Source organism: Fistularia commersonii, chromosome 2 (genome assembly GCF_037954325.1).
Source record: "Fistularia commersonii isolate RoL2024-O1a breed Wild chromosome 2, RoL_Fcom_v1.0, whole genome shotgun sequence".
NCBI classification, from domain to species: domain Eukaryota; kingdom Metazoa; phylum Chordata; class Actinopteri; order Syngnathiformes; family Fistulariidae; genus Fistularia; species Fistularia commersonii.
In genome coordinates this window covers 25828080-25898770 of record NC_141285.1, presented here as the reverse complement: position 1 = coordinate 25898770, position 70691 = coordinate 25828080, and the positions used below count along the sequence as shown (strand labels likewise).

Sequence of the window (70691 nt, the reverse complement as noted above, 5' to 3'; positions counted from 1 at the left end):
AGGTGGATATACTGTGTGTCCAGGAGACCAGGTGGAAAGGAAGTAAGGCGAGAAGCTTAGGAGCAGCTTTAAGTTGTACTATTATGGTACTGACAAGAAGAGAAATGGAGTAGGAGTTATCTTGAAGGAGGAGTTCGTAAGGAACGTCCTAGAGGTGAAAAGAATGTCAGATAGACTTATGAGTCTGAAACTGGAAATTGAAGGTGTGATGCTCAATGTTGTTAGTGGCTATGCCCCGCAGGTGGGATGTGAATCTGAAGAGAAGAAGTTCTGGAATGAGTTAGATGAAGTGATGCAGAATATTCCCAGAAATGAGAAAGTGGTCATTGGTGCAGACTTCAATGGACATGTCAGTGAAGGCAATAGAGAGGATGAATAAGTGATGGGCAGATTTGGTATCCAGGATAGGAATGCAGAGGGACAGATGGTGGTAGATTTTGCAAAAAGGATGGAAATGGCTGTAGTGAACACCTTTTTCCAGAAAAAACAGGAACATAGGGTAACTTATAAGAGCGGAGGTAGGAGCACGCAGGTAGACTACATCTTGTATAGATGAGGTAACCTGAAAGAGATCAGTGACTGCAAAGTAGTTGTAGGTGAGAGTGTAGCCAGACAGCATAGGATGGTGGTTTGTAGGATGACTCTGGTGACAAGGAAGATGAAGAGGACAAAGGCAGAGCAGAGGACAAAATGGTGGAAGCTGAAAAGGGAGGAGTGTTGCATGGTTTTCATGGAGGAGTTGAGAAAGGGTCTGGGTGGTCAGGAAGAGCTTCCAGATGATTGGACAACGACAGCTAGTGTTATCAGGGAGACAGGTAGAAGAGTACTTGGTGTGTCATCTGGAAGGAAAGTAAATGAGGAGACTTGGTGGTTTGAATGAGGATGTGCAGGAGTGTATACAGAGAAAGCGGTTTGCAAAGAAGATGTGGGATACTGAGAGGACTGAAGAGAGCAGACAGGAGTGCAGGGTGATACAACGTAAGGTAAAGATAGAGGTAGCAAAGGCAAAACAAAGAGCGTACGATGACTTGTATGCTCAGTGGGATTGTAAGGAGGGTGAGAATGATCTATACAAGGATCTATACAGCCCTGGTATTGTATGAGGAAGTCTGGAGTGGCAGAGAAGTATGTTAGACTGGTGCAGGACATGTATGCTAGCTGTGAGACACTGGTATGTGTGCTGTAGGGGTAACAGAGAAGTTAAAGGTGGAGGTGGGACTCCATCAGGGATCAGTTCTGAGCCCCTTCTTGTTCGCAATGGTGATGGACAGGCTGACAGATGAGGTTAGACAGGAATCCCCATGGACCATGATGTTTGCGGATGACATTGTGATCTGTAGTGAGAGCAGAAAACAGGTGGAGGAAAATCTAGAGAGGTGAAGGTATGCTCTGGAAAGGAGAGGAATGAAAGTTAGTCGCAGCAAAACAGAATATATGTGTGTGAATGAGAGGAACTCAGGTGGAACGGTGAGGCTACAGGGAGTGGAGATCAAGAAGCTGGAGGATTTCATGTGCAACAGAGAGTGTGGAAAAGAGGTGAAGAGACGGGTTCAAGCAGGTTGGAATGGGTGGAGAAAAGTGTCATGGGTACTATGTGATAGAAGATTATCAGCCAGAATGAACGGAAAGGAATGAGTCTATCAGAGGAACAGCACATGTTAGATGTTTTGGAGAGAAGGTCAGAGAAGCCAGACTGAGATGGTTGGGTCATGTACAGAGGAGGGATAGAGAATATATTGGTAGACGGATGCTGGAATCGGAGCTGCCAGGTCTGGAGGAAGACCAAAGAGAAGATTTATGGACGTAGTGAGAGGATATGAAGGTAGTTGGTGTGAGAGAGGAAGATACAGAGAATAGGATTAGATGGAGAAAGTTGATTTGCTGTGGCGACACCTGAAGGGAAACGCCAAAAGAAGAAGAACATATAGAGATAGAAAACCATTCACCCTCTCATTCACTCATCATATAGAGACATTCAACCATTCACTCACCAGTTTGATTATCAGTGATCAGTTAAACCTTATCCCTTGTGTGTTTGTGTGCTAGCTTATCAGCGTGTATTGGAGTGTTATCAGCGGCGGGGCAGTTAGCGAGCTGATGGCGTCCCGCCGTGAGTGTTAACCCTCCCGGCGGGAAGCCCGTCTGACCATTTTGTTTTTGTTTCTTCTTTTCTGAGCGCGCCGGCAGGTTTGGGTCGGGTTCGGTTAGAGCCAGCTGTTGTTTTCGCTAACCTGGCTAACGAGGCTAACGGCGGGGTAAAGGGAGGCCGGGCAGGGGGAGGCATGGCGGAGGGAGGCCGCTGGCTGGTTGCGCTCGTGTGTTTACACAACAAACCTTCAATTAGCAGCAAGCGGCGGCAGGAGAGCCTCGCTGATTAGTGGCTGCATGTATGTCTGGTGTGTGTGTGTGTGTGTGTGTGTGTGTGTTTCCGTCCTGATAAAGTGATGATTGAAAACGATTCCAATTAAAACATGGCGGGTTGTTGAGGGAAAATGCCCCGCCGGCGAAAACCAATCCCCTTCTTGGTTTTTGCTCTCAGCCAATAGGAACGCGTTCTTTCAAATGAAATCAGGTCATTTAAACAAAAAACAAAACAAAAAAAAAGTTTGTCATTGATTATTGGTAACTTTGTTTAGCCGGCATGTTTACTACATGCTAATACATGTTATAACTGTATTATAACACGATTAGAGCCTTTTAAATTTTTATGACAAGCGTGCAATAAGATAGAAACTAACCCATAATAGGAAAGTAACTTATGTGTAATGGGAAAATAACGGACGTGTTGTAAGAAAGTAACGTGTAATACTGCAGTAACTAATGCATAACGGAAAGCGGTGTATAATAAAAAGGTAAGTCATGTGTAATAAGACAGTAACTTACATGTAATGAGAAAGTAATGAGTAATAAGAAAGTTACTCACATGAAATAAGTAATGAACATGTAAAAGAAAGTAATTAATGAGAAGTAAGAATGTAACAAACATGTAATAAGAAAGTAACTAATATGTAATAAGATAGTGACTTACATGTAATAGGAAAGTAATGGGTAATAAGACAGTTACTCACATGAAATAGGAAATGAACATGTGAAAAGAAAGTAACTAATCTGTAATAAGAGTAAATAACATAAGACAGCAACATGTAATAAGAAAGTAACTAATGTGTGGAAAAAAAAAAGTAACTGATGTGTAATAAGACAGTTACAAACATGTAATAAGGTAACTACTGTATAAAAAGTAACTTAAGTGTACTAAGACCATAACTCACGTGCAATAAGACAGCAACTAATACGCAATAAGACAGTAACTAATGTGCAATAAGACAGTAACTAATGTGCAATAAGAAGTGTCTTATGTGCAATATGAAAATAACTAATGTGTAATAAGACTGTAACCAACCCTTGTTGCAGAAAGCAAAAGCTTGGCGTGTTAGCCATCAAACACAGATAGGACCGATTGTTCAGAGACGGTAACCCGGGCAACGCCGGCTTTCACAAGTCTTTCACAAAATGTTAGAAATCTGTAAATCCGGACAGTTATAACAGAGTTATAACATTTATAACATTATTATTACATTGCATAAAGTTGACCAGCTCACCTTCATATCGCTGGGCAAGGGTCCGTCCTCGGGCGGGCGGAGGGGGGGGGTCGGTTGCCACGGCGAGCAGCCTGCAAGCATCTTCCGCAGCTAGCTGGACGCCTTTGTGCGTCAATCACGAACAAACGCGTCCCGGAGGGCGGTTTGTCGGGGCGCCGCTCAGACCTGTCACACAAAAATGCCTCGGATTACTTACGTGTCGCTAACAGCGCAACACCCCCACCCCCACCCAACCTCCATTTTGGCGCGATCCGTTTCCGGAACGCGCCAATCGCAGCATCGGACTCTAAGAACCCATATTCGTGTTCAAAATGACTGGAAAATATTCAATATTTTGAATGGGCGTTCCGCAGGGCCAGATTTTGGGGCCCCTGTGTGTACGCAACTGCAAAAAATGTGTTATAAATATTACATTATGATGTCATTTGTTATTTGTATAACCGTAAAAAGTTAATGACACATTCATTTAATTAAAACTAATGGTTTATGTCTATTTAACCTCCTGGGTGTGTTTATATGTTTTTTCTAATTAACTTTTTTCTTCTTACCTAATTTTCAAGTCCACGCCTGCTAGGATTGCATACATGGATGTTTTGATCACGTGTTTTTTTTTTATCGTTTTGTTTTTGTGATTGCCTTCACATCCAGCACAGAGAAACCCTGATTTACCCCCCAACCCCTGTCTGAAGTGGTAAAAATGTAAATATGTAATAAGACAGTTACTAACATGTAATAAAACGCTTACTACTGCATAATAGGATAGTAACATGTAATAAAGTAACAAAAAAAAGTCACTAATGTGTAATAAGACTAACTAAGGTGAAAAAATAAGTTAACTAATGTGTAATAAGAAAGTCACTACCATGTAATAAAGTAACTAATGCGTAATGAGCAAGTCACTAACATGTAGAAAGACTGTAACTAAGGTGTAATAAGAAAATAACTTGTGTGTGATAAGACAATACAAAACCCTTGATGCAGAAAAAGGAAAAGTTTACTGAGCTAGCTATCAAACACTGATAGGACAGGTTGGTTAGATACGGTAACCCGGGCAACGCCGACGTCAAGTCTTCCATAAAAAATTAGAACTCCCTAAATGGGGGCCGCAGTCAAGATTAATTCCGGACTCCTAAAATTCAAGTTTGATTAATATTGTGAAAAGCTTTCTAAAGGTTCCTCCTGCACAGGGGCCTGGAGGCGGGGTTTACCACCTGTCAATCACAGGGTGATCAGGCGTCCCGTCCAATCAGATCGGCCTTCCGTGTCCGATTGGCCTGCGCTTCAATTTGAACTATTATTCAACAATAAAATGCGCAACGAATCAGGAGCGACCATTTCGGGTGCGCTCGCCGGCCATCGCCATGGAGACGAAGATGGCACCGGGTTTCGAACAACACTGCTTTGGCGTCACTCATACTCACCTTTAACACGTTCTTCACCTCCTACTTCTTCTCCTCCTCCTCCATTCCAGCATCCCCTTTGTTCCAGACACCCTGTGTTGACTTTAGTAAGCAGCTTTAATTCCCTTTGAGGCTGCTTTTATCACTGTGAAAACACACACACACACACACACACACACACGAACGGGTTAGTTTCTAATGAGGCATTGTTACGACTTGCACGTGTGTGTGTGTGTGTGTGTGTGTGTGTGTCACGCCCTCTGGGGATCACATCCGTTCACCCTCACCTGCACGCGTGCGAGCGTGTGTTTACTGAACGGCGGTGCGTTCACTGTCTAACCGAGAGCGTGGGAAATTCGGCCGCCGGGGGCGCGAAATCGGGAAGGGTCGTCGTTTGAGGCCTAAAATAACAACGTGCATCATCACGAACGGAAGAAGAACCCTGGCCTAGAGGACGCTCCAAAGTTCTCCTTGCGGGGATCCGTAGGAGTTGATAGACCTGTCAATCAACGCCCGCTAGCCCGCTAGCCTGCTAGCCCGCTAGTTGGGGTGTTCATCAGAAGCCTCCAGGGTGGATGGCTGGGTGTTAGCGCCGCCTAAGCCACGGAACGCCGCCTCGCCCAGCGGCACCTCGGCGCAGACATCCCGCCGCTCGCCCGAGGGGATTAGGGCGGAACAAAGGTCGTCCAGAGTCTGAGACGGCGTCTCCGGCTCGGGATGCTTCCGGGTCTTTTGTCGGGCGCAGGGTGCGTTACAGCTTTCAGCACTCGGGCTGCACGTAATTAGCGCCGGGGTCAAAGGTCAGTGTGGGATTTAAGCCGGAGACCTACTGGTCAGTCAACAAACCCCGGGGACCGAAAATCCCCGTGTCTGCCCCCGCCGCTGACAGATCAGAGTCTACACAAACACACACACACACAGGCGTGCATGCTAGCTCACACACACGGGATGCTAAGTTGAAAACGTTGGGTCGGTTGATTGAAGCTGCGTGCGAACGGCGGTGCGGTTCGACGTCGTCGTGACGCCGCAGCTCTTTGATCAGGTGGCTTTGCATAAACTTGCGCTACTGTTTTATGCAAATGAGCTAGCGTGCAAAGCTAAGATCGTTAGCTTCCTCCTGTCTCCGGGTACAACAGAACTCGGGTCTAGCGGTGTTATAAGATCTGCTTTAAACCACCTCTCGTTATCTCCTTCCGCCTCCACACACGCACACACACACACACACACACTTCACCTTGAACTTGAGATGCTCTTCCTTCAGCGCTGATTTAATGGCACGCGCTCTCCGACTGTGTTACACAACAGCGGGGGCACAGTAGTTCACGGCGGTAGCCGTCAGGCAAATAACACACACACAAATACACACACGCCGTGAATGTAAACAAATGCATCGCCCACCATGTACACAGATCGGTCATTAGATGCAGACACAACAGCGCAACGTTAGCCTTCTAAACAAAATATACACACCCGTGTTTATTGATGGAAACAGGGCGATGTTTACCCACATACATACACACACACACACACACACACAAACCACACACACACCTGATCTACCTGCCTCTGCCAGCTTCCACACGCACACCGAAGCCTGTAATTTAATCCCCCCCAGCTGCCCGGGTGCAGGTAAAGTTCAAGCTTCCTGCCGTGGTTCCCCTGAAGTCAGGCACGCCCGCTGGCGAGCGCAGCACGCCAAAACCCCCGCCGGCCAATCAGAGTGCAGGGCCTTGCATCCCCACACGGTCCGGTCGCGCCCCTGACTCCTCGCCATCATGTGACGCATCGACCGCTTCTGGTATTTTTCCTTTAACCTCCCGAAACCTCTGCTTTTATTTTTAATTTTTATTTTTTATTTGGACTGCTGCGTGTGTGTGTGTGTGTGTGTTTTTGTTTGCCTTAAAAACAGACCCATTAATTAAAACAACATGTTTAACAGTTTCATTAACATTCTATACCATTACAATTATTCGATTCATTTATAGTTCTATAATTATTAATTAATTGTTATAGTATTATTATAGTTTTGTTGTAGTATTGTTATGTTGTATTTGTTACTCAGAACTATAGTATTAGTATAGTATTATAGTATTATTGCTTTTATTATGACTTTGTATTGTTGTTGCAGTATTGTTATGGTATCGCTGTTGTTATTGAATTGTAATTGTTGCATTATTATAGTATTTTGGTGTTACTGCTACTTGGAATTGTTGTTGTAATTTTGCTGTTAGTAGTTGTAACAAATAGTTGTTGTTACAATTGTTGTTGTCATATTGTTATAGTACAATTGTTTTTATTGTAACTTACTGTTGTTGTCATGCTGTTATAGTGGGGTTGTCTTTATTGTTACTTACGATTGTTGTTGCATTGTCATAGTATTGTTGTTTCTATAGTTACTTACAATTGTTGCTGTAACGTCATAGTATCGCTGTTGTGGTCATTACCTTTAAGTACTATTGTAGTACTGTTCTAGTATTGTTGTTTTTATTGTGGCCATTACCTTTAAGTACTATTGTAGTACTGTTCTAGTATTGTTGTTGTTGTGGTTGTTACTTGATGCTGTTGTTACTTGCTTTTGTGTTTATAGTATTGTTGTTATCTATGTTCCTGCTATAACTAATGATTGCTGTTAGTGTTTTTATAGTATTGTTTTTGTCATTACTTATAATTGTTGTTATTGTTATCATTAATTTGTGTTGTTTAATTATTGAGGCAATTATCATTTAAATTTGAAGCAGAAATCTGGTCTGGGGACACAAGACTCCAAATTCCTTGGAACAGACTACTTCCTGAACAAAACGCAACAAGATTTCTGGAGAATAAGAAGAAAGATGTGAAAAAAAGGTGGAGAGAAAGTCCAGAAGAACAAGGAGCTGAAGTTCTCAGACACATCGCAGCATCGTCAGCATAGAGGAAGAGTTTTCAAAGTCGGTTTTTAAACCAAAAGTTTTTATTTCGGCGTTTCGGGAAGCGTTTTGACGCTGTTTCTGGGATGTTGTTAGCGGAACGGTGACAGCCGCTGTAAAAATTAATTATTCATTCGCTTCGTTACGTTAACCCACGATCCCCCGGGTGAGGGGCCAACAACGAGGTTTCTGATTGGATGAGGAGGCAACAGAGGTGTCGGCTGGTATTTCAACCTTTTGCCCTCAGATGGCCACATAAACTATGTTGTTACAGGAAAATAAGAGTAAAATAGTCCAGATTATTCCGTGGCTGATGATTCTGATAAGAAGTTGAGCAACTTGCTACGTACGTCATATTGCTAACACGTCCGTAGCCCACTTACCCCCTGCAGATAAACATCAGGTGACGCACGGCCAGGTGATGCTGATCGACTTGTCACAACAAGGCCGACGGGGAGGAGGAAGAGGAAGTCACACACACACCGCTTGCATGGCCTCCTGTCAGACAGCACCTTTGCTAAAAAGAAGAATGAAAAAAAAAAAAAAAAAGCTATGTTATTACCCTGTAATTACACTGTAATTACCGGGAAAAGCAAATTGACACTCTAGAAAGTTGTTTATAAGTGAAAGAAACGTGATTTGTTCGGTGACGGCTTTCTTATCTTGCGATTTCCCGCGATGGGGGCTGAGTTGAGAAGATGTTAGCGTGATATATAGCGGTAATAAATCAATCAGTTTGATTGGGTAACGTCGTGAGAGTGAGCGGCATGAATTACGACGCACCTTGAACCCGACACACGGCTGCTAGCAAGGAAAGTATTCTAAAAGCTAATAGCTAATATCGGTATAATTAAATTTTGGGGGGTTAATAACTGTTATAACTGTGTTATAACAGTATAACAAGCTCAGTTCAGGGTCGTGGGGCTCGGAGGGTTTCGTTTAGCCCCCCCACCCGGGGAGGGTTGTTTTTCCTGCTTCCAGAACCTGGTCGGGGCTTCTGTTTTCCACCAAAAAAAAAAAAAAAATCCTCGGGAGCCGCTCGGTTCCTCCTTCTGCCGCCACCGTCCAACAGTCCACGGCCCGGAGCTTCATTAAGTGAACTCATGAAGTGTGTGAGAGGTCAAAGCCCACGCAGCGCTGCCTAATAAGAACACCAGCAGCACTGTGACGCCCCCCTTCAGGCCCCGCCGCCCCAGCAGACACTGGGCCTGTCAGTTATAATCCCAGACCTCCTTACTGGTCCTCTGTTCCGCACCAGTAAGCCTGCCTGGAAACCTCTAACCACTGGGTGGTGTGTGTGCATGTGTGTGTTCAACACAAGTACATACAAGTGTTTACAATGACCGACAAGTACACATGCTACGCTGTACTTCCTGGAGATAGCGCAGTATTATCATGACTTTATGAAGTATGAAATACTTCCATAACTACAATTTAGTGTCAGTAATTATGAATTTATTTCTGAATACCCAACCCCGCAAGTTTTATAAACATGCACGGAATTTACGTTTTATTTATACCGTTCAAAAAAATAAACAACACCATGAAACTCCAAGTGGATCACACTTGTGTGAAACCAAACTGTCCACTTAGGAAGCAACACTGAGTCATTTTGACTTGTTTTAAGGACGTTACATCAGCCTTAGTGGGTTTTTCCACTTTCATTTTGATTCCAGATCTCCAAGGGCTCATAGATTTGATTTCCATTGATCATTTTTGTGACATTTTAGTTATCAGCACATTCAACAGTGTAAAGAACAAAGTATTTCATTGGAATGTTTCATTCATTCAGATCTGAGATGTGCTTTTTAGTGTTCCCTTAAATTTTTTAAGTAGAGTTTAAATATAGAAATAGGATTTAAAATATATATATATGTATATATATATTCTTTTATATTTTATTCATTTGTTTATACATACATTTTAACTATAAAAACATAAATAAACATATTTGTAGAGTAGCCTTTTAAACAACCAAACTAACACCATCCCTATTTTACGCTGCCTCAAAATCAATTGTCATTTCTTTAGTTTCTCTTCTATTTCATATTTTGTTTTTTTTATTTAGTTTATATATTTTTTCTATCACTCGTACTGTGACAATTGAATTTCCCTGTCGTGGGATCAATAAATCTTATCTTATGAAAACATGTACAGTTTATTTCTTCTTCCCCCACATATCATTTTGCTTATGGAATGAACTAATTCAATAAATATAAAGTAATAATGAATTGACAAATCAAAGCAATTTCCCCAGCAATAAATAGAATCTATAGAATCGGTTATCAAGTTATTACGCCACCAAATGTTTATCTATATATGTGGATCTGTTATTACCATGTTATGACCATGTTATTACAATGTTATGACCATGTTATTACACAGATGTCAATTTCAGTAGCAGTTGTTGCCGTGGCGATATGTTTCAACTCGTACTGGCAATTCCGACTCACCCGGACGTGTTTGAGCTTTCCTCCCGAGTGGGTTGATGGACGAGGCCACCGGTTGCTCTGTTTTGACCAAACGTCTACAGGAAGTGAACGTGAGTTAGTGCTGATGGTGTGTGTGTGTGTGTGTGTGTGTCGGCTAACCATACACATGCACACAAACACACACATGCACGTACTCACGGATGTCCCTGATCTGTCAGTAAGTGGCAGCTCCTCTCTCCGAGGCCGATGAAAGCGGCGGGAGGTTGCCGTGACAGCGGCGGCGTCGGACCGTCATTAAGTACTACAACTTGTTTCCACAACAAAACATGGGTGATGATTATGAGCCGGCACTTCCTGGTCGGGGTCCCCCCGCGGCGAGCGGCCCAGGAGGGGGTCGGATCTGGGAGGGGGTGCCGGGAGCCAATCACCTGGGAGGAATGAGAGGCGACAATCAAATATAGGAGCAGGAAGTGGCGGCGCCATGGGTCGGCCATGTTTTTTGCGTCTCCATAGCTGCAGTAGTTTTTGCAACGATGATAGAATCAATGGATATGGGTGTAACTGTAAATAGACAATTAAAAGATAGCAAAAGACATTCACAAATAAATAGACAGCAGACTGAACAACAACAACACGAATAAGGGTAGACAACAGAATGAAAAAGACAATAAGAACAGAAACAGTGACAATAGCAATGTCATTATTATCATAATTATTGTCATATATACCCTTTATCATTATTATAATTATTATTAGATGTATTATTATAACTATTAGACATAGTATCGGTCGCAGTAATGCAAAAAGTGGTCGCACAAGTAGCAGTAACAGTTGAAGTTGAGTTAGTCTGAGATATAATATTAATTTACTTTATCAATATACACATTGTATTACAAAATTTCTTAATACTTCACATCAATACACAATATGGATATTTTAAAACATTCGCAACTAACATACAAGGAATATTTAAAATGGATATTATAAATGTATACGTGTATATAATTGTTATATTGTTTATATTTGTGCCTTTATTTCAATTCCTTGATGTATGTTAGAGCTACAAAACAGTAATTAAAATGCTTATATTACTATAAGTAATTACTTCTTTTTCCTGGGATCAATAAAGTACATCTCATAAACAAATTTCTTACTATACTGTACCTAGTAGAAGGATAATCTCAGTGTCTCAAAGTGTTTTACGAACATCCAATCGCGATTGTGACTACTTCTACAATGATCAGTGGTATTCTAATCATCTATCAATAATGATTTGTTCATCAGGAGCCTCCTCCTCCTCCTCCCTCCATCCTCTCCTCCTCCTCCTCCTCCTCCTCCCTCCGTCGTTCCTCCGCCCGCCGGTGGCTGCTCTCCCCTCTGTTTTTCTTTCTGGTTGTGTTTCAGCGGCCCCGGGGTGACGGGCGGGTCACGGCTCTAATAGCCCTTTTCACTGCTAGCGGGCCCGCTAAACAAGCTTTTATTTCATCCCCTCCGAAGGACACACACACTCGCGCGCACACACACACACACACACACGGAGCAGGCAAGCACGGAAGCTTCTAGAGCAACAAGTTCCATCACACGACCCGTCGCCTTACTTTCTAATCGAAAAAGCAAAAAAAGACATGGACAGTTAGGTAATTACTGAATCATTAACGCGCTTGTGTTACCATGCAAGATTAGCTAGCCGCTAATCAGCATGTTAGCTATCCATTAGCCATTGTCTTGATCTTCCTGATTGCTTTCTACACATGAAGCTTATGTGCAAAAATGCTACTAACAAACATGCTAACAGGCTGCAGGGTCGTGGCGAGGACTCTCCATCAAAAAGAACCTGCACATGTTCCAGATCTTAACAACCTGCTGTCATTTTCTTTCAATATGGGGCTTTCAAGACTTAAGATGAACTGTGATGTTAGCTACCATCATGTCGTTAGCTCAGACCAGGACATTCGCTTTGACCATGATTTAATGTTTCGTGAGATCTTTTTTTCAGCAACGGAGCTAGCAAGGTTTTCCGGAAAGTCAGAGAAACACGGCTGTTCACGGTTACAGCTAACTGCATGGTCAAAGCTAATGTTATAGTTCAAGCTAATGTCATGATGACAGCTAACATCATGGTCATAGCTAACATTACTGTTCAAGCTTAGGTTGTGTTAAAAGTGAACATCAATGTCATGGTCAGAGTTTATGTCAAGGTCAAAGCTAAAGTCACGATCACAGCTGATGTCACAGTCAGCATTAGCGTCATGCTCAAAGCTAATGTCCTGGTCCGAGCTAACACCATGATGGTAGCTAACATTACAGTTAGAGCTTAGGTTGTGTCCAGAGCTGACATCATGCTGAAAGCTAAACTTATGGTCAGAGTTAGCGTCATGTTCATAGCTAACATGATCGTTAGAGCTTACACCTTGTTCAGAGCTAACATCATGGGCAGGGCTAATGTCATGGTCAGAGCTAAGGTCACAGTCAAAGCTGACGTCACAATCATAGCTAACCTCATGGTCATATCATGATGGGCAGACCTAACGTCACACAAAAAGGAAAAACATTACAGTTTCTCGCTTACATCGTATCAAGGCTAACGTCACAGTCATAGCCAATGTCATGTTCAGAACTAATGTTACTGATAGAGCTAACGTTGCGTTAACGAATCACGGTCATAGCTAATGTCGCAGTCGGTTCTCACATCATGGTCGGAGATAATGTCAAAGTCAGAGCTAACATCACGTTCATTACAGTTAAAGCTTACACTGTGTTTATTGCTAACATCACAACCGAATATTGTGTCAAAGTCAGAGCTAATGTCATGGTCAAAGCTAACGTCACTTTCAAAGCTAATGTTACAGATACAGCTTACACAGCATTGACGACTAACCTCACAATCATAGCTAATATCAGAGTTGATGCTCACTTCATGGTCAGAGCTAATGTCAAAGTCCTTGCTAACATCATGTTCATAGCTAACATTGCTGTTAGAGCTTACATTGTGTTTATAGCTAAAGTCACACTCAAAAATGATGTCACCGTCAGAGCTAAGGTCATGGTAAAAGCTGATGTCCCGTTTAAAGTTAATGTTACAGATAGCGCTTGCGTAGCATTGACGGCTACCACTATAATCGTAGCTAATATCACAGTTGGTGCGCACGTCATGGTCATAGCTACTGACAAAGTTCTAGCTAACATCACATTCATAGCTAACATTGCTGTTAGAGCTTACGTTGTGTTTAGAACTACCGTCAAAGTCAATGCTAACATCATGGTCCTAGCTATGTCGTGGTAAGAGCTAGCATCACGATCTGCGCTATCAAGGCCGTAGCCAGAAAAATTGGATGTCTAGATTTGTTTGTTTTGTTTAGATTGTTGAGTTTCATGACATTCTCAGGCGGATCAATAAATAACAAATAAGTAAAGCGACGAGGAGGCGTCCTTTCTCAAGTGTGAGTGTGTGTGTTTTTTCTTCGTCAAGCAAGGGAATGGATGTGAACGGCGGAGGAGGGGGTGGACGGTGGGGGGACGCCGGGACTGATTAGGCCATGTCCTGCTGCTGTCATTAGGACACAGTGGAGACACTCAGCTTAATGGGGGAGACACATCGCAGCTAATTGCCTCAATTTGGATGAAGCCCTGTGACAGCTCGCTGGTGAGGAAGGGCACACACAAGGTCAATTGTCCTGCGCCTGAATGCTAAACTCATTTCTGATGTGTTATGATTGAGCGAGTAGACACTAATGAACAAGGAAGGGTCATTATTTCAGGGTTCAGGGAGTACAAAAACCGCAGCAGAGCACAAGGAGCCCGTTTTCCGCCTGGCCGCGCCGGGCCCAGCCGGCGAAATCATATCATTTCAACTTTCGTCATTCCAACGTCAGCCCTTGTCATTTGGAAAATGACCAGCTCCGCGGAGCCGCGACCGCCGCTCCCCTCACCCGCCGCCCCCGTCCCACCTTTTTTTTTTTTTTCCTCCAGACGTGGATAAGACAAACAGCCGCATTCATTTAAAAACAAACAGCGTGACCCCCGGAGGCGCGAGATCGGACCTGGGAGCTGCCGGCGCTGCCTCCGCCGCCGAATGCGTCATCGCATCACTACCATTTTATTACTATTATCCACATGACTGCAAGGCCACACGATGTACCAGCTTGTGTGGTCCACCGGCAGTGGCGGCGGCGGCGGGCGAGGTGAATGCCAGTTCAACGCCATCGTGACGCCAATGTCGTTTTTTCTTTTTTTCTTTTTTGCGATTAGAATCCGCAGATGACGTCCGCGGGAAGCGGGCGTCATCTCCACGTTTGCACAGGAAGAGCGTCAGGTTGCTGTTTAAAAACAAAATGGCGGCGGTGAACTTCGTACGAGGTTTTCGAGAGTAAACACAAGCGCTCGGCTACGCTAATGAGGATCACGCGACGGAGCGCAGGAGCTTCTGGAGCAACAAGTCCCATCACCTCTTCCTGTCTGAGCTGGACAAGCATTCGCTTGGTGACTGCTGGAGGTCATAAGACCCTTTGACAGACCCAGTGCCACACGCTCATTTTTATAAATACCGTCTATTAGTGATTGAAAAGCATTTTACCGATCATTATCGGGCTACTGTTACTGTTCAATGTTAGCTAGCCGCTAATTAGCATACTAGCTCTCCATTCGCCATTAATATTGATGTCTTAATCCTCCTGATTGTTTTCTACAAATGAAATAAACAAGTGTGTGTGCTAACATGCTACTAAAAAATATGCTAAGAGGCTGCAGGATTGTGGCAAAGACCGCAATCAGGACCTCCAATCAGGAAAAAAAAGAACCTGCACGGTTTTCTGTTTCATGATTTCTGTCCTCTTCAAATGAATTTTTTTTTTTAAGACATGAGATGAATGTTGGCTTTGCTTTTCAAAATGTGTCTTGAATTTTTTTTTTTTTGTTAACAGACGGAAAAACGGCGAAAGCATTAGCAATCCGCTACGCTAACGAGGATCAGGTGACGGAGCTCCGCGGCGCCGCATCGCAACGGCGGCTGCAAGCTGACCTTTAGAAGCACAAGCGGAGGCCGAAGTGAACTGAACCATTGCGCTGGTCATCGTCGTCATGGCCACCGAAGGAGGATGATGGATGGGGGGGGGGGGGGGGGGGGGGGGGTCCACATTTTTGACGGAGAAGGGATGAAACAGTCGTTGGAGATGATTGGACAGACATTACAGTGACAAGACACTGGAGGAAAACACACACACACGTTAAACGTCTGGTCTTTGCATTTAAAAACTGGGGCTTCATTTAAAAGTAAATAAAAGTCTACTTGGGGAAGGGTCCGACTGGAGGCGTCACGGGTCCGGGGCCCGGCAGGGGCGCCGAGGAGGAGGAGGGTGGAGGTGAAGAGTCATGTGGGAGCAGGACAGGCTGCGTGTCTCCATCCCAGACACTCTGGAGACACTTCCACAAAGACAACATGCAAACACAACACACTAATGACCTGCGTCGCTCTCACACACACACACACACACACACACATGCACGCACGCACACACTCACACACACACACAAACAACCTGACTGACAGTTAGTCGGCTTCCCGCCCATCGGATCGGATCACATCACATTTTTTTCACGTTACGTCTGTCCGTCTGCCGTTGCATCGAAAATAATAGAATTAATGCATTTTTTTAAAAAAGCCGAAGTGTGTTTTTTTTTTTTCTTAAAAATAAAATTAAAACAAATGCCTCCAAATGTTTAACTTTTAAAATGTGTTTTTTCACATGTTAATTGGTCATTTTAAATCATTTCACCCCTTTTATTTATTTCTGTATGGCTCTTCAATTACCCATTCTCGGTTCCACTATGTGTATGTCCATTAAAAACAAAAAAAAAATAATGAATAAAAAACAACTGAATTCAAACAAAAAAAGAAATTTAACATTAACAAAATCTAATTGGTTAATAAAATAAAATTAAATTCAATTATATTAAAAAAAATTACATTAAATTAAAGCAAGCTGTTGTCTGATGTGTGTGTCCCACCACAAAGAAGGATTATAATTATTACCATTATTCCAGTTAAAATCGAAATGAATAGATAAGAGCAGCCAGAATCAAAACGTTGGTAGTTTTCGATGAAAAGTGAAGGAATTTAGAGAAAATCAAAAAATTGAAGTGAGCTGTTTTTCGACGTGTGCGAGAGAAGAAGGGAGGGGAAAAAAAAAAAGGCAAGAAAGGAGATGAAAGCAGAAAGACAAAGGGGAGCGAGAGAGGGAGGGAAGAGGAGGAAAAAGAAAGCCGTGTTTTGTTCCACGTTGCCCTTTTCCACTCTGGAACACCGCTGGTGGCACGTTCAACCGCTGAGGCTGCTGGCCAATCGCCTCTCCCCGTTGGGCCCGTCACCCTGCATCATTGGGGTCAAAGGGCACTGTGCCTCCCAATTAATGAGCTAGCGAGCCCGGGCGCCCCCTTCCCCGAAAAACTCCCACAATCCGAGGCGGCGGAGGGCGGGCGGCGGCGGGGTACGGAGGGTCGTCGACGTCAGAAGACGCCGATCGGACGGGCGCGGTAAACGGCGGCCGCCCTCACCTGGACGGCGCTCCCGCCGTCTTTCCCACCTTCCCGGGTTCCTTTACGTGGGGCGGATGAAAGAGCGCGCCCCCGTACACCGAGTTCCCCCCGTTCCCCCCGGCGCTAACTGTTCACCCTTGTAATCAGATCATGCCCGCTGAAGGGTCAGGAACAAAAGCATGCAAATTCTAATTAAATGCGCAGCGTTGGGACGGGCCCCGTTTGATCGCTGGGCCCTTTCATGCCCCCTAATCGCTCCTGACAGCCCCTTCCAACAGATTCTGTGACAAACTTCTCGATTCGAGCCGAGGGGGATTTTTGAACTTTGCTTGCTCCTGCGGCCCCGGCTCCAGGTCTGTCAAACAATCCAAATCAATGACCCAATTGACCAGTGGTCCCCTTGTTGATAACCTCAATGAGCTCTATGTTGCCATTCATTGTGTCGCAGGGCTAAATGCCGCTAGCATTTTCTGGTAATTAAACACTCGTTTGGTGCCGGGCTTTGAATACAAACACTGTGGGGTGGGGTGGGGGTGCGAGGGGGGGGGCACAGGGCGGGCGCTGGAGGTAGAGGGTGGCAGGGGTGGGGGGGGGGGCGTGCAGGTGCAGGGACAGAACGGAGGGGGGAACAGGACTTTCCCACCAACATGGCCCGCCGCCACCAGGACACTCATTAGGTCATTACAATAAGGAAGGGAAGGCATATTTTTTTTTGTTTTATTAAAAATCTCATTAATCCCGCAACAAAGGGCACGTCCTGACCCCGTTGCTGCCCCTGTTATCTGAATATGCCTTTATATAATGGGGCGTCTAATTGCGACTCGGCGCCTCGCGGCTTTCCCTCCGTCTGACCCGGCGCTATTTGGTGTGTGAGGAGTGAAAGGGGAGCTAAAGAGAATTGGCCTCTCGCGGCGACGGGTGACCTAATGGGAAAAAGGGGCTCAGATGCCGGTCGGTGTCGGCGTTCCGACGCCCAGGTTGCGGACTCCTGCGGCGAGGGGGGCGGGCCGCCTCCGGAAAATCTCGGCGCCACGAATTCAGAGGGGGTTGTTTATCCAAAATGTACAGACGCGGAGGAAATAAATCTAGTTTTAGTAGATTCGGGGTGAGTTAGCTCAGCATAAGGGTCGTGTAAATTCAAAGCCCTGACCTTCTTGCGGTTTCCTGCACGTGGGGCGTCATCTCGGGGCTCCTTTCGCGAGTCCTCCACCAGGCTGTAACTGGGGCGACAACATTCACAATGTTGTTGGGGATGCAGAGAAGGAGGACGTATGCTAGCTTAAGGAAAGAGCAGATCGGCAGAAACTGAAAGACCCAAACAGGAAGTCCCATCTTGGAGATGTTGGAGGTGACAGCTCACCCTCTCATATGAGGACCAGAAGAAACACCCTGCAACAATGTCATTTCATTTTTCTTTTGCTAAAGCGGCTAAACGTTTCTTTAATTTCCTCGACCAGTTTTCAGGTTCAGTTTCAAGTGGAGGGGGGGGGGGGGGGGGCTGACTTCCCGCTTCGCTGTCCATCAACTGGTCTGATCGCCGGGGGTAACGGCAGCACAGCCACCGGAGGTCAATGCGGGCTAAAGCCAAACAGTGCCTCGATGATGGAGTGACGATGGAGGGATGATGGAGGGATGACTGATCCGGGGCGACCGGGTGTCCCGGAGGACTCCTCACCCCCCGCCCCCCTCGCCCCCTCCGCCAAAACCATTACTGCCACCCCCTGCTTCCACTTTCAAACCGCAATGTCACCCCCCCGCCCCACACGTCCTTTTCCGCTTTTCAAAAAACACTCGGGTTGTCATCGAAATACTCGCAGAGCCCGGCCTGCGTTCCGTCAATATCCAATAATAACCGAAGAGAAACAATTCCCGGTGTTTGCCTGACTTGTCTGTTCACGTTTTCTTATTAAAAAAAAAGAAATAACATGGCTGGAGAGTGAAAAGGAAAGCCTTTCGCAAGGACGCTGCTGAGAACAGTTTTGCACGGCTCACCGGCCCCCTGCTGGCCACAGGTGGAAATTACACTCTGGAGGCACTGGATGTGTCAGAACAGGATAAAAATATGCTTGTCCCTTTTAATCCAAATGTGTTATAAATGAAATGTAGACAAGAATGCTTCTTTTCCTCAATTGGTAAATGCTTGCCTTTTTTTTTTTTTTTTTTTTTGGGGGGGGGGTTTTAATCCACCCCACGTCGTCCCCTCTGCCCTGACCCCGGCCTGCCTCCCTGCATGCCGCCATGGTATCCCAGAGCCCACCTTCCCCCCCCACCAGGGGCACAGATCTCCTTCTTCCCCTGCAGCCCCACCTCCACAGGAAAGCCCCCAGACTGCAGCCAAATACCTCGGCAGATTCTCCGAGCAAACCCCCCTCTCCTTCTTCCTGCAGCACCACCACCAACGGCGGCTCAGATGTGGTGAGAGGCCCCTCGCGGCTTCGCCTCCCTTCCACCGCAGGCCTCGGAAATACCTGAGACCTACCCTACCCTCCCCTCCTTGGGCGGCGGCCGCCGCGGAGCTCCCCGCTCCGGGTCAAATCGGAGACGGAAATTCGGACCATGTGATGAAGAACAACGCGGGGATGAATCCGCGAGGGCTGGAGGTGAGAGAGAGGGAGGGGCAGGCCTGAAATCAGAAAACAAGTTGAGCAACTCTATGTGAATGAGGGTTGGGAAAGATTTTAAAAATTGAACCAATGTTTTGTCTGATGATTTAAAAAAGGAATCCAAAATAAAACAAAAGAATATTCAAAACAAGACGAGGATGTTACAGCTGGAGCTTTAGCGCCATCTAGTGGCAAAATACATGCAACGCAGGAAAACAACCATATTATTCTGAGCTTAATTTCAGATTTTTTTTTGTCCACTATTTACTATGATGTACATTTCAATGTCATTAAAAAATAAATGCTAAATAAATCCCGATTTTAATCCGACATCATGTAGTCGAAATTCAGGCATTGAGGAGCAGACAAAAAGTCCCGTTTGCTGAGATATTTATTTACACGTCGAACTAGTGGCTGTTATACGAAAAGAAAGAACTTTTTTTTTATCTTTACAGTTTTATTTACACATCCTGTAAGGCATCATGAAAGGAAGAGAAACTGTACACGACAACGTTGACAAGACAATAGGAACGAAAGCTAAGCTGGAGTCACATGGACCAAAAAAAAAAGGTATAAAACGGAAAAAGCGGATGATAAAACTTAAATAAAATTAAAGGTGTGACAACCGTCGCCCGTCCCTGATTCCCCACAGTCAAATCGAGTGATTTATCAATCATGCACCAATAATCTGGAGTGACGGGAGCGTTGAAACCGGCCTGCAGAGGATTCAGTCCTTTCCGAGGGGCGGATATTGCACTTTTATTTTCCCACTCTTATATTCTGCACGCAAACGCATCATTTCGCTTTCTCGCCGTGACTGAACGTTTCATTCAAGTTTTAATATTATTTTTCGTTAGGGGGGGACTCGTTTAAAGGTGTCTTTTGTGAACGAACGTTGCATTTCGACGTGAAAACGCGTTCAAAGCACAAAGAAATATGTGTTTTTGGTTTTGATTAACGACGCGACTTCCCTCGGTGACGTCACCGTGGCAACCAGCGCCTGCTTTAGCTAGCATCACGACACGAACATTCATAGCGCTAGCCACTTAGCATGCTAACATCCACCTGTAACGCAAAAAAATAAACAAAAAAAAAACATTTTGTGTTTAAATACGCACCTTTAAGTAGTTCCTCGGGAATTTAGGAAGAAAAAAAACGCTACAAATAGAACTTGTACAAACTCCTGGTCCGCTTTTTAAACACCTAGCACAGGTGTACTAGCTAAAAAATATCCCCGGCTCGACCACCTACGGAAGCCGCGAAGGGTAAAAAAATGAGCGTTAGCTTTTGCTTCGCTAGCAACGTCTACACAGGATTCGTACAGCTTTTCAACACTCAAGTACTTTTAATACAAACACACCAGCACTGATGTCTAAATTTATACTCTTAATTTCATGCTCTAGGAATTCATTTACAGGTCCTTTGAAGAGCAGATCATTCAACTCCCAAACCTTTCACCGCTCGGATGAGTTTATCCCATTTGGAAGGTATTTACGTTCGGATGTAAATTCGTACATTTCAACGCTAGCGGGCCCGTTGGTTACATTTTGGCTTTTTCCGCACACATCCATAAACACTGACACAACCTCGAAAACTCCTCTTCCTGGCAAAGTGCTTAAGTTTGGCATGTGTTTTTTTTTCTTTTTTTCTTATTATTTGTGGTGAAAGTGCAGAAATTTCACCGACGGTGTTCTGATAGTGTAAGAAACAAAAAAACAAAACAAAACGAGGTCCCGGTTCGGTCGGATGTGTTTGAATCCTTGAACTTCCCGTCACCGCCTCGTTTCTAGTCTGGAGTGTCGTTAAGTTAAATGTAACAAAATTTAAAAAAAAAAAAAAATAATTAAAAATCATAAATGTATCTAGGTCCCTTGCTCTTGATTGCCTGTGAGATCTCACCTTCTTGGTCCAACGATTCTACGCACAGGTTAGCCAAGGAGGAGGCGGCGGTTGAAGCTATGGGTCCAGTGTCTGCAAAAGGAGTGTTTCGGACAATTTGACAGGATGGAAACGCTCGAATTGGATTTGAGATGCTCGCCGTGCCGCCCCTTCGGACAGCAATGCAGCAATACATTGGTGAGGGAAAACTACAAGCTGAGATTATCGGAATAAGGAGTTGGAGTCTACGTTTTTTTTCTTTACGATATTGGTACCAGAAGCTGGTGTGACCGAATATCTCCCCCGCCGGCGCCCCCCGGTGGTCTCTCCGGGCGCCTACACCTCCGACGCAGACGCATCGTTTTAGTGCTGCATTTATGTAAAGTGCTCTAAGGAAGGGGGGAGATCCGTGGCGGGCGGGGCACACACACACACACATACACACACACTCACTCACTCGCTCGGCTCACTGGTTCAAAGTGGTTCCACCATTTCAGGAAAAAAAAACAAAAAAAAAAAAACGACCCCCCCCAGTCTCTGTTTCGTCCACTGATGATGACAAATGGCGAGGAAAGCGCTCCGTGGTCGTCCACGCCACGATCAGCCCCCGACCCCACACAAACAACCCGTGTCAACATTTGGAAGGGGGTGACTTTTTTCCAGATGAGTCAGATCCCGGGCGCCGGCGACTGGGAGGTGGAATGACCTCATGGGATTAAAAAAGAAAAAAACAGCGAGGACGCAGGGTGACGATCAAACCGCCAAAAAAGGGTTGTGGCGGTGTTCCCGGGAGCCAATCGGAGGCCAGGAATGAGTCGGGTGCTCCAGGAGGGGGCTAAAAGAAGTGCCCCTCGGGTTGAATGTACCGGGGAAATAATGACGCCTCGGACTCAACCGACCCTTGTCCGGCTTCCCGCGGAGCTCCGGACGCCGTCATCCGTCGCTCGTCTCCGCTTCAAGCTCCGCAGCGGAGCTTCAGGTCCTCCGCCGCGTCTCCTCAGGGCGGCGTGGCGTTCAGCCGGGGTTAACTTCTCAGAGCCGGGCTGGAGCTTTTGTCAGTCTCTTTGCTTCCGTCCTTCATGGAGGCGGAGAAAACCTGGAAGGAGACGAGAGGGAGCGTCAGAGCCGGGCTTCCTCGGCCGGAGCCCCTGGAACGCGGAGAACCTCCCTGGACCCACCTGAGCCCAGCGCCGGTTCCTGCTGACCATGTGCGTGTTGGCCATGGCGGTGAAGAGAGTGTGCGCCTGCAGGTCTTCGGGCAGTCGGCTGAGGAACTGCGCGATGTGGATGAAGTCCATCTGCAGCAGGACGTCCTCGAACAGGCGCAGGATGCCCAGCCCGGTGCGGAACAGGCTCTCCTCGCCGTCCCGGCAGAAGACGTCCCACACCCGGCACGCCACGTCCAGCGGGAGGGACTTACTGTACAGCGTGAAGATCCTGCCGCGCACATTCATTCATTCAGAATCGACACCACTTACCCTGCACTCAGGGCCGCGCTCATTCACACAGAATACATAGATACAGGCACTAATTCCATCTCCTTCACGCCGTATATGGACATTCACCCGTTCATTCTCACATCATCTAGACATGTAAGCATTCACTCATTCCTTCACGTTCTCATTCGTTTGTTAAATAGACATACGACCACTCACTGATTCATTCATTCATTCATTCACACGCGGGCGTCTCACCAGTCGATCAGGTAGAGGTCAGGGGTCAGGCTGTTGGTCTGGAAGTGGCTGAAGAGACGAGGCAGGTTCTCCTCGAAGAAAACCTCGAAGACGGCGAAGTACTTCAGCATCTGACGCCGACGGAGACAAGATGGCCGACCGGAGGTCAGGGTTCGGCTTGGAAAGGCACAAGAGTGTGTGTGTGTGTGTGTGTGTACCAGTTCATGGTCCACTCTGAAGAAGGCCATCTGGCAGGGTTTGTTGAGCAGGTTGGCGAAGGTGATGAAGGCCTCGGCCTCCTCCAAGTTGAGGATGAGCACGGCGGCGATGAAGGACATGCCCTGGACCTGGAGGGTCAAACAAATACAGATCAGTTACTCAATTACATGAGGTAATCTATTACTTTTTACACATGTGACAGTCAAGTTAAAACAAACACTAGCTCATACATATCCGATGTCGGGCCTGTAGCAGGTGTAGGCTCCCAGGACGCTGTGGAGGAGGTCGTGGTAGGGGCCGCCCTGCCGGGACAGAGAGGACCACACGTCTGAGATGAACGGAGAACGAGGAGGAGGAGGAGGAAGAGAAGGAGGAGAAACCCACCTTCTGGAAAATGAACAGGGAGGGGAAGGTCCTGGAGATGTCCAGCTTGATGAGGTCCAGGCTGGACTCCCTGTCGGCCAACGACGCCCCTCCATCTGGCGGGGAAGACAAAAACAAACACAATAAACGCAATAAATAAAACGACAAATCAACGGAGGAGATGAAGGAGGCCGTACCGCTCTCGCCTTCGTTCACCGAGCTGGTCTCGCTGTAGCTCCTCCACTTCTCCTTGGCCCGGGACAGGAAGATCTCGTAAAGCTCTGCGCAGAGACCACAGGAGATCATGATGAGGGACGCCAAGAAGAGCGCCCGTGATTGGCCGCCCGCTCTCAGCTCCGCCCCCCTTCGCTGACCACCGAATCCGGCACGTACCCGGCGTGATGTTGAGCTCGTTGCCGATGGCGAGGCTCCACACTCGTCCTCTGACGCTCGGGGGGAGTCCCTGCCACCAGAGCTCCCTGACCCGCCGCGTCCCCTTCCTGCAGGAGCCAGGTTTACAAACACAGCATGTTGTGGTGTGTTTTGTTAACACACACACACACACACACACACACGGATACTCACATGGTGTCCCAGTGCGGCAGGATCTCATTGTTCCAGATGACCATGGCGTTGGAGATGCTGTCCTCCTGCCGGTGTCTCTCCTTCATCTGTCGCTTCTTTCTCTGTGCCTCTTTCATTTCTGACAGTGTCGGGCGACAGGAAGCGGCGGTTACTTCGGATTAGCGGCGTCCCGGTGACTAAGATTGTGCCACTTCGTGTCTGTGTGTGTGTGTGTGTGTGTGTGTGTGTGTTCGCAGTGGTGCAAATCTCATAGAATATTACAACCGCAACCCTCTGAACGCCTCGCAGTTTTTAACCACGCGTCGACAAACGGCGGTTTCACTTTCTGCCTTTAAAAAGTAGACGCGGCCGGCGGCAGCGACGGCGGTTTACCTCGTTTCTTGGCCCCGGCCACCATCTCCTCGTACTCCAGTTTGTGCCTCTGGGTTTCCTCCAGAGATTTTGCCGGCAGGTTCCTGTAAAGGGAGTTGACAGACATGGCGGTCAGGTGACAGCCGTGCACGTCGGGAGAAAGCATAAACCCTGATAAACCCTGCTTTGCGTCCGCTATCTGATAGCCGTGCCTGCTTTTCTGCAGTTTAACAAAAGTATCGCGCTAACACTCCCACAGGCACTTTCAAAACAATAACACGATAAATACATGTTAAAAAAAACACTAGTTGCTGTTTTTATTATCATTGTTTATTTTAATATGTATTTTATTACTTGTTACTGGGCCTTCTTGGTTAGTCGTTTGCGACAAAATCCAGAGTTATGTGCAGGTTGCATGAAAAAACAGGTCTGACAGGAACGGCGAAGGCATCAGATTTGTTTCCAACGTCTGTTAATGCGCCCCTCGTGGTTGATTTGTGTTATTTATTTAGCTACTCATCACTTCCTACCATGCACATGCTTGCGTGCATGAGTATTGTTTTGAAAAGGAAACGTTTCATAGTATTTAGATGCAGTTTGGCAATTTCTTGGTGGCCTAAGCCAGGGGTCGGCAACCTTTAACACCCAAAGAGCCATTTGGACCCGGTTTCCATGGAAAAGAAAACACTGGAAGCCGCAATTACTTTTTTGACGTCTAACATAAAGGTACCGCTGTATATATTGCTTTTTGTTACCTTTACACTTTGCATAAACAAATGTGTAGTGTGTTGCTTATGAAATCCACAAAGTGCTACAGAGAAAATTACATTTTATTTAGTTTGAGCTTTGGGCTTTCAGAGCGTGTAGCGGAGCCTTGACCTGAATTTTAGAAATAAATCAGAAAAAAAAAAAAATCGCTGTGTCAGTAAACAATAAAAAAATAAATATTTGCAAAATATCTTCATAAATACTTATTTTACCTGGTTAATGGGACTTCTGCTCCTGAACTTCTGCGCATAGCATCTGCAAATCGGGGCTATACCGGCTGGCCGGTATACCGGCTTCCGCGAGTGTGACGTTTCTTTTGAGCGTCAAAAAAATAATACATATAATTTTATTTTAATATTTCAAGATCACCATAATCTTTCTATTTAGAATTAGCATTAGTTAGGAGCCGCAGTGTAAGGATGAAAGAGCCGCGGGTTGCCAACCCCTGGTCTAAGCTAACGGTAGTTGAACTGCTTCACCGACCACCTAACTTTAGTGAATCTGTGTTTTTTTTTAATCAGATAGGTATTTGCAGAATACTCGACAGGGAGGGGGTATGAAGTTTTTTTTGTGTTCTACTCATCGGGAGAGGATTCGGCCGAGTGTGCGACATTTGAACGAGGGCACTCACGCTGGACGGTCCTCCAGGATGAGCGCCGTGGTGGAGAGCGGCTCAAACTCCAGGTTCTTCCTCCTCCCTGCAGCCGGGGGACGCTGCTGGACGGCGCACACAGCGGCGTCCTTTGTCTGCTCCAAGTGCTGATCCTAAAAAAAAAAACAAAAAAAAAAAACAGGCAGTATTAGAAGACTGAAGTGCCGTGTAAATACGAGCGAGAGGCGGGGCTACACCTGTCAATCACAAGATCACACACATGCGGAAACACCCGAACAGCGTTTGGACACACACTGCAGATGCAGGTGTCACGACATGCACCGAACGACTCCATCCACTTGGAGAAGTAATGGCTGAGACCAAACAGCTTCATTATTGTGTGTGTGTGTGTGTGTGTGTGTTTGTGTTTTCTCTCGCCATCACAGCTAATAAGCAGCTGTGTTTGTTGCATGGTGCTCAGTTGAAATCAGTCAGCTGCTCGCTGAGTATGAATGATGTGACTGTGTGTGTTTGTGTATACAACACACAAACACAGAAATTGTGTATATGCAACACACACATGCTCGTATTTCATGTGTGTGTGTGTGTGTGGGAGGCCTGGCTCTAAATAAACAGTTCATTCACGGGGCCAGGGCAGCTGCGGGTCACCAGGACAACAAGTCTTTTATATTCAAAGTCCCGCTTGTAGCCAGTAGGAGGAGACAGAGTTCCCTCTCCGCCCTGGAACCATCAACAGTCATTGATTTTACACCCGAGCTGAGCATCATGTGACTTATCAAGTGATTTGAGGGGAGGAGGTCCCTCCTCCCCTTTCTTCTAAACATACCAAAAAGATCTAAAAGTGGTTTAAAAAAAAAATGAATAAATACAAACAGGGTGGTTCCTTTAAATGTGTTTGATTAGATTCAGAAATCACAAGTAGCATTTTGTTAAAAGCTGAGCGGCAGCGGCTCTGGGCGCGTTATTTTAAACCGAAACCTCTAATAAATCAAAATCAAACAATTAAAAAACTACAAATATGGCTGCAAACCGTCTCAGAACTCCGCCATGATCGCAGGCAATGTCAGGTCTGAGGAAGAAAACCAATCGGTGAAGGCAGTCTGCAGCCGGTGTGTGCACGTTTGTGTGTGTGTGTGTGTTGTGCATATTTTGAAAATCCCTGTGATAATTCTATTCAGCGAGGTGACACGGACTATTTTCATTACACACACTTCATCTTAAAATCTGAAAACAAGAAAGAAAAACAAAGAAATCCAATATTGACAGGTTTCCTGATCAAATATCAATAACAATATCCTCCCTGTCGCCCCCGTCAGTGAACATTTGGAGGCGAGAACCTCCCCTGGGAATGAAGACCTTCCTTCGGGCTCAGGGCCGAACATGGAGGACAGGCGTGACCACAGGAGCCATCGCTACAATACAAAAGCACACGTGTACACACACACACACACACACACACACACAAATACTGCTGCCCTCTGAAAATCCATCACATTGATACGGAGAATTAGTGCCAGCAGGCAGAATAATGAGGATTATCGGTGTGACAGTAATCCCCGGGTGTCGCTCCCAGCCGACGAGCTAATTGCTGCGTGGAGCAGCGAATTCAAAGGACGGAGCGCGGCTGCGATCCTCCTCCTCGCTTCTCAGTGTGTGTGTGTGTGTGTGTGTGTGTGTGTTCGACGTGTCAAAAGTGAGGCCAAGCCACGTCTGGCTGAGTCATCTGACTCAACCCGCCATCATGTGACCGTGCACGGGCCGAGCCCCTCGAGCTGCCCGGCTTGCTCGATGGCACTGCGGCGATGAAGTTCCTTCCGAGAACTTTTTAAAAAAAAACAAAAAAACAAAAACGTATTATTATCATGAAAGAAAAGTGCCAATTTTACTTCGGCTTCTTCTATTTTCAGACGGGAAATCCTGCAAACTCTTTCCAGCGTGGGTTACAGGCAATGTTTTTGACCGTTGCCCCGACAACCAGGGTTACTTTTCTCCTCCAGCGATTCTTTTGGAAAATACTATTTTAAATTTTCATTACGACGCACTCTAAAAAACAAGGAGGAAAAAAGAAAAGCACGAGTGATGGAAGTTGCCAGCGAGTGACTGAAGGCTTTTACGAAGGGCCACGAAGACGTTGCATCGGGCTTTTGGTCGCCGTTTTCAGCTTTTGAGGCGTAAAAGACGTGGGTAGGACAGCAAGTGTGAGACAAAAACAAGCCGCGACTGAAACTCAGACCTGAAGCCTCAGCTCTGGCCTCGGTGTGTGAGTGTGTGTGTGAGTGACACAGTCGCCGAATGCTCTGTGGCATCGCGCTGATGAGAAATTTAACCCAGATTGGATTTAAGTCGGCCAGCAGGAAGCTGCTGCCGCCGCAACACTGTCAGTCCCGGATACCACCTGTTCTGGATGGCAAGAGGACAGCTGTGTGTGTGTGTGTGTGTGTGTGTGTGATTGTCTAATCATCTGCGTCCTCAGCTGCTGGCACTGTGCGGGGGTTGCCTAGCGACCGCACACACACCGGCATGCACACACACTAAATCCATTTCACAGACTCAAATGCGGCCACCATGTTGATGGTAAACAGACGAAGCTAAAAGCATTAGCACGTGCTAACGTGTCATCAAACCCACAGGACGCCCATGCTACAATTAGCCGTAACCGTGGCCATCGAGCACCACCATACCTCAGTTGCTGCTATTTGGAAATCCAAAAATATAAAAAGCGTGAACCATCATTAGGGATGCAGCCGATAGCATACGAGTGAGTGAGTCATGTGACCTAATAACGTCCACCATTGCTCTTTTTTAAAGCGGTGGCATCTTGGCAAAGTCAAAACGCCACCGGAGCGACCAACCTGCTCCGCCGACGAGGCCAAGGCCGGGTCTTTCGCTGCGTCGTCCTCTCTGGCCGCCGGCTTGCTGAATAGTCGCCACCCTGTTGCATTGTGGGACGGCTGCCTGGGCTCTTTGGCTTTCCTAGAAAACAGGCTCCTGAGACGAGAGACGAGAAGTTGGGAGTCAGTGTGAGTGTGAGTCAGATCTTGCCTTCAAAACCATTTAACTGGGAGGATTTTAATGAGGAACTCTAATATGGTCGCTCTTTAACAAACATACAAAAGAGTCGGCGCACTGCTATGCCGCCTGCCTGCCCGTCAAAAACAAATCCAAAGAAAACACGGACCGCTGATTGTACAGACGTATGAATGATGAGGGAACGGTTGCATGATTCTATGACGTATGAATGAGAGAGTGAATTATTGTAGGTCTCTCTGTGATTGGTCCAGGTGAAGCCCCGCCTCTTGCCCAATGACACCACGGATAGGCTCCGCCCCCTTTGGCTGTGCAGGTAATAAACAAATGAATATTTCACCAAAAATAAATAACTACAAGTGACTTCGCTGATTTCCCAGAAGGAACAAATGGTAGTTGTTTTTTTTTTCTTTGCGTCATAACAAGTGAAACTGCTGAGAAGGGTTTCCTTAAATAAATGGAGGAAGGGGCCGCAGAGGTAGATGTTAGCTTAGCAGGTCAGAGTCATCAGCTGTCTGACCGCGATCGTGCAGCTGCAGCATTTTTTTTTTCAAAGCATGACGCTGGGGGTTTAAAGGGAAAAATGATGGAGGACTAATTCAGTGGCGCGAGCGGAGAGGTGAAAGAGGAAGTGGACGAAGAACGAGAAGGAAGTGAATGCGGAAAGGAGAAACAGGAGAAAACCCAATCGCGTGCAAATCAAAAGACAAAAACACTTCATAATAAAGCTTGCAAGAGTCACCAGTGCGCGTGTGTGTGTGTGTGTGTGCGCGCGCATAAAGTGTTGCTTTTTGTAAAACCAAAGCAGAAGTGGCGTGAGATCAGCATGTGTTTCAAGGCAGGTTTTATTTTTCCTTTTTTTTTTTTTAAATCCACATCTTAGGGGAACGATCCGTCACGCAACTTGATGTGGACGGCTGAAAATTGTCAGCGGGTTAAAAACAAAGACGCCGGTCTCAGAATTTAGAGCCTCCGATGAAGCAACTGAACCCGGGCAGAAGAAGGCGAGGAACACGCGGGGTGGAGAACCCCCGTCTGGAACAGTGGAACCTTCCAGCTGTGAGCGGCGCTAGTCGAACTCCGCTCCGCCCTTCCATGTAAATATAAATATTTATACCACATGTGAGTATGAAAGCCTGTGTTGACTCTCAGTCAACCAGATGGTGGTGTGTGTGGATAAATCTTGACGCGGCGGCGGCCGACAGGAGCCCAAAGGAAGCCAGCGGTGCACAAAAATGTCCTTTCCAAATAAAAACAAAAGTGTAATAAAAAAAAACATAGCATAGAGCGAAACCACAAACATGCAAAGATAATAAAAAAACTCAGGCTTGGGCATTTCTATGAAACTGTTATCATTCCTTGAGCCAACATGGCGTCCATGACACAAACATTCAAATCAGTGTGTGCGTGACAAGGAAAGACGTGAGCTGCTGGAAGGTGAGAGAGAAGGAAAATAAAATTCCTTTTTTTATTATTTCTTTTTCCCCTCTCTTTCTGACGGGTTCGGACGGCGCCGCCTCCCGGGACGGCAGGAAAGAAGCAACAGATGCGCCCGGCCAACCGGGCGAGGACACCTCCTCCTCGAGAGTGTACGGGACAGTGTGTGTGTTCAGATAATCAAACACAGATGTTGCGACGTGTAATCGAATTTCCGAGGTGAAACAGGTTTGGCGTCCATCTGTCTTCTGAGCAACAACCCCCGGGTTCATTAGGGGGGTAAAAGGAAGAGCTCTGGTTTTCCAGGGGTGTTCCTGCAGTTTCTTCATCTTCTGGAAGCTGGGATGGAGAGGGCAGGTCATGGATGGGTCAGAGATGAATTCTGGTGTTCGTCGAGGGAGACTGAAAAGGATGGAGTTGCAATAATGATTTGTCCGGGAGGTGACAACTGAAGAAGGGGCGGAGCCTGGAGATGTTGCAGCTAGAAAGGGTGGAGTTGTCAACAGACCGTTTGGCAGTGAAGGAAGTTTTTGTAGCTACGAGAACATTTCCAAGAACTCATCTGTTTCTTGGTGCATACGGACAGTAGAGGAACCAGGGACCTCATACGACGCCGGTCAAGCCAAGCCCATTAGCGGATATGTCTTGCAGACTGTGGAGCGCCATTTTTAAAACTACCACGGTCACCGAGGAGTTCTTTTGCTGCGACCAAATGGGTAGAAGAAGGGGTCCAGGCTCTTTGGACAGAACAGTTTCCAGGACTTGAAGAGAAAAAAAACAACATTTTGGAGAAGAAGTGCAGGGTTAGCTAATGTCTGGGTTCTTCACATAGTTCAGAGAGAAGAGTGAGTGAGTGTGGTGCTTAAGGTTCACGTTGCAGATACCTTCAGTCCATGGCCCTTACCGCCTGTGGGAATGAAAACTGAAAAGGTTTCACTGGAGCAGGAGGAGTTCCTGGAACAGAACTTCATCCGTACAGTTCTAGGTGCTTTTCTGTCCGACAGCGGCTAAAGTCGATGGAGAAACTATGATATTTGTGAATGGTGGAGGCCGTACCAGCGAAAAGGACTTTTTGACCCTTCTATTGTTTTAGAGACGATATCGTCGACAAACCAACGCTTGTGTTTGGACAAACTTTAGATTGGAATGTTGAAGGGTTTAAAGATTTTAATTTGTGACGCAGGCAGGTGAGCCTTGAGGCTCGCAAGGCACGCCCACCCCGTTCCCTGGTGGCTGGGGGAGGGGGTCTTGAGTGTCGCTTATCTTTGGATCTCAGTGTAGCACCGCTACTGGTCTTGCCGCAGCATCAAAATGCTTCGCCCTCTTCAGGACCTCCTGCGTGGACTTCGACCCTATTTTCCTTCTTCATTTTTGTCAAGAGTTCTCTCCGGGACGCCGTGACATTCCGGCGGGCTGCTGAGAACACAGGTGGGGCGCAGATAGCACCTTCAAACATACCTTCCAGACCAGAAGGTACCGTTTACCGAGTGTGTGTAAAGAAATGGGAGGAGTCCGGCTCCGAATAACACCTGAACCTTCTACTCAGAAATAAAAAGCTTGGTGCAGACGCAGACTCCGTCCCTTTCCTCCCCGCCGTGCTATGACACTTGCACAACAAACCAAATCGGCGATGTGATACCGTGACCGGTCACTATCCGAGAGCCGGCTTCCCCTGGAACCTGAGCGTCCTCGGGCCTCGCGCTGACAGAGAATTACCGTAATGATGCTGAAAGACGGGCTGAAAACCAGGCCGGCAGCCCTGCGCGGCCTCCGTGCAGCCCGCCGGCGGCAGTCCAAAACCTCCTCCTGTGTTTTTCCACTGTGTCTGGAGAATCCATGAGAATTGTCAGATGGTCTTTTCTTTTTTTTTTCCCCCCCCGCCGCAGGAATCACTCTGTTTCCACTGTAGTCAGACACCCACAGGACACCGCCAACTTTGCGTTCAGAGTTCCAAACTCCACAACGACAGTGAAAATCGGGCGCTAGGCGGGGGTTCGTGCTACTCTCAGGCCTGGAGAAGGTGTCGAGATGGTTTGCTTTGACAGCTTATACGGATGAAACATGTAAGACTGCACATATTCGTTATGAAGAGCAAAAGCCGGCGGCTTAACAGCAACCCCGTGTCTATGTTGGCATCGCCGCCGACATCCAACATCCAAAACTTCAACGCCTAAACAAAGCAGCGGCGGCGGCAGACGGGAATGGTAAACAATCTCCACTCGTAGAGCGCTTTCGCACCCGGTGTTTTCAAGGGGCTTTTGTGCCGTCGTGCTAGCAAGCAAGCATGTCTCGCCAGACCAATTTCCAATCGGTTGGAGGAAGATGTGGACCCAAACAGCAGCGGTCTCTCAGGCGGGGTCGAATCCCATTGTGAGTCCACAGGGTGAGGACAACGCCGGCTTTTCTTTGGACACGGAGCGGAGGAAAGGGTAGCGACAAAATTTGCTGTTGGATAAACCTTCATTCATTCATTCATTATCTATACTACACCGTCAAGCGGGGTCACGGACAATCTAAAGAACATGACTGATTTTCACACCTTTACACGAGTCGTTAAAAATTGGATTTTGGAGCACCAAACATGCTCACACTAACAATACCAGACAGGTATTTTGCCATCAGATGTTACCTTTCTGGGTAACATCTTACGATGGGGTCCCCAGATGACCGAAGTAATAATATCACAACAATATCACGACTTTCAACTTGCAAAATACATATATTATTGCCTGTTTATATATTGTATAGTTATTTTATTGCCTATCTGTATATTTTCTATATATTGTCTATTTTGTACAGTTTTATATTTGTATTGTCCAGGACTACAGATGGAAATTAGCTATGAGCTACAATCTGGTACAAACATCGCTGCCTCTGTGCTTAATGTAATTGTACACTGTCCTAATAAACTTCTAAACAAACAAACAAACGGAAGGTGCCGGAGTCTATCCCAGCTGCCATTGGGTGAGAGGCGGGGTTTTGCCCTGGATCGATCACAGGGACGCAAATGGAGACATACGACCATTCGCACATGTGGACAATTTAGGGTCTCCAATGAACCTCCCATGTGTTTTCGGGCTGCAGGAGGAAACCGGAGAATCTGGAGGAACCTCGTGCAAACATGGAGACCCCACCCTTCTTCAATAACATATCGAACCAGTAAGATAAATGCTGCTAAAAATAACAATATGGGTTGAGTTAGGATCCTAATCTATACTGATTGAGGAACCTCCCTTTTCTTTTTTTAAAGATGGTTCCTCAGAGAGGGCTTCACAGGCCGCAAGTAAACAACAACAAACGCTCGGACGCTTGGAAAACCCTACAGGCACGCAGAAGAGGGCAGTCGAAGCAGTGAATTAAAGGAGGGGGGGGATTGAATGGCCTGTCGCAGGAGACGATCCACTTCTACTCCGGTTCAAAAATGTGCACGGTCATCCCCCGGTATCAGAGCGGCGTGTCACATCCCATGTGTCCTTTAGCTTCTCGTGCTAAACTAAATGTGCAAATTGAACAAGATAAGACCTCCGCTATGATGGCATTGTGATGTGCGGTGGGAGAGCAGGTGGAGGAAAATCAGGAGAGGTGGAGGAAAGTTGAAGAGGATGCAGGGCGAAGGGTGAGGGAGGCGGGTGTTTGGCTGAGGAGACCCCTGAAGGAAGCAGCCCAGAGGAAAAGAGGAACTTTTTTTTTGCAGCAAGCAACGCAGCGTCGGACAGACGTCAATGTAGTATCAGAGAAAGGTGTGTTTGACGTCATGTAAATGCCTATTCAAGGTCAGAAGGACGTCTTTTAACGCGAGAAAGGCAGCCGACAAGTTATTCTTTAGTTGAAAAACTAATGTAAACAAGTCAAGATTCTCTCATTTCAGCTCAACAACATTGTGTGTTTTCTGTTTGACCTTCCCGATGGTGGGAAATTGATTATTCTGCATTTTGTGACAGTTAAAGATTTCCCACCTATTGTTTGTACACCTTGGTTTGTTTGCAGCTGGCCCTTCAGGCAATGAGGATGCAAGTGTGTGTGTGTGTGTGTGTGTGTGAGACTGATGACTCCACGGTACCTGGTGAAGAAATCAGCAATGCCGAACCTCTTTGGCATCAGCTTGTGGTCTGAGCCGTCGGTGTGTTCGGGCAGCTTGTCCGGGGCGCTCTGCCTGCGCCCCGCCTCCAAGGTGCCGCGAAAATCGCCGTCGTAGTAGTCCTCGTCCCCGAAATAAAAGCCCCTGCCGCCGCCGTCCTCGTCCGGGGACAGCGGGGTGGCGTCGCAGCTGAGGGACACGGTTATGTTGGGGTTAGTCCTCAGTGTCTGCGGCCTGATGGGTAAGGAGGACGCCCAATCCTCGCCCTCAAGTTTGGGGCCAGACAGCGGACTCCCGGCACTGCCCTCCGAGGAGGGCGAAGGGCAGGGGGATGGAAGGTTGGCACTTGATTCAGGGTCAAAGGGCAGCGGGGACGCACTCCCGCAGCAGTCCTCCGACCTGGCCCCGGTTTCCTCCGGGGCCTCCGAGGGGAAGTCCGACCGGTCACATGACACCCTGGCCGCGTCAACAATGTGCAAACCGCCGTTGGCTACTTTCACTTCCCCGCCGTCCAGGGCGTTGAGTCTCGACTGCACCTGGGTGGGTTTGCGGTGCGGGACTCCCGCGGCGGGGCCTCCGTGACCCGGCCGCTCCACATCCCCGTTGTGCATGCCGGAGTCGGTACCGGCGCCTGCGCAAGTGCGCCGGTGCTTCCCCGAACATTGCAGCCCGACAATGTGCAGGGAAGTCCGAACGCAGTCCTCTTCCCCGGGGGAGACGTCACCGTGATCCGGGGCCTCCTCCCCGGACACCGGGAAGGAGGTGTCCGATAACCCCCGCGGAGGGCCGACCCCTCCTCCTTCCTCCGAGTCCGAGTCCGCGGTGAATCCGTTCAGCCCGCGGTGGTCGGGGTGGTGCTCCCCGGCCAGGTCCAGCGTGATGCCGCCCGGGCGGTTTACGTTCCTCCGGTTCCCGGTCGGGTAAATTTGACCCTTACCGGCTTCCGGAGCGTGGCGCTCCTTCAGCGAGATGTAGGCTTTCGGAGCCGCCTTCCCCACGACCCCCTCCTCGTTCTCGTTTAAGTCGATACCGAGTGAGCCGCCGTTCTCCTCCGTCGCGTCCATGACCACCTCCTCCTCCTCCGCCCTCAGTCCGCCCGGCGAGCCTCCCTCACGGCCGTTAAATCCCGGAACGAGTCGCCCTGCCCGGTCGGAGGAGCTCCGCAGCAACAGCGGCAGGATTCGCGGTACCCGGATGAAGGGGCTACCATTTTAGCCTCTTTCGCCCCCCCTCCTTGTCCTTTCTCTCCCCCGCTTTCTCTCTCTCTCCCCCCTCCCGGTGCTGCCTGACAGGCTCCCGGCGTAGCATGCTCACTCCCACCGGCTGAAACTGCGTTTTAATCCGCCCCGGCTAACGTCGTCTCCGGGCGGGGGAGGGAGCGGACCGAGCCCTCGGCGTTTAGTTAGGCAGCCGCGGCGGCATTCCGGCCACAGTTCAGCGCCATCTTGGAAAAATACCCCAACAATGACGTCACGCTCCCCGCTACTCGCGCGGTGTTTTGATCCGGTGCGGTTGCGCCGCAGTGACACCTAGCGGTCGGACTGTGGAACTGCACCTATTATTTATTTTTGGGATCAATATTATCTATCAATATGCCGATCAAGATTGTAACGCAGCTTATATTGTTATTCCCGGAAACGTGACAATGTGCAGCCAGAGACGCTTAAGCTCAGACATGGAAGAAACTGTAGCATTAATTAAGGGCAGTGCAGAAGTATGCTCTTCCACCTTACACCAAGGAATAAGATACGAATAAGAAGAACAACTTTATTTATCCCGAAGGAAATTGTTGTGCCAGAGTTACAAGAAAACATAACAACAATAATTAATAGTAAAAAGGGGGGGTGGAATAAGAAATACAAATAAACTATAAAGTGTCTAAGGAACAAGTCAAGGCTATAAAGTGTCTTAAGGTCTTAAGTACCAGGTGAGGGTTTAGGAGTGCACAAGAGTATGAAAAAATATTGCACATGCAGCTGTTATGAAATGAAATATTATTATTATCTGTATAATATATATACAGATAAATTATTACAATTTACAGGAAGTGGGTGGGATTTTTTTTTTTTAAGGTTTAAGATTTTGAGATTCCCTGCAGCTGAAGGGAGAGGCATTAAAAATTCATTAAACAACAATAAATATATCTATGATCAGTTAAGTGTAATGGACTAGACTGCATGAGCCGCCCCAACTTGGATTACGGCAGGGAACCTCATAAGGACACTTTCCCCACCTCATTAGTTTATTTATTTTTTCCTGCTAAGTGACTGGTTGTATGTCTGCAAACGTGTGCAAAATGTTTGATCTGTACAATGTGCATTATGTGTATGCTGCTAGACTCCTTAATTTCCTTCAGGATCAATAAAGTATCTCTACTCCCTATACATTTTATTTATTACAATTAAATAGAAACAAAGTTGGGAATGATTTCTGCAGTTTATTCAGGTGAAAAAAGTGGAATCAACAGAATTTAGAGAAAAGAACGAAAGTTTTAATGAAAGCAGTCGGACAATTACGTAAACTTTTTTTTTTTCACAGTATATATTACAATATAAACACCGACGCGTGAATTTCACAAAAGGACTTGAAATGAAATCATCAGCTTTTCACATTTCAGACACAAAATGTTCAGGTGGATAACAGCTTCCCTTCTTTTGCCCTTCCCAGGGTAAATATCAGCCTCCCCGACCTGGATATTTCCAAGTACGACCACGTCTCCTGATGCCGACCTGCGGTTGAGAAGCAAAAGCAGAACCGAGAAGCGTTTGGGGGTCGCGGTTTTCCCCGCCGCCCGCTTCATCGTCGTGATAAACCTCGCACAAAAGGCGCGACGACTTTTAATCTTTGCGTCGCATAACTGTCATATTTTCACTCCGACCCGACAGATTAGCGTTTTCGGCTCTGACTCATTGCTGAAAAATGCTACGGACCGTTTTTGGAGGGTGGAGTTGGGACCGAGATGACTCGTCGCTGTGACTAAGTGAACTGCCACAACTCTCCCGCTCCCCTGATTGTCGTAGCGGCCAACTGGGAAGCAGGGATTTCAGGTAGAGGTCTGTCGGTGGCACGAAGTTTGACCTTCTGGAATGTGTTTTTTCTCTGGTTCCCTCCAACACTAAGGCACCGTTGCAGGATCCTCACCGCCGTCGTCACTTGTGGTTGAATTCCCGCTCGTCCTCACGCAAAAGGGGCTGCGGGGCAAAATAACAGCCTGACTCGTATCGCTGCGGGAACCAAGATGGCAGCAGGATAGACGTCCCCGAACGCCGCCTCACCTTGCTTTCCAGCACGCGGCTGTGGGCCGGGCTCCCGAGCTCCTCCAGCGTTTCGGCGGCGGGTCTGCTTAGGGTCTCGGGCAGCAGCAGCACCAGGCAGCCCGCCGACAGGCCGCTGAGGCAGAAGACGGTGAAGGGCATGGAGCGGTGCAGGGCCCGCTACAACACACACACACACACACACTTTCACTGAATCAGCTGCCACAGGTCTGTAGGAAATTTAAAAACAAAGTGAGACACACACGCTCACCATGGAGGGAACGAACGGAGCGAGAATCCCCCCGACCCTGCATGACATGGAGCACACGCCCAGACCGGCATTCCTGAAGCGGGGAAACGGGTATGTTTAAAAAGCAGACGGCAGCAACCCCATCCCGAATCCTTCCCCCAAAAAGGCACTTCGGGGTCACCTGACGACGGTGGGGTAGAGCTCCGAGGTGTAGACGTAGACGATGTTGAACGCGGCGCTCACCATCAGCTTCCCCAGCAGAGCCAGCGATGTGACGCTCAACACAGGGCCTGCGGGTAGCGGGAAAGCTATTTATCACGAATTTCCTGGGTTTTTTTTTATCCCAGGCCATTTCCTGTAAAGCTGTAAGGGCTTCCTCCGCCTCATTTTTCAGCTACAATGGAAACCTGAATTACGAGTGCATCAACTTCTCTTTTACGACAAGCCGACGGTCAGCGAATTTTTCGCTTTGGGATTTGGGAGCGAGCGGCACGAAGGCAGGAACAGACGGCAGGAACATCAACGGACGACGCATCGGAAGAGTCATTCGAAGCCTGTCATGGACGATTTTGTCCTTTTTTTAAAAAAAAAAAGCGCCGTTCACTGTATCACTAAATCAAATTTGGCCATAAAGTGCAGCAAGCTACATCTAAATGTTAAGCAATTAAATGAAAAAGTCCCCTCTGATCCTATACAACTAATAAAACCAGTTAATTTCTTTACATTCTTCGTTATCATTGTTCCATACATTATTTGTTATTTAGAAGGTACTTCTTATTTAAAAACATGCAACAAAACCAGGGGTGCTGGAACAGAGCAGTAGTGTTTCAATTCTTTTCAACTGGGAAATTTAATGTGATATTTGAGCAAACTGAGTTATGAGCTCACTTGTGGAAACAATTCAACTTGTAAGTCAAGGTTCCCCTGTGCTTCAGTCCTGATCTTCAGGCTGAACCTTGTACTATAAACAGCAGGTGGAGAGCGACAACGCCCTCTGGTAGGCAAAGACGGAAGTTGTCGGGGTGTGTTGTTGAGAGTCTGACCTGCATTCGCCGGGATGAACATGGTGCAGAGGCAGGCCGAGCCAGCCAGACCCAGAAAACTGGCCATGCTCTTCCTCCTCCCGGCCCTGTGAAGCAACACACACACACACACACACACACACACACACACACACACTTAAAGCCGATGAGACAAACACTGAAAAAATGTATGGCTTGATGAAGCTGTAAACACAGCTGATACGGGTCGCTGTGTGTTGGTGTGTGTGTGTGTGTGTGTGTGTGTGTCCTACCAGTGTTTGTTGATGAAATACATGCAGAGTGGGTAAGCTGGCAGCTCCACCAGGCCGTACATGGCCACGTTCACGTAGTGGCTCCCTGAGGTCTCACTGGCCCCGAGGGTCAGACCGTAATACACCAAGCTGCATGCGTACCTGAACAGACACACACACACACACACACACACGCGCACACGCGCACACCTTTAGATTCAAACAGTAGGGCTGGCCGATGTAGAAAAATGAAGATGTGATATTAATTTCAGATTATCTTTCAGCATCAGCTGTAAATCAAATGCGCGAACACACACACACACACACACACACACACACACACATGCACACACTCCTGCAACTCTTCTGGTTCTTCTTCGGCGGTGGCCAACTCACCAGACGTACATGAGCACCATGGTCCTGAGGCGGAGGACCGGATGGACCACCAGCTGCAGCACTCCCGTGGCCCTGTTGCCGTGGTTACCGGCTTTGGCGGCAGCGGGCCCCTGCAGCGTCAGGTTACTGGCAGCTCTGCCGTTCTGAAGCGCTATATAGCGCAGGACCTGGGGGGGGGGGAGAGCCGGCAAAACGCGGGTTGACTTCCTGTCTGTGTCCCCATAACTCCGCCCCCCTTCCGGGGTCCTCACCTCCTCGGCGCTCTGAGTCCGACCCTGGGAATACAGCCAGCGTGGAGACTCCGGGAGCGTCCTGGAGGGGAGGGAGAAGGGGGGGGGGTCACCGCCGAGAACACTTCCTGTCACATGGCAACGGCGGAGAAGCGAACTACGGAGGCGGAGTTTGAGGATTGGCCGCCGTACTCACACGGAGAGCAGGAAGAAGAGCACGCCGGAGGAGTTGGCGGCGGTGGCCAGGCTCCGCCACGGCCGGATGAGGTAGCCCAGGGCGCCGAAGAGGGCGATGCCGACGGCGAACATCACGCTGGTCAGCGTCCCTGGAGGAAGGAAGGGGGCGGGGCATTTCTCAGACGGCGGATAAGTTGAGAAGCTCTTCTCATTGGGCGTTCGGCCTATCCGTACCCGTCATGGCCCAGTATGTCTTGCCCACGTACTCCTGCGTGAGGACGAAGCAGACCAGGCCGATGCCGCCGTTCATCAGCCCCACCAGCAGGCGGGACGCGGCGAACACCTCGTAGCTGGGCGCCACGGCCGTCACGTAGCCGAAGAGCACCTCGAAAAACAGCCCTGGGTCGGAAAACAAGATGGAGGGGGGGAAAGGGAAGGGGGTTACTTTTGATGACGGAGCGACGACGACGGCACCGTGTCACTCGGGGTCACATTACCGGCGCCGAAAGTGTTCCGGTTCAGAAGGTCCATCTTTAGGGGATTAAATGTTTGCTGGGGTCTGGTTTGTTTGGTCCGTTCATTCATTGCGTTTATCCCGCAGTCATGGTCGGGGGCGGGAGGGGAGTCTTATCCCAGCTGTCATTGGACAAAAGGCGGTGCTCACCCTAAAGCGGGCGCCAATCACGAGGCCACAAACAAGAGACGTACAAACATTCACCCTCTCATTCACATCAGCCATGAAAAAATTCACAGGTCAAATCGAAACAACCGTTCACCCTCTCACTCACACGGCATTGACAAAAATTCACTCTTTCATTCCCAAACCGTATAGCAACATCTGGGCAATTCAGGGTCTCCAAGGAACCTCCTGTGCTTGGACTGGAGGGAGGAACCAACGCAGAACCGGGGAGAACGTGGAGATCCCTCACCGGAAGGCCTCCATGTGCCGATTCCCAACGTGTGTGTGTGTGTGTGTGTGTGCGTGCGTATGTGTGTGTTCTCCCTTGAGACGAAACGGTAGTTACTGATACGAGAGCGTTACCGTCCTCCTTTTGTCGGAGGAAGTGAAGTACACAAGGGAAAATTGCTGTTTTTCTAATCTTTAATCATGATCCGATTGGCCAGCAGGGTTCTCCCCAGGTTCTCCATCAGTCACAAGGCGAGCTGAACTGTCCGTGAACGTTGGAGCGAGCGGAAGCCTGCGCGTGCGATAGAACAGTCCGGGTTGCGGCTCGCCTCTCGCAACTTCAACGAAACAGCATGGAAATAATGGCCTTCTGTTTCCAAATCACGACGCCGACCAGGACCGTGACCGTGATGGCCAACGCCGCCACCCATGGCGCAGCGGGTGTCGACGGGGGAACGAACATCGGGTTCTGCAAGGTGTTGCTGTCTTTCTGACTGATCGGGTTCTTCAGTCGGCAGGAGAACGTCTTCATCTTTTGGACCGCCGCATTGTTGTCGATGCTAACGCTGTTCCCCAGGTCCTTCCACTCGCTGCCACCCAGTCTCCACAGGTAGGTTACGGGTCCCGCCGTTTCGGTGTTTCCGTGGCACCTCAAGTGGCATTTCCTGGATCTCGGGCCGCAGGACAGCGGCGTGATCGTCACTTTGGGCTTCGGGACCTCCTCGATCATCTGGGCCCAGTAGACATCCTGACTAACTCTGTTGTTCAGCTCCAGCGTGAAGTTCCCGGCATCAGCTTTGGTCAAATTCCTGATTTCCAGCTCCGCGGTAAGCAAGTTGAGGGTCGTACGGCCTTTGTACCTCGGATAAATATACGTGTCCAGCCTGTTTTTAATCCACTCCACCACCATGTTCCTGTTAAACTTCCAGGTGACGAACACGATCTCCTCTGAGACGGAGGGCTTCAGCCGAAGCTCACCCCCTTCCTTGAAGTACAGCGGCTTGACGTGGGTCGAAACGCAGCACGCCGCTGCCAGAAGCAGCACGACGCGCAAACAAAAACCTGTTTTTTTCGCCATGTTCAAGCAGAGAGCTCTGAACTGACAGCTCCCGCCGATCCCAGCAGCTCTCGGCTGGCGTCCAACATCTCTGTGCAGTCCTCAGCAGATGTCTTTCCACGGCCCAAACGCCGTACAACTGTGATGCCAAAGAGAACTGACATAATATGGACTTTAACAGTAGTCTGACATCACGGCTCCCCTTGTGACATCACAGGGGCGGCCGAAAAGGACCTCAAGAGAAGGACGCCTGAACTTAACAGACAACTGCTTTGAGTACTGCTGAGTAAGGATCTTGAAAGTTAATCCAAGTTTCTGGAATTTTCCTTCAGCCTTTCGGGACACTCGTGTGACAGGGGCTGGTGGCAAGATTGATCAAAAGATGCCGCTCTTCCCCACTCGAGGGATTGTCCATCGAGGCAAAGAAGGACTGGAATCCAGAAAGCGCAGTCTGGTGAATACTCCCTGCTCTCCGCAAGAGCCAGGAAGACTTAACGAATTCTGTTTCTGACGCCGAGGCCTCGGCGCAAGTCTTGTGTGTGATGAGACCGAAGAGGAGGCGGCTTGCCGGAGTCTTTTTTGTCCAAATCCGTGATGTTGTTACTGTCCATCAACAAGGGTCCCGAATTTGAAGACTACTGCAAACATCTGAAATGTAAACGAGAAAAGGGGAATCTTTCCTTACCTGTCAGGTACACAGGCCTCCGTCCGATTTTGTCTGAAAGAGGCCCAAAAACAATGTTTCCCAGGAGCAGGCCGGCGAAGAACAGCGATCCCGCCAGGCTGACCTTGTAGGCCTGCTGCTTGATGAGGAGCCACTGATGGAACCGGAGACAAGAAGAAAAAGCCGTTGCGGTCTTTCGCTTCTACTACGTGTCTCGGATGTGACCATCTCACCTCGGTCGCAATGGAGTCAACGTCCCCCGTGGCGAAGTGTTGGGAGGATGGCAGCGCGCCCTGCTGCTCGCCGCTGGACTCCGGGGTGACCCCGACCAGGACGATGAGCATGGACTGGCAGGCCATATACACCTGCAACACACAACTAACAGTTTTCATTTCAGGTCTCCCGGGTGAGTCCTGCTTGATTTTTCAACCATAAAACATTTATGGTTAGCTGCTGCAGGAAAAAAAGGCTGAGGACGACGCTCCAATACGCACCACGGACAAACTGCATTCTGCGACTTGGATGTTTTAACCATTAATTGCAATTCGGGAGGGCAAAGAATAGAGTTCCTGACATTGAGACCTGCATACAAGCGAAAATTGGTGTGGTATACTTCCACGGAGTGGTATATAAACTTCGTTTATGACACTATGCGAGATAAACACGGGCTTCTTTATCGCGCCGAATTGAAGAATGAATCTGGAGAGATCACGGTAAACGTTAGTTTTTAATATTTGAGGATTTGGGGTGCGTGTGGAGTGGATATACCGCCAATGATTTATTTTCGTAAGGAAGTCCGGTGGGAGTCCTAATCTCGACTGCGTGAGCACCTCACCGACAGTAGTTTCATCGGAAGACTTGATAGTATAATAATGACACTTAAATGGTTCTAAAGAAAGATAATGTATCTATAAAACGTATCTAACTTGGAACAAAGGAAAAAATTGATAAATAAAAGCCCCGACGGACGCAGCCTTAGAGCCACGTAGCGTTACCGGCGACGAGGAGCTAACACTGCGTTAGCTACAAAACAGCTAACCCGCTGGGGTTCCTTGATGAGTCACATAAATAAATAAACCCGTTTTCACAAGCCGTCGAACCTGTGTCAAAACCAGGACAGCTACTGCCCGCCTTTGGTAGGGTCCAAACTCGCCGACAACCTGAAAAGCCTCCTCCAAATCCATCCCAGGATGGGCGGCCAGGCAGCTCCCTGGCTTGGCATCACCGAAGACTAGCAATCGCGAGTAGCATCAGCGCTCGCTTCCGGCTTCGTTTGCGCTGCTTCCGGCTTCGTTCGCGCTGCTTCCGGCTTCGTTCGCGCTGCTTCCTGGAGACCCAAGTTTCCGAGTCTTAACTGCAAATATTGCAGGAGTAATTCGTCAAAAAATGTTGTTCTCACGCGTTTATGCAATACGACACTGGATTCTTATTAGTCAACTTGCCGTTGATTACAAAAAACACCTCAGATTTCTTGATTTATTGCGAACACGAGAGTGAGTATGATGGACAGTGAGACAGCTCAAGGATACCTTGACAAATGTGACATACATTTGCATTACTTAAGCAAAGCAAATTGTGAAACAAGAAATAATAAAGCCATCTTAAAGCAGTGATAATTACTGAAATCTTAATAAAATGCATCGCATAAATAACAGCAAATGTTACAAATAAAGGCACTTGTCCGAAGATTGTGATGTTTCTCATCAGGACAAAATTTCAGTTTCCACTTTGTTCACGATATCATTGAACAGAACTATGTGCTAAGCTGCAGGTTCGATAAACTCAGCTACTGAAGGCTGAGAAGAGGATTTAAAAAAGAAAAAAAAAAAAAAAGTTTTACATTCAGTGCCTTTCCACAAATACAGAGCGCGCACCTCCACCTGTCAAAAATTCAAATTACTGTTGATGTCACGGCAGAGTAATTTTCTTCTGTGAGTTTCAGGTCTTTTTCTGCAGTGTTTTTGGCTGGGACTTTTTTTCTTCCAACAAAGCACATAGGGCGTGATCTCCCTGCAGATATATAAGGCCGTCTTCCTCTTTTCAAAGCAGACTGTCTCCTCCGTGCTACGCACTCAGGTTTCGGCCTTTTCAGACCCTTCCCCCTCTGGAGTCAAAGCTTGGTGATTGAGCGGTTTTCCTTCCATCGGGGTTATTTCGAGATTTTGCCCTCGAGTCTTCCGAATGAAAAATTTCCAAATTGCAAAACCCACCAAAAACAACACCACCATGACCCCCAGCACCACAAACGCCACCCAATGTAGACGTGATGGAGGTGGAAGGAACAGAGGATTCGGTAAAGGGTCGCTCCATTTCTGACTGACTGGGTTCTTCAGCTGGCAGGAGAACTTCTCAACCTTCTGGATGATGTCCGTGTTGTTGACGGTGATGTCTTTGCTCTCATCCTCCCACTCACCATCTCCCAGTCTCCACAGGTAGCTGACAGGTCCCACATTCTCAGTGTTTCCGACGCAGCTCAAGGTGCATTTCTCGGATTCAGGACCACAGGACAGTGGAGCGACCCTCACCGTGGGCTTCGGTACCTCCTCGATCATCTGTGTCCTGTAGACATCTTGAAGAACCCGGTTGTTGAGCTCCAACGTGAATTTCCCAGCGTCTTCTTTAGTGGCATTCCTGATTTCCAGCTCCCCAGAAGTGATGTTCAAGGTCGATCTGCCTCTAAACGTCCGATAATAAACCAAATCCAGTTTGTCTTTCACCCACTCGGACACCAGGTTACTGTCTAGCTTCCAGGTGATGGCCCAGATCCCCTCGGAGATGGACGGGTTCAGCCGCAGCTCCGCTCCTTCCTTGAAGTACAGCGGCGTAGTGGCGGCAGGCAAACACCGAGGCAACACCAAAAGCAGCAAGAAGACGAGCCAAGATCCCATCTTTCCGGACCCTTTTGTCATGCCGCCCAACTTTTGCTACTTAAGCTAGCGCTAGCGTACAATACTTCCGGTATGGGCGCGGTACTTCAGCCAAAACTACCCGGTTCATCGAGATGAGATTAAAATATAAATTACTCGATAAGTAAAAAAAATAATACTCAAAAAAGTAAAAGAATCAATTAAGAGGAAAATGAGAAGTCTTCAGTGCCGAAGCCGATAGACAGCCCCTCCTAGCGCAGGGGACCAAAGTAAAATGGTACGACGGTCCGACGCTATGACGCTCTGACGCAATGACGCAATGACGCAACCGCTCCCGTACGCCTCATGGCATTTGAGTAGAATTTCATACAAATACAAATACATTGTATCCTGATGAATATTAAAGAAAAGAAAAGAGAAAGCTATATAGATCAACAAGGATCAACTTTTATCAACTCTGCAAGGCGAGCTTTGCATAAACACTTTAAACATTGTTTCAAAAAGCACATCGAAAGGGACACATTCTTCTTCTTCTTCTTCTTCTTCTTCTTCTTCTTTTGGCTTTTCCCGTCAGGTGTCGCCACAGCGAGTTAACTTTCTCCATCTAACCCTATTCTCTGTATCCTCCTCTCTCACACCAACTACCTTCATATCTTCTCTCACTACGTCCATAAATCTTCTCGAGACCTCTTGCCCGGCAGCTCCAATTCCAGCATCCGTCTACCAATATATTCACTATCTCTTCTCTGTACATGACCGAACCATCTCAGTCTGGTTTCTCTGACCTTCTCTCCAAAACATCGAACATGTGTCGTCCCTCTGATAGACTCATTCCTGATCCTATCCATCCTGGTCACTCCCAAAGAGAACCTCAACATCTTCATCTCTGCAACCTCTAGTTCTGCCTGCTGTCTTTTGGTCATTGGAACAGTTTCTAGTCCAAACATCATCGCTGGTCTCACCACTGTCTTGTACACCTTTCCTTTTATTCTGGCTGAAAGTCTTCTATCACATAGCACCCCTGACACTTTTCTCCACCCATTCCAACCTGCTTGGACCCGTCTCTTCACCTCTTTTCCGCACTCTCCTTTGCTCTGGACTGTTGACCCCAAGTACCTGAAATCCTCCAGCTTCTTGATCTCCACTCCCTGTAGCCTCACCACTCCACGACTAACTTTCATTCCTCTCCTTTCCAGAGCATACCTCCACCTCTCTAGATTTCCCTCTACCTGTTGTCTGCTCTCACTACAGATCACAATGTCATCCGCAAACATCATGGTCCATGGGGATTCCTGTCTAACCTCATCTGTCAGCCTATCCATCACCATTGCGAACAAGAAGGGGCTCAGAGCTGATCCCTGATGGAGTCCCACCTCCACCTTGAACTTCTCTGTTACCCCTACAGCACACCGTACCAGTGTCTCACAGCGAGCATACATGTCCTGCACCAGTCTAACATACTTCTCTGCCACTCCAGACTTCCTCATACAATACCAGAGCTCCTCTCTTGGCACCCTGTCATATGCTTTTTCTAGGTCTACAAAAACGCAATGCAACTCCCTCTGACCTTCTCTGTACTTTTCTATTAGCATTCTCAACGCAAATACTGCATCTGTAGTACTCTTCCTAGGCATGAAGCCATACTGCTGTTCACAAATGCTGACTTCTGCTCTCAGTCTAGTTTCCACTACTCTTTCCCATAACTTCATTGTATGGCTCATCAACTTAATCCCTCTATAGTTGCCACAATTCTGCACATCCCCTTTATTCTCAAAAATAGGCACCATCACACTTTGTCTCCATTCTTCAGGCATCTTCTCACTCTCTAAGATCCTGTTGAATAATCTAGTCAGAAAATCTACCGCTGCCTCTCCTAGACACTTCCACACCTCCACAGGTATATCATCAGGACCAACTGCTTTTCCACTCTTCATCCTCTTCAATGCCTTCCTCACTTCACTTTTACTAATTTTTGCTACTTTGTGGTCTACAATAGGACACAAATAAGTGTTTTTATGTTACACACACACACACACACACACACATCGTTTTCACATCTGTCTTTCCTCTGAAACATCGACTGATCCATTCTTTGATAGATTTCCGTCCCTTAATTGCTAAAACAACACAAACAGAAACACGTGGTGGGAAACGCAGGCCCTTTCATTTTTCAGTAGTCTTCTGGTCACTTGGTCCACTTAATTATTGGGTTTATTTCTGTCTCCTTATTTCTACATTTAATTTGGTCTGTGCTGTGGTTCCTGTTGCCATGTAAAGAAGAACACTTGCCATCGTTCTCTGGCTACGTTTTGTGTGGAGTGAATTTCTAAAAAGGTTGTTTGCTTATGGTCGGGGTAAAGGGTAATATTTATTATCTCCCCTGGAGTGTCACAGCCACACATTACCACTCACACTTATTTTTACTTTCTTGTTAGGTTCTCCATCCTTGTTATCTCCATGGTTTTTTTTAGTGCAAATCAACAAATGAGCACACAATTTTATCTGAATAAAACTGATTTAGTACTGCACATAAGCTTCCTTCCTTTCTTCATCCAGGTCCCACATTCTCAGTGTTTCCGTCGCAGCTCAAGGTGCATTTCTCGGATTCAGGACCACAGGATGGTGGATCGACGCTCACTGTGGGCTTCGGTACCTCCTCGATCATCTGGACCCTGTATTGATCCTGAAGAACCCAGTGGTTGAGCATCTTCTTCAGTGGCATGCTGATGTTCAAGGTCATCCAGCCTTTAGAGTCATATTTCCCCACTGTGTGATGACCAAAGGTAGATTCAATTCTATTCTAAAGCTCAGACCAAAAACCACACCCAGCTTGTATTGTCACTTTTGATATTCGTCCAATTCTGGATATGAATGGCGGTTATGATATGAGTAATAGAGACAGGGTGAAATCGGGCACCTTTGGGGGAATTCCAAAATTAATACCAGACCAAATTTTAAATGTTCAAATGTTGCTAAAATAAATGAATGTTGGACTGAATATACAGCCATTGTCCTTTATTAGGTCTCTGTATTTAATGATGTGTTATATTGCTGTGTTCTCTTAGGGTTCTCCTGTTTGTTGTGTTAAGTTTCAGTTGCAAACCTGCTCTATTTCAAGAAGAAACCTGGCCACATCTTCAAGTAAACGGACCAAGCGGTAAAACGGTCAGTAGAATACAAAGTATTGTAGCGTTTTAATCAATGGAACATCTGGGTGACACGGTATATTAACAGAGTGTGAAAAACTAAACATACAGCCCGTAATTTGCATGAACGTGGTGTTACAGGAATAGGACAGCACCACAGAGCCGGTGAAGAGGTGGAGGGTTGAAGGGAAACCCCAGTTCAGAAACCAAGATGAAGTAAACATGAAATAAAGTGAAAAAGCGGAGGAAAGAAAGGCGCGAATGCACAACCAAAGAGGAAGTGGCGAAACCTGTCCTGATGACTCAAAAAAATGAGCTTAAATGGAAAAGCAAAGAGTAAAACCGAACATCTTGAAAATGAAACACGTCACTGAGCCCACGAGGTTATTATTCTTTTATTGGTTTTGTTCATTTTTATTTACGGTTGACGATTTAAAAAAAACACATAAAAATTTGATGCATTCTTATTAAAAAAATGAGGTCCGCATATAAAAAAGAATAATGAAAATAAAAAGAAATAGACAAAAGAAAAAAAAAAACATACAAATTTGATGCACTCTTATTAAACACATGAGGTCCGCATATAAAAAAGAATAATGAAAATAAAAAGAAATAGACAAAAGATAAAAATCATAGAGCATAACAAGCACACGCACAGACACAAATAGAAATGCTCTGAGATAAAAAAAAAAATTCAGCATGTGCAGTTCTTTGTGGAGTCTCGGCTGGTTTGAGAGCGGCTCTCATTCCTTCAAGGTTACTTGAGGACCTTCTGAACCATTTTCCAACTCTATCTTTCCTCTGAAACATCTACTGGTTTGTTGTGGATGGATTTCTGTCCCTTGATTGTTAAAGCAACCAAAACAGAAACGCAAATCAAACCCAAAACCAAACCCACCACCACCAAATATACAGGTGATGGAGGTGGAAGGAATAAAGGGTTCTGCAAGGGGTCGCTCCATTTCTGACTGACTGGGTTCTTCAGCCTGCAGGAGAACTTCTCAGCCTTCTGGATGATGTTGCCGTTGTAGACGGTGATGTCTTTCCTCTCAATATCCCACTCATCATCTCCCAGTCTCCACAGGTAGCTGACAGGTCCCACATTCTCAGTGTTTCCGTCGCAGCTCAAGGTGCATTTCTCAGATTTAGGACCACAGGATGGTGGATCGATGCTCACCGTGGGCTTCGGTACCTCCTCGATCATCTGGGTCCTGTATTGATCCGGAAGAGCCCGTTGGTTGAGATCCAGTGTGAAGATCCCAGCGTCTTCTTTAGTGGCATTCCTGATTTCCAGCTCCGCGGTTCTGGTGTTCAAGGTCGTCCGGCCTTTAAACCTTGAATAATAAACCACATCCAGTTTGTCTTTCACCCACTCGCAAACTGGATTCCCGTCCATCAACCATCCAATGGCCCAGATCTCCTCTGAGATGGACGGATTCAGCCGCAGCTCCGCTCCTTCCTTGAAGTACAGCGACGTGACGGTGAAGGAGAAACACTGAGGCGCCGCTAAAAGCAGCGAGAAGAACCAGAAGGATGATTCTTTCTGCATGTTAACATCCAGAAGAACAGCATGTGTGACTCACTCAGTCTGCAGGGACGGTTTTAGCCACTGACTCTCGCTCGCGAACTGAACGGCTTTTATGAGCACTCTGAAATGAACAAGAGAAGCAAGCTCCTGATTGGTGAAGAGCAGCCCCCTTTCAGACGCTTTTTTTCTCTTGAAGGCGCATGTGATTGGTCAATATGCCTGGCGTGGTTTCTGTTTGCACCTGGTGTAACTCAATGCCAACCGTCAATACAGACTGCTGATCTTTTTCTTTTCGTTTTACATATTTTAATTTATATATTTTTTGCGCCTTTTTCAGGTGTCACTGAAAAAGGGAAAGTTGAATTGTAAATAATTAAAAGTTCTTGTATTTTATAATTTATTTATAGCACTGAAGAGTTAATATTTTTAATTGATATTTTGTTGTTTTGCATTTGTCTCAGGGATTCTGTGTTGTTGTTTGACTTTAAATTTGTTGAGTGTATAAAAAGCTAAAATTGTTTTGTATTTTACAATTTATTTTTTGTAAATCTGAAAATATTTTAATTTATGTTTCGTGTGTTTTTCAGGGATCCTGTGTTTCACTTTAAATTTGTGTCTTCTTTAGTGGCATTCCTGATTTCCAGCTCCCCAGAACTGATGTTCAAGGTTGTCCGGCCCTTAAAGCTCCGATAATAAACCAAATCCAATTTGTCTTTCACCCACTCGCACACCAGGTTCCTGTCCAGCTTCCAGGTGATGGTCCAGATCTTCTCTGAGATGGACGGATTCAGCCGCAGCTCCGCTCCTTCCTTGAAGTACAGCGACATGACGGTGAAGGAGAAACACTGAGGTGCCACTAAAAGCAGCGAGAAGAACCAGAAGGATGTTTCTTTCTGCATTTTGACTTCAGGAACACTGAGGTTCTGCTCAACTCTGTGAAATCCGGAAGACTTCAGTGTCTGAGTCACTTCACTGCAGGGACGGTTTGAGTGTGCAGAGTGTGCACACTCTGATGGCCCAGATCTCCTCTGAGATGGACAGATTCAGCCGCAGCTCCGTTCCTGAACATAACGGTTGTTGAGTCCGTGTGAGGAAACGGGCCCACGATGTCCACCGCCATCCTCTCCATCAGGACCGCCAGCCTTTGAAGCTGGGCGCAGTGTTCTGGAGGCCACCATCTCTCTTCCCCCCTAGCTGACCCTTTCCAGGCTCTCTGGAGCACTCCATCTGTCTCTCAAAGGGCCCCAAACTTTACAAACAAGCCTTTAGTTGCAGGTGAACGCCCAGAAACCTCATCCCACACCGACGTATCCTCCGACCGGAGGGATTCAATGAGTTGCAATGGTTGGTAAACGAGCGCTTCTTCTATCAGAACACTTACATCCAAAAACCTACGACGACAGACGCTCAAAAAACGTTACCTTCACGCCTCCCGAACACTCTCACACGTGCACACCCCGCTCTCTCAGCCAAAACACATTCACAGCCAGTAAGAAATAACAGAACTCTGAACATTCCTCTCAACAGCACTGCAGGACAGCTCCAGTTTAGTGTAGCGTTTTAGTTAGAGAAACACCCTGGTGATGGTAAACGTCTGTTTAATGAGCACTAGCTGTTGTTCCCACAGCCACGCCACATGAGCCTGCAATATAACAAACTGTTCAGATCGATTCCCGGTGTATAAAAAAAAAAAAAAAGAGAATTTATTGAACAACAAAAAACACCCACATCAATACCGGCAATCACAAAATCACACAGAAAACAAGCATCAACATAAACCCCAACATTTATGACTCGCTACAATATCTACTATATACTGCTCAGAAAAATAAAGGGAACACTTAAACAACACGATGAAACTCCAAGTTGAACACACTTATGTGAAATCAAACTTTCCACTTAGAAACACTGAATCATTTTGACTCGTTTTAAGGACGTTACATCAACGTTGGATCAGCCTGTCATGTGTTTTTCCACTTTCATTTTGATTCCAGACCTCAATGGGTTCATCAGTTTGATTTCCATTGATCATTTTTGTGTGATTTGTTGTCGTCACATTCAACTGCGTAAAGTATTTAATAATAATATTTCATTCATTCAGATCTAGGATGTGTTTTTTTTGTGTTCCCTTGATTTCTTTGAGCAGTGTGTATAGATAAAAAGCAGTAAAATATATTTCTGGCGATAACACAGTGAAGAGGACATGAAGAAGAAGGAAGGATGAAAAGTAACAATGTGTGAGTTCAGTGTCTGTTGATGGAAGAAGCTTCAAATGATGAAATCACTCAAATTCAACCGCACCGTTCCCCGACCCTCTCTTTTTAACCTCATCCTTTTCTCTTCATGGTCTGACGTCTATCATGTTACACACACACACACACACACACAGAAATGCTCTGAGGTAGAAAAAAAAATGTCAGCGTCTGTAGTTCTTTGTGGATTCTAGGTTGGATTACTGAGCTGTTCTCCTCCCATCTGGATTACTTCAGGACTATTTTCCCAAACAGTTCTTCCACTCAAAATGTACTGATCCGATGATGGAAAAAAATTGTCGTCTCCGAATTGTGAAAAAAAACAAACCCAAAACCATCAACACCACAAACACCATCACCCAATATGGAGGTGGAAGGAATAAAGGGTTCTGCAAGGGGTCGCTCCATTTCTGACCAACTGGGTTCTTCAGCCTGCAGGAGAACTTCTCAGCCTTCTGGATGATGTTGCTGTTGGAGACGGTGATGTCTTTTGTATCATCCTCCAGTTGAACATCTCCCAGTCTCCACAGGTAGCTGACAGGTCCCACATTCTCAGTGTTTCCGTCGCAGCTCAAGGTGCATTTCTTGGATTCAGGACCACAGGATGGTGGATCGACGCTCACCGTGGGCTTCGGTACCTCCTCAATCATCTGGACCCTGTATTGATCCTGAAAAACCCGGTGGTTGAACTCCAGTGTGAAGATCCCAGCGTCGTATTTAGTGGCATTCCTGATTTCCAGCTCCGCGGTTCTGGTGTGTAAGGTCGTCCGGCCTTTAAACCTTGAATAATAAACCACATCCAGTTTGTCTTTCACCCACTCGGAAACTGGATTCCCGTCCATCATCCATCCAATGTCCCAGATCTCCTCTGAGATGGACGGATTCAGCCGCAGCTCCGCTCCTTCCTTGAAGTACAGCGACGTGACGGTGAAGGAGAAACACTGAGGCGCCGCTAAAAGCAGCGAGAAGAACCAGAAGGATGTTTCTTTCTCCATGTTGACTTCAGGAACACTGAGGTTCTGCTCAACTCTGTGAAACCAAGAAGACTTCAGTGTCTGAGTCACTTCACTGCAGGGACGGTTTGAGGGTGCAGTTTCCAAACGACCAGTTTCCTTCGCATTATCAGACAATGTTCAAAAAAGGCGCTATAATAAACTAAACGCTGGGCCAAAACATAATTAACAGGAAACATGAAAGTCAGCCAGCAATTTTTTTCATTCTTATTTTATTCTTTTTTTCTATTTAACCAGGATTAGTGCCATTAACATCAATATGTCTTTTTCAGTGACCTGGACAAGAGAAGAAGCAGGAAAAACGACCAATCTTGCAATTATACGATGCCTCATCCTGAGAAAAACACGTTCAGTTTGTTTTTTTCTGCAGAGACACCTTAACGATGACTAAACACAGCATTTATGGACTGACACCGTTGATAACAAGAAGTCCTTCCAAGATGGAGAGATGATAGAAGAGGCATTTTCCCAAGCAGCTGACTCTAGTGATGGGAATTCCGGGTCTTTTTAGAGAACCGGCTCTTTTGGCTCGGTTCACTAAAAAGAGCCGGTTCTTTCGGCTTCCAAACGGCTCTTCAGATTTTTTTGTTGCCTTAATTGATATATTACCAATGATAATGTAACATTATGCACAAAATGAATTGATAAATAAAATAATGTATTATACTACTGTATTATAGTAGCCTTTATTTTTTCACTCTACAGTGAACTTTTAACTAATTTAGACTTTTAACTCTTTTATACTAAGCAACTTTATATACCATACAACTTTGTATTATACTAAACAACACAGAATCCCTGAAAAACACACGACACAAGAAAATGTAAATTAAAATATTTACTTTTCAGTGTACCAACAAATAAACTATTAAATACAAGAATAAACTTTTAGCTTTTTTATACGTAAAAAAAATTAAGTGAAACACAGGATACCTGAAAAAACACATAAAATGTAAACTAAAATATTTTCAGATCTACAAAAAACAAATTATAAAATACAAAACAATTTTAGCTTTTTATACACTCAACAACTTTAAAGTCAAACAACAACACAGAATCCCTAAAAAAATGCAACACAACAAAATATAAATAAAAAAAATTAACTCTTCAGAACCCACAAGAACTTTTAACTATTTACAATTTAACTTTTAACCAATTTAGACTGAAACAACGCAGAGCCCCTGAAAAAAAACGCAATATATATATATACACGCATTTATTGATGTTCACCAGTTTTTTCTGATATATATACACATTTATATACACACAACGATGAGCTGTGTAAATAACAGGCAGTTCCAGGCTTGGCGGTCGCTAAGCTACAATGCAGAAACTGTGAGATGTATTTGCACGCGTTTGTGCACTGAGGCTTGTTCACAAGACGGTTCAAATTTTTTTTTCTCGAAAACTCAGTTTGTTGGCTGATTTGGTCAGGATTAGGGACGTTCAGAAACTGAGGTTCTACAACAACTACACATGAACAAAAAGATCAGACGTAACACATACATACACACACACACACACACACACACACACACACACCTTTATTTGTGTACAAAGTCCACATTCAGCTCTGTTCTTTCCTGTTTCTGTCGCGGCCCAAGGTGCAGGTTTCGGTTACGGACCACAGGATGTTGGAGCCAAAAAAACAAAAAAAAAAATGTAGAAAAATCAAACTTGCCAAACAAACTAGAACCTGCCATGAACGCGCTAACAAAGCTTTTTGAACAAATGGAAACAAAGAGTACAGTTTGGACGACTAAATCTGCAACGACAGGGTTCTGTGGAAAAAAAAAGGAAAAAAAAAAAAGGTAAATTCTGTGACATTTTTTCTTCCTGACCTTTGGTTCACAAACCCAGTCACCTCCTGTCCTTTCCCTCCATCCATCGTCCTTCCACCCAGATCTTCACCATGCCTCCTCCGTCCACATCCAAACCATCTCAGTCCAACTTTAACCTCTTTCACATTAAAGGAAACTTTCATAGTTTTAAAACAAGGAACAGATGGAACAACATGGCGAACTAAAAGAGTCAGGCTAACAAAAACAAAACTCTTCATGTATCGCCCCCTACGTAAAGCTGTGCTTGAAGCTTTTGAAAACAATACTTTTTGCTTGTCAAAAAGTCACATAACAAGGATGGCAAGCATCGATCCTGCTTCATTTTCTCCTCTTTGCTACGAGGTCAAAAAAGTCAAGTCTCTGCAGGTCTCAGAGAGCTGTGCGGAGTCTCGGCTGGGTTACTGAGCGGTTCTCCTTCCATCTGGATTACTTCAGGACTATTTTCCCTCACACTTCTTCCACTCAAAAATGCACTGATCCTTTGGTGGATATATTTGCGTTTCCAAATTGCGCAAGCAACCAAACCCAAAACCACCAACACCAAGCCCACCACGACCCAAAGTGAAGGTGATGGCGGTGGAAGGAATAAAGGGTTCTGCAAGGGGTCGCTCCATTTCTGACTGACTGGGTTCTTCAGCCGGCAGGAGAACTTCTCAGCCTTCAGGATGATGTTGCCGTTGTAGACGATGTCTTTCCTCTCAATATCCCACTCATCATCTCCCAGTCTCCACAGGTAGCTGACAGGTCCCAAATTCTCGGTGTTTCCGTCGCAGCTCAAGGTGCATTTCTTGGATTCAGGACCACAGGATGGTGGATCGATGCTCACCGTGGGCTTCGGTACCTCCTCGATCATCAGGACCCTGTATTGATCCTGGAAAACCTTGTAGTTGAACTCCAGTGTGAAGATTCCAGCGTCGTATTTAGTGGCATTCTTGATTTCCAGCTCCGCAGATCTGAGGTTCAAAGTTGTCCGGCCCTTAAAGCTCCGATAATAAACCACATCCAGTTTGTCTTTCACCCACTCGCATACCAGGTTCCCGTCCACCAACCATCCAATGGTCCAGATCTCCTCTGAGATGGACGGATTCAGCCGCAGCTCCGCTCCTTCCTTGAAGTACAGCGACGTGACGGTGAAGGAGAAACACTGAGGCGCCACTAAAAGCAGCGAGAAGAACCGGAAGGCTGTTTTCTTTCTGCATATTGACATCCAGAAGAACAGTATGACTCACTCTGTCTGCAGGGATGGTTTTAAACACTGACTCTCGCTCGCGAACGGAACGGCTTTGATGAATCAGCACTCTGGAATGGACGACGGGAGCAAGCTCCTGATTGGTGGAGAGCAGCTTCCTTCTAGACTTTTTTTTTTTTCTCTTGAAGGCGCATGTGATTGGTCAATATGCCTGGCGTGGTTTCCGTTTGCACCTGGTGTAACTCAATGCCAACCGTCAATACAGACTGCTGATCTTTTTCTTTTCGTTTTACACATTTTAATTTATATATTTTTTGCGCGTTTTTCAGGTGTCAATGAAAAAGGGAAAGTTGAATTGTAAATGATTAAAAGTTCTTGTATTTTATAATTTATTTATAGCACTGAAGAGTTAATATTTTTAATTTATATTTTGTTGTTTTGCATTTGTTTCAGGGATTCTGTGTTGTTGTTTGACTTTAAATTTGTTGAGTGTATAAAAAGCTAAAATTGTATTGTATTTTACAATTTATTTTTTGTAGATCTGTGAATATTTTAATTTATATTTCGTGTGTTTTTCAGGGATCCTGTGTTTCACTTTAAATTTGTGTCTTCTTTAGTGGCATTCCTGATTTCCAGCTCCGCAGATCTGAGGTTCAAAGTTGTCCGGCCCTTAAAGCTCCGATAATAAACCAAATCCACTTTGTCTTTCAACCACTCGCACACCAGGTTCCCGTCCATCAACCATCCAATGGTCCAGATCTCCTCTGAGATGGACGGATTCAGCCGCAGCTCTGTTCCTGAACGTAACAGTTGTTGTGTCCGTGTGAGGAAACGGGCCCACGATGTCCACCGCCATCCTCTCCATCAGGACCGCCAGCCGCTGAAGCTGGGCGCAGTGTTTTGGAGGCCACCATCTCTCTTCCCCCCTAGCTGACCCTTTCCAGGCTCTCTGGAGCACTCCATCTGTCTCTCAAAGGGCCCCAAACTTTACAAACAAGCCTTTAGTTGCAGGTGAACGCCCAGAAACCTCATCCCACACCGACGTATCCTCCGCTGGAGGGGTTCAACGAGTTGCAGTGGTTGGTAAACAATCGCTTCTTTTATCAGAACACTTACATCCAAAAACCTACGACGACAGACGCTCAAAAAACTTCACGCCTCCCGAACACTCTCACACGTGCACACCCCGCTGTCTCAGCCAAAACACATTCACAGCCAGTAAGAAATAATAGAACTCTGAACATTCCTCTCAACAGCAATGCAGGACGGCTCTAGTTTAGTGTAGCGTTTTAGTTAGAGAAACACCCTGGTGATGGTAAACGTCTGTTTAATGAGCACTAGCTGTTGTTGCCACAGCCACGCCACACGAGCCTGCAATATAACAAACTGTTCAGATCGATTCCCGGTGTATAAAAAAAAAAAAAGAATTTATTGCACAACAAAAAACACCCACATCAATACCGGCAATCACAAAATCACACAGAAAACAAGCATCAACATGAACCCCAACATTTATGCCTCGCTACAATATCTACTATATACTGCTCAGAAAAATAAAGGGAACACTTAAACAACACGATGAAACTCCAAGTTGAACACACTTGTGTGAAATCAAACTTTCCACTTAGGAAGAAACACTGAATCATTTTGACTCGTTTTAAGGACGTTACATCAACGTTGGATCAGCCTGTCGTGTGTTTTTCCACTTTCATTTTGATTCCAGACCTCAATGGGTTCATCAATTTGATTTCCATTGATCATTTTTGTGTGATTTGTTGTCGTCACATTCAACTGCGTAAAGTATTTAATAATAATATTTCATTCATTCAGATCTCGGATGTGTTTTTTTCATGTTCCCTTGATTTCTGTGAGCAGTGTGTATAGATAAAAAGCAGTCTTCAACACACATACACGCACTCATACGTCAGCGTGTGTCGTGACGTCACACAGCCGGTGCCACTGGGGCTACAGCGCCCTCTAGCGGCGGAAGCGTGAACTGCAGGTATGTGTGACGGAAGGTGAGGAATAAGAATAAGAATAAGAACAACTTCATTGATCCCGAAGGAAATTGCTGTGCCAGAGTTACAGAAAAATATAACATTAATAAATAATAGAAGAAAGGCAGAATTAGAAATAAAATAAACTATAAACTATAAAGTGTCTCAGTGAAACTATAAAGTGTCTTAGTAACAAGTGAGGTAAGGAGTGCACAATAGTATGATAGAAGGGAACATTGTAGTGTAGCTGTTATGAGATGAGATGAAATATTGCACAGTGTAGCTGTTATGAGATGAAATATTGCAGTTTCTGAATATTGCACAGAAATGAGATATTGCACATTTTTGTTTGTTTTTAGGTTAAAGATAGGTTTTTATGGTTGCCGGCGGCTGAATGGAGAGGAATTAAAAAGTCTGATTGCCTCAGGGAGGAAAGACCTTCTGTGGCGTTCAGTGGAGCTCCTCGGAACTTCTTCCACTCAAAAGTGTACAGATTTTTTGGTGAAAATATTTTCATTTCCAAATTGCGAAAGCAACCAAGCCCAAAACCACCAACACCACAACCACCACAAACACCACCACCCAATATGGAGGTGGAAGGAATAAAGGGTTCTGCAAGGGGTCGCTCCATTTCTGACCGACTGGGTTCATCAGCCTGCAGGAGAACTTCTCAGCCTTCTGGGTGATGTTGTTGTTGGAGACGGTGATGTCTTTTGTATCGTCCTCCAGTCCGACGTGACGGTGAAGGAGAAACACTGAGGCGCCGCTAAAAGCAGCGAGAAGAACCAGAAGGCTGTTTCTTTCTGCATGTTGGCTTCAGGAACATTGAGGTTCTGCTCAACTCGGAGAAAACCAAGTACTCGATTTTTTGATTTCGGTTGCGATTTTACGGTCTATCCTGAACTCCCCTCTCATGTTGCCAGATCTTTCTGACGATTGGGGGGGGAGCAAAACTTGGTAAAAAAAACAAAAGGTGCTGAACTAGAAACATGTCAATGAGCCCATGAAGTATTTTGTATTTAATCATTGAATTGATCCAACCAGGTAAAATCCCCATTAATATCAACATCTCTTTTACAGCAGTGACCTGGAGAAAAGAAGAAGAAATACGGAAACACCAAGAATCTGGCAACAACACATCCGCTCCGGTTCCCCTGAGAAGGACAAGCTGAGCCTTTTTCTTTGTAAAAATAAATACAAATACAAGGAGAAAACACACACTCCTTGGCCTTCAACTAAATGTGTAGTTTAAAAACTCTCACCATGAAACATCTCAAAGTTGCCATAGAAGATCGAGATGTGAGACGACGCCTCCTGAACTGGTTCACTTTCTGTATTCGCTGGAAGAAATTCTTTGTCTCTAAGTGGCCTTTCAAACACCAACAACTGACTGCATTGACTATTGCCTGTGTAACACACTGCAGAAACACACACACACACACACCAAAACCAGTCCGATCAGCTGATCCCCAAGACGAAAACTCTCCCTACTGACCGCGTTGAGGGAAAAAACCCGCGTCCGGAAACCAAGACGAAGAAAAGCAGAAACAAAGTGAAACAGTGGAGGAGAGAAAGTTGCAGATGCACAACTCCAGAGGCGACACCTGTTACTTCATCCTGATGACGCGTAGAAATGAGCTTAAAAGGAAACACAAGGGAAAAGGAGAAAAAGGGAAACACGTTGAACATGAAACATGTCACTGATCCAAAGAAGTTATTATTCTTTTCTTGATTTTGTTCATTTTTATTGACAATGGACAAGAAAACACAATAAAAAAAGGATGCATTCTAATTAATCACAGGAGGTATAAAAAAGGAGATAGAAATCCAAGAGCGTAACAAGCAAGCACACACACACACACACACACGCGCGCGTGACCATTTTGATCCTGTAACTCTGGTGCTTTAGTCTAAAAACACAAACATAAAAAAATATGTCTGCGTCTGCAATTCTTTGTGGAGTCTAGGTGGGGTTTGAGAGCGGTTCTCCTTCCTTCAGGGGTACTTGAGGACCTTCTAAACCATTTTCCCTCTCAGTCTTTCTTCTGAAACATCTACTGATCTGTTCGTGGATAGATTTCCGTCCCTTGATTGCTAAAACAACCAAAACAGAAACGCAGATCAAACCCAAAATCAAACCCACCAGCCAATATGGAGGTGGAAGGAATAAAGGGTTCTGCAAGGGGTCGCTCCATTTCTGACTGACTGGGTTCTTCAGCCTGCAGGAGAACTTCTCAGCCTTCTGGATGCTGTTGCCATTGTAGACGGTGATGACTTTTGTATCATTCTCCAGTTGAACATCTCCCAGTCTCCACAGGTAGCTGACAGGTCCCACATTCTCAGTGTTTCCGTCGCAGCTCAAGGTGCATTTCTCAGATTTAGGACCACAGGATGGTGGATCGATGCTCACCGTGGGCTTCGATACCTCCTCGATCATCTGGGTCCTGTAGACATCTTGAAGAACCCGGTGGTTGAGATCCAGTGTGAAGTTCCCAGCGTCGTATTTAGTGGCATTCCTGATTTCCAGCTCCCCAGAACTGAGGTTCAAGGTTGTCCGGCCTTTAAAGCTCCGATAATAAACCAAATCCAGTTTGTCTTTCACCCACTCGCACACCAGGTTCCTGTCCAGCTTCCAGGTGATGGCCCAGATCTCCTCTGAGATGGACGGATTCAGCCGCAGCTCCGCTCCTTCCTTGAAGTACAGCGACGTGACGGTGAAGGAGAAACACTGAGGCGCCACTAAAAGCAGCAAGAAGAACCAGAAGGATGTTTCTTTCTCCATTTTGACTTCAGGAACACCGAGGTTCTGCTCAACTCTGTGAAACCAAGAAGACTTCAGTGTCTGAGTCACTTCACTGCAGGGACGGTTTAAGTGTGCAGTTAGAACACGCCTTCCTCGTCGCTCAGCTGTTGCCAGATAATCTTGACGATCCGCAAAAACACGCCCTCAAACACGACCGCAAACTGGGTACAACTAAAACAGGAAGCACGCCAGTTTGCCAGCGTTATTTTAATCTACTATCTTATTGTAAACTTTATTCAACTAAGAAATCCAAATATGTATCAATAATCTATCTTTGATTTGTGATGTGGGCAAGATTAAGATGACGGCGGAAAAACGACGAATCTGGCAACACGTATCAAACTCCTCCTGTGAGTCGCACCATAACCTAGCGATTGCTAGCTAGTGTGAGCAGCTCACAGAATATGCTTCTTCTTCGTCTTCTTCTTCTTCTTCTTCTTCCCTTCAGGGGTCGCCACAGCGAGTCAACTTTCTCCATCTAACCCTATTCTCTGTATCTTCCTCTCTCACATCAGGTACCTTCATATCCTCTCTCACTACGTCCATAAATCTTCTCTTTGGTCTTCCTCGAGACCTCTTGCCTGGCAGCTCCAATTCCATATGCTAGTAGGCTACAATTATCGAGGAAAACTTATTTAATTCACATTACGAACTTTAAGGTGTCCGTTTTTGTGGCTCCTGCCACGGGACCGGACTTTGTTGTCCCGGTGTGTTCAGATTATCATTCAGGGAAAAACGTCACAACGGCCAGGAACTAATCAAGCAAGAATGGTTTATTCAAAGTCAGGAAAATACACTTACGAGATATCCCGGGCCAGAATGAATGTCACCCCGCGAGGATCGTTCGGCTCCTCTAGACACCCGCTGAGACGCGTCCAGTCGAATGTGTAGATGAAGAAGTTCTGGATCCAAAGGATCAGGCTCATTTTATACCTTTTGGCCAAAAGGGTCGGAGGGAGTCCTGACAATGGCTTCCCCGACCTCCCCAGTTTTACGCTCTCTAGGAGTGCGGCCATCTGGGCTGCGGGGCCTCGTAAACTGCGCCTCGATCAAAGCCGCTGGTTTACCCCTGGTTTACGCTCTCTTGGAATATGAGCACCTGGGTTGTGTAAAACCGTGCTTTGATCGAAGTCGCGGTTCGGAAGAAGTCCTGATAGTGACTTCCTCCGACCCCTGGCTCTAGTCGATTATCCCCGGGGGGTGTCATTGGAACAGCAGGGAAGCGCATTCCTTCACCTTACATGATGGGGTCTCGCAGTTACATTTTACAGTCTTTGCAATTGATAGCGAAATAATGATGTGAGGTTGGAGATTCTATAATTTGACGTAGGAGATTTTGCAAGTCCCTCTCTTGACGTGAGCGTCCCCACGTCACACAAGGACTACAAAAAATAAGTAAATACAACAAATGCGTGCAAACACAAGGTATTATAACGGAATATTCTGACAATCCCTCTCTTGGTGTGACTTTGTCACACCACAACTCCTGAGAGTGGCCTAGTACAGTATGCCAGGGTGTAGACTTCATCATTCTAGTGTTCTTAATTGTGTGATTGTTTTGGCTTTGCGATCTTTCTGTATGTTTGGTCCTCTGTCAGGTGCCTTCTTCGTGTTGTGCGTCAGGATCGTGTTGCGGTGAGTGCAGAGGTGCACACGTGCCTCACCGACTTTTTTCTAAAAGTGTTTTTCTTCAGACAGCCGGAGGTGTGTCTACGACCGCCCCTTTCGACTCTTTTTTCTTCGTCTTTGCTTTTGCTTGGAGGTCCAGTCTTCTGCTGGTAACGCGATGTTCCGAGGAGGGGGAACTGCCTTGGCGCAGTGGTTGAGGTGGAACCACGTCTTATGGCCCTCTACCTGTAGGCTGTGCGATGTCCGCTGTTGCACTCTGAGGGGGCCGTACCACCTTGGCGTCCACCAGCTGCTCTTGAACCTCTTCACATACACCCAGTCGAGAGCCTCGTCGTTTCGGTCCGGTTTTTCGTTGTCTGGTCCAGGCCTACGAGAAGACAGAAATGCTGCATTCACTTCCTCTTGCTCCTTTAGGGTAGTGCTACTTGGTTCTGAAGGAGGGGCAGACGGCATGACCATCTCTCTTGCTCTGTTCTTCACGTCCGGCCCCTCATTATCAGTGTCTTCATCGTCTGTTGGGAGGAGTTGTCCCCTCCCCTTTACTGTCCCGGTAATTTGAAACATGGGGAGGAGACGAGTTAAAGGAGCTGCGGGGGAGTCGCTGGGGGTGGAGTAAGGAGGAGGCAGGCTGGGGTGGAGCTGCCGTCTCATCTGAGTTTGATGTTTTGCCTTTCCTGAACATGCGGTCGGGGTGGTGGTGACAGCTGCGGCTATAGTGCAGCCCTCTGTTTGTCCCTCCATTTTTGCCACAAGGTTTGCAATATGTGGTAACATACTTACTCGTTCTAAGGCAATATCACCTTTCTTGGCCCACTTCCCAGTGTTGCGCCTCCATTTAGGCACGCTACATTCTTCCTCCCACCTGGCTTTACAATAAGATATTTCCATTTTTCCGCTTAATAACTGTGTCTTAAACATTCTTGTTAAAGGTCCGGTGTAATCTGGTTTTGGCCAATAAGTTCGCTTTTTCTCTTGTTTTTCAAATTGTTTAAGTTTTACGGTCATCATCTGGGGGTGGTGGTGTACACCCCAGACGTGAGCGTTTCTACAATCATATTCCATCTATCGGCGAAGGTGGGGGAACCACCTTTACCCTCCTCCGCCAGCACCATCTTACGATCAGTTTTCTTTGTCATTCACACCGCAATCTGCACTTTCACGCCTACTTCAACAGGCTGCCAGTTTACGTTTGCACCGTTAGGTTTCCACTGACACCGCTGCTTCAGCGATCCGGCACAGCATTCACACACAGAATTCAATATACGTATATTATAACCCTTATTTCCCCCCCCCTTTTTTTTCTGATGTTCTATTGTTTTTTGTCTTCCTAATATTCCATTGTTTTTTGTCTTTCTTTGGCTTTTTGAACACTAACAGTCAGCACGGAGTGATAACTCCCGATTGCCCTGTTAGGTGGGGTCGTAAAACCCCCACTGCGCTTTATTGCCAGTGTCTCAGAGATTTCCTTAATCTCGACTGGTCTCAGACTCAGCCACCATAAATTTTCTATATTATTTAATTCTTTTTGGTTTCCAAAACAAAAATAAAAATAAATAATGGGAACGGTATTTTGAACACTAGCGATCCACACGGCGCGATCAGTTCCGCTGATCCACTAGGTGGAGTTTTCGGCTCCCACTGTCTTCTTTCACAGTGTCTCAGAGGTTTTCCTAACCTCGACTGGTTATGGATTGATCACCGTTCTCCAGGAGTCCTCGACTCCTCCGGAGGTTCTCTCTCAACCTCAACTTCACTTTACTTCGGATCCCACACAATAACCCTCTGACTCCCCACTTTGATCGATTAGTTCCTCTCCGTCTCTTGTTTTCCCGATTTATTTTCAAATTTCGGTTTTTAGTTTTTTCCCAATTCCAGGCTCTACTCTGTATCAGATTACGGTCATCCGTTGATTCCAGTAATTTATAATATCCAATCACAGTTTTTGGAAAAGGAAACTGCTTACCTTTAGTTGCGCGCGCTGTTTGGAATCGACAGTTTCCGTCCTCGAATACCTTCAAGCCTGCTTTTTTCCCGCTGAGAAATCACGTCGGGAAGACCACACCAGTTGACAATCACATTTGATAATCACGTCGGGGTCACCAATTTGTCCGTTTTTGTGGCTCCTGCCACGGGACCGGACTTTGTTGTCCCGGTGTGTTCAGATTATCATTCAGGGAAAAACGTCACAACGGCCAGGAACTAATCAAGCAAGAATGGTTTATTCAAAGTCAGGAAAATACACTTACGATTATCCCGGGCCAGAATGAATGTCACCCCGCGAGGATCGTTCGGCTCCTCTAGACATCCGCTGAGACGCGTCCAGTCGAATGTGTAGATGAAGAAGTTCTGGCCCCGATCCAAAGGATCAGGCTCATTTTATACCTTTTGGCCAAAAGGGTCGGAGGGAGTCCTGACAATGGCTTCCCCGACCTCCCCAGTTTTACGCTCTCTAGGAGTGCGACCATCTGGGCTGCGGGGCCTCGTAAACTGCGCTTCGATCAGAGCTGTTGGTCGGAGGAAGTTTTGATAAACTTCCTCCGACCCCTGGTTTACGCTCTCTTGGAATATGAGCACCTGGGTTGTGTAAAACCGTGCTTTGATCGAAGTCGCGGTTCGGAAGAAGTCCTGATAGTGACTTCCTCCGACCCCTGGCTCTAGTCAATTATCCCCGGGGTGTCATTGGAACAGCAGGGTAGCGCATTCCTTCACCTTACATGATGGGGTCTCGCAGTTACATTTTACAGTCTTTGCAATTGATAGCGAAATAATGATGTGAGGTTGGAGATTCTATAATTTGACGTAGGAGATTTTGCAAGTCCCTCTCTTGACGTGAGCATCCCCACGTCACACAAGGACTACAAAAAATAAGTAAATACAACAAATGCGTGCAAACACAAGGTATTATAACGGAATATTCTGACAAAGGCTTGTGGTGCCTCCGCATTCTTCCCTCTTTAATGTCCAAATACAACAGTATTAACATGGAGCACCCATACAAACAGTTGGGTATATTAGCATGATTAGCAATATTAGCATGATTAGCATTAGCTAAAGGACGTGGACAAAGGATGACGGGCTGGTTTGAGGCGCCGACGGCCTTGGAGGTGTCAGAAGCCCCATCGAAGGATCTCTGACTCTCTGCAGAGAGCAGGATCATTTGAGATGGCTGCATCGCTCTTACATTGGTAGCTGGAGCTTTTCTGCATTTTACATCATTGTAAAGTCCAGTGAGAGTCTTTCAACTGAAGGCTAAATGAGGGTGAACCATATCAGTAGGCAACGGTAAACAATATCAAATTGGAGTCTTTAGATGCCAAACATGGAAGCGGGTGTTGTTGTGATAGAAATTCTTTTCTGCCAGGCTTCACAGATCACCTCTTCCTTCATTCTTTAGCTTGCAAACTTGGGAGTGATGGCCGGGGCCTCACCTGCAAGTTTAGGCACGTGTGTTCTTTCACTTGGAAGCTCCGAGTCCGGTGGAAATTCAGTGACTTTCGGTAGATTCTCCGGGTCCGCGCCTTCTGGACCAGCGTAGATCCGGAAATTATCTCGGCGAGCCCGTCCCCGATCAATCGTTTTAGCCTCCTTTAGCTGACCCGGTGCTGCGAAACCCGTTTCACCAGCGTGTCTGGATCACTGCTTGGATCTCCATGTGCCTGTCCTTCTGCACGACAAGCTCTGGTCCCCCTTAGTTTACTTTCAGATCGGACCTGTTTTCCCACAGCAAAGAAAGAAGGCTGTTTCTTTCTCCACGTTGGCTTTAGAAACACAGAGGTTCTGTTCAATTCCAAGAAACCCAGAAGAGTTCAGTCTCTGAGTAACTTCTCTGCAGGGACGGTTTGAGTGCGTTGAGTTCTCAACCTTCCGGATGGTGTTGGTTTAGGAGACAGTGATGCCTTTCCCCTCAGCTTCCGGTTGAACATCTCCCAGTCTCCACAGGTAGCTGACAGGTCCCACATTCCTGGTGTTTCGGTTGCAGCTCAAGGTGCATTTCTGTGATTCGGGACCACAGGATGGTGGATCGACCCTCACCGTGGGCTTCGGTATCTCCTCGATCATCCAAACCCTGTATTGATCCTGAAGAAGCCGGTGGTTGAGCTCCGGTGTGACCAGTGTTGGTGCAAGAGAAAAGCTCAGCTATGAAACCTTCAGCAGCTGCAGCTGCAGGCAGTGGTGCTGGAAGTAGAAGCTCAATGCACCTGCAGTCCCCACTCTCTCCACTAGAGGGCGCTCGAGTCTCAGTGCAATCAATGAACTCCTACAGGGAAAACCAAATCAAATGTCTGCATTTCAGCTAAGATCCAAAAAAAGGACAAGTTTATTGAAAATTCAGAATATACATTTTCAAACGAACCTGAGCGCACAGCATCTGCCTGGAATAGCTCAAGAGATGATGTTACCACCGGTTGTAGCGCATATTTTGAGCAACACGAAAATTCAGCTTTGTACAGCTTTACATTCATGCTCAGTCAGTCAACATACTTTTAGCCATCAACAAATTATTACAATCTTCTTCTTTTTTCTGTTTTTCCCGTCAGGGGTCGCCACGGCAAATCAACCTTCTCCATCTAACCCTATTCTCTGTAGCCTCTTCTCTCACACCAACCACCTTCATAATTAACAAATTATTACAATAATATTCATTCATTCAAATCGCTTAAGCCGTATTAAGTGCATTGAGAGGTCATGAGAGCAGGAGTGCGTCAGCAGAGCAATGTGTCTTCAACCAAAACAATATTGTAGCGAGTCACAAATGTTGGGGTTTACAAACCAGCGTATGTGATTTTTGACAGTCGGAACAGGACCGATCAAGGACGACTGTCTTCACTGGCAGTGATTTCCATTGAGACGGAGAGACTTTTAAAACTGCAGACAGAAATGGAAGACTTCCACAAGCAAGTTATCAATGCTTCAGAAGGAGCGGGGCATGGACTTTATGTGTTCGTAAAGGTAAGAGAAAATAACGTTTTTTTTACATGTGCTTTTTTTATATGCAACAGTTTGTATATGTAAAGAATGCTGATATGATATTTTAAACAGCACTGCAGGGATGCAACAATATAGATTACACAGGAAAGGAAATTTTTAAAAACAAGCCAACACCCACACACTCAGCTCGTAGTGACGTCACCGCGACGGAGAATGGGACGGGGCCGCTGTCACTGGGGCTACAGCGCCCTCTAGCGGTGGGAAAGTGAACGGCAGGTGAAGAAACAGGACACACTCTTTCCTGGTCGCTCACAAACGCTCACCTCTGTCTTCAGTCTGGTTTCCACGACTCCTTCCCAGAGCTCCATTGGGAGGCTCGTCAGCATTATTCCTCCACTGAACATCTCCCTTGTTCTTCACCATGGCCACCTGCACTCTTCAAACATCTGCTCAGTTGTTTTTTCTTTAAACGTAATTCTAAATTTGAAGAGGATGTTGATTTTGTAACGTCGACATAAAAATATGTAGACTGTTCTTGTCTTCCCTGTGGGAACACTGAAAAAGCCTGACTTAAGAAGGACGGGCGCACGGAGATTTAAAAAAACAATAAACAAATTTAAAAAATGGAGAAGTGCAAGCGTGCGGGCTGGGGCATGCGCACAACTCCAGAGGAAGGAGTGCCACATGACGTCATCCTCCTCGGACTCACAGCGGTGTTGCCAGATACTCCCGACAATGAGGCAAAAACACTTCCTGAAACCGGACCGCAAACCGGGTAATACAGAAACATGCTGAACAAGAAACGCGTCAGGAGATCCACAAAGATCTTTATATTCATTCATTGCATTTATTTAACCAGGAAAAACTCCATTGAGATCGAAAATCTCTTTCAGGAGTGACCTGGACAAGAGAAGCCGAAAGGCGGAAACACGACCAATCTGGCAACAACACACCGACGATCCTGGGAAACAAGTGGAGTTCCTTCTGTGAACATCTGATACTTTGTTAGTAAACACTGAAGCAGCCCGATGGGGAAAGAGGAGAAAAACATCAACAGTAAATGTATTTCTGGCACAGTGAAGAGGACTCCATGACGAAGAAGGAAAGTTGAAGAGTAACAACGTGTGTGTGTTCGGTGTTTTTTTCATGGAAGAAGCTTCAAATGATGAAATCAAATTAGGACTGAAATGGGAAAAGCCGGCAGGTGTGACAACAGACGCTTGTCCAAATCGGACAGGGGAAAAATGTTGGACTTTTAAAGAGAATGCAGGATAAAGTGACACAAATCAACCCCTGTGCAGGATAAAAGTTGAGCGGAATTGTTTTATTTACAATATTTACAGCTATAATGTTGACCCTTGTCATGTAAGAACTGCAGTGATGGTAATAATTCAGTTGCCATGATTTATTCTATTCTGAAAAGGCCTGGTTAAACTCATTAGATGCTTTTGTTTTGACGCTAAAAGAATGGAAGTGTTATTGTGTGTTTCTACAGGTGACAAGGCTTGATGTTGTGTTTCACACCCGGAAGATGTTTCTGACCAGGTGTCATCTGTTTTTCACTACATCTGCATTTCAGTGATTAAATGTTAAGTTTTGAACTTACAACAGTGACCTCGTGATCAAGAAGCTCCAGATATTCATGCACTGAATGATACACATGATGTGATGAAGTGCATTTTACAGTGGAAGACTGGTGAGCAGAATGAGGTTCAAGCTGCTGTCGCTGTGGCCCTCTGACACAATTCAGCTTTCTCACGTGACCCTTGTACAAATTAAACGCCAACCCCTGTATTACTGGGTATTAACCTTCCTCTTCCTTTTTTAACCGTCAAACTGTAACGACTCCATTCATCCAGGCTTCACTTGGGGTTTTTCTGTTGGTGGCGGGTGTTAAGTTTCTGTTGCAAACCTGCCCTATTTCAAGAAGAAAAACCCGTAAAGATCGTCAAGTAAACAGACCAAACGGTAAAACGGTCAGTAGAATACAAAACTATTGTAGCTTTTTAATCAATGGGACATCTGGGTGACACGGTATATTAACAGGGTGAAAAATGAAACATACAGCCCATAATTTGCATGAACGTGGTGTTGCAGGATGTTGAGTGGAAGCCAAGATGAAGAAAACCTGAAATAAAGTGAAAAAGCAGAGGAAAGAAAGGTGCAAATGCACAACACAAGAGGAGGCGGCGACACCTGTTAGATCATCCTGATGATTCTCAAAAATGAGCTTCAATGGAAAAGCAAACTGAGTAAAACCGAACATCTTGAAAATGAAATATGTCACTGAGCCCACAAGGTTATTATTCTTGTATTGGTTTTTGTTCATTTTTTTTTTACAGTTGACGATTAAAAAATTGCATTCTTAAGCATCTTTATTAAACAGATGAGGTCCACATATAAAAAAGAATAATGAAAATAAAAAGAAATAGACAAAAGATAAAAATCATAGAGCATAACAAGCAACACACACGCACAGACACAAACAGAAATGCTCTGAGATAAAAAAAAAAAAAATCAGCATCTGCAGTTCTTTGTGGATTCTAGGTTGGTTTGAGAGCGGCTCTCGTTCCTTCAGGGTTACTTGAGGACCTTCTAAACCATTTTCCTTCTCGGTCTTTCTTCTGAAACATCTACTGATCCGTTCGTGGATGAATTTCCGTCCCTTGATTGCTAAAACAACCAAAACAGAAACGCAGATCAAACCCAAAACCAAACCCACCAGCCAATATGAAGGTGGAAGGAATAAAGGGTTCTGCAAGGGGTCGCTCCATTTCTGACTGACTGGGTTCTTCAGCCTGCAGGAGAACTTCTCAGCCTTCTGGA

The 70691-nt window shown here is 46.3% G+C and overlaps 3 protein-coding genes and 1 long non-coding RNA gene across 5 annotated transcripts in view; all 4 read right to left on the bottom strand.

Moving 5' to 3' along the window:
• LOC147236854 (uncharacterized) overlaps positions 1-5165 on the bottom strand; it is a 13278-nt gene extending 8113 nt beyond the window's left edge. The window contains exons 1-2 of the long non-coding RNA XR_015107342.1: positions 5021-5165; positions 3600-3764 (exon numbers count right to left, since the gene is read on the bottom strand). This is a non-coding gene — a long non-coding RNA (uncharacterized LOC147236854). The remainder of the gene's footprint in view (positions 1-3599; positions 3765-5020) is intronic.
• Positions 5166-19844: 14679 nt separating this feature from the next.
• On the bottom strand, positions 19845-35917 carry tbc1d12a (TBC1 domain family, member 12a). Its single transcript, XM_086174874.1, has 13 exons — positions 34446-35917; positions 28774-28909; positions 25940-26073; positions 24562-24644; positions 24190-24307; positions 23998-24104; positions 23802-23885; positions 23626-23720; positions 23472-23543; positions 23241-23369; positions 23044-23153; positions 22528-22786; positions 19845-22445 (listed from the first exon to the last, which is right to left on the bottom strand). The coding sequence occupies exons 1-13, from the start codon at positions 35525-35527 to the stop codon at positions 22374-22376; spliced, it is 2481 nt and encodes an 826-aa protein (XP_086031000.1). The 5' UTR covers positions 35528-35917; the 3' UTR covers positions 19845-22373.
• Positions 35918-36932: 1015 nt separating this feature from the next.
• slc22a15 (solute carrier family 22 member 15) lies at positions 36933-44063 on the bottom strand. Of its 2 annotated transcripts, XM_086174848.1 has the most exons (13): positions 43772-44042; positions 42905-43036; positions 42693-42825; positions 40278-40442; positions 40063-40192; positions 39888-39948; positions 39637-39803; positions 39262-39402; positions 39011-39096; positions 38149-38257; positions 37989-38061; positions 37739-37897; positions 36933-37654 (listed from the first exon to the last, which is right to left on the bottom strand). In XM_086174848.1, the coding sequence occupies exons 1-13, from the start codon at positions 43853-43855 to the stop codon at positions 37613-37615; spliced, it is 1482 nt and encodes a 493-aa protein (XP_086030974.1). In that variant the 5' UTR covers positions 43856-44042; the 3' UTR covers positions 36933-37612. The 2 variants fall into 2 exon arrangements, with proteins under 2 accessions (XP_086030974.1, XP_086030965.1); XM_086174839.1 differs by having other exon boundaries at positions 39637-39948; positions 43772-44063.
• Positions 40561-42615, bottom strand: LOC147236852 (CD48 antigen-like). The gene is made up of 2 exons (XM_086174861.1): positions 40832-42615; positions 40561-40708 (listed from the first exon to the last, which is right to left on the bottom strand). The coding sequence occupies exon 1, from the start codon at positions 42026-42028 to the stop codon at positions 41291-41293; it is 738 nt and encodes a 245-aa protein (XP_086030987.1). The 5' UTR covers positions 42029-42615; the 3' UTR covers positions 40561-40708; positions 40832-41290.
• Positions 44064-70691: the final 26628 nt, after the last annotated feature.

What these genes read in the sequence shown, in the direction of transcription:
- tbc1d12a (XM_086174874.1), bottom strand. Translation starts at nt 35,527, where the DNA reads ATGGACGCGACGGAGGAGAACGGCGGCTCACTCGGTATCGACTTAAAC. An exon ending in GACCTCTACCTGATCGACTG is followed by an intron (nt 22,787 to 23,043) that starts GTGAGACGCCCG and finishes TGTGCGCGGCAG; the next exon opens with GATCTTCACGCTGTACAGTA. An exon ending in GGAACCGGCGCTGGGCTCAG is followed by an intron (nt 22,446 to 22,527) that starts GTGGGTCCAGGG and finishes GTCTCCTTCCAG; the next exon opens with GTTTTCTCCGCCTCCATGAA.
- LOC147236852 (XM_086174861.1), bottom strand. Translation starts at nt 42,028, where the DNA reads ATGGCGAAAAAAACAGGTTTTTGTTTGCGCGTCGTGCTGCTTCTGGCA.
- slc22a15 (XM_086174839.1), bottom strand. Translation starts at nt 43,855, where the DNA reads ATGGATTTGGAGGAGGCTTTTCAGGTTGTCGGCGAGTTTGGACCCTAC. An exon ending in CTGTCCTGGTTTTGACACAG is followed by an intron (nt 43,037 to 43,771) that starts GTTCGACGGCTT and finishes TGTGTGTTGCAG; the next exon opens with GTGTATATGGCCTGCCAGTC. An exon ending in GTTCATCCCGGCGAATGCAG is followed by an intron (nt 38,258 to 39,010) that starts GTCAGACTCTCA and finishes CGCTACCCGCAG; the next exon opens with GCCCTGTGTTGAGCGTCACA.